The sequence below is a fragment of the Salmo salar genome, chromosome ssa19 (genome assembly GCF_905237065.1).
Source record: "Salmo salar chromosome ssa19, Ssal_v3.1, whole genome shotgun sequence".
Taxonomy (NCBI): Eukaryota; Metazoa; Chordata; class Actinopteri; order Salmoniformes; family Salmonidae; genus Salmo; species Salmo salar.
The window spans coordinates 154,309-226,397 of record NC_059460.1 but is presented as its reverse complement, the minus strand read 5'-3'; positions in this window follow the sequence as shown (position 1 = coordinate 226,397).

Sequence of the window (72,089 nt, the reverse complement as noted above, 5' to 3'; positions counted from 1 at the left end):
GTACCATTTTTGTTGAACTGCTTAATCAGGATGATAAGAACACTGTTGACACTTTTCAGCAAGTTGCAAATGATGTAATACAAAAATAAACAGTTTCTCAAAAACAAGGTCACTCTGTAAGTACCATTTTGCTGTACTGTTTAAACTCTATGAAAGGAACATTGTTGACACTTTTCAGCAAATTGCAATCATGAAATAGAGAAATAAAAAGTTTTTCACAAACAAGGTCTAAATCATGTTTGATGCACTCTGTAAGTACCATTTTTGTTGAACTGCTTAATCAGGATGATAAGAACACTGTTGACACTTTTCAGCAAGTTGCAAATGATGTAATACAAAAATAAACAGTTTCTCAAAAACAAGGTCACTCTGTAAGTACCATTTTGCTGTACTGTTTAAACTCTATGAAAGGAACATTGTTGACACTTTTCAGCAAATTGCAATCATGAAATACAGAAATAAATAGTTTTTCACAAACAAGGTCTAAATCATGTTTAGTGCACTCTGTAAGAACCATTTTTGCTGTACTGCTTAATCATGATGATAGGAACACTGTTGACACTTTTCAGCAAGTTGCAATGATGTAATACAGAAATAAACAGTTTCTCAAAAACAAGGTCAATCTGTAAGTACCATTTTGCTGTACTGTTTAAACTCGATGAAAGGAACCCTGTTAACACTTTTCAGCAAGTTGCAATCATGAAATACAGAAATAAACAGTTTTTCAAAAACAAGGTCTAAGTCATGTTTGAGTCACTCTGTAAGTTCCATTTTGCTGTACTGTTTAAACTCTATGAAAGGAACATTGTTGACACTTTTCAGCAAATTGCAATCATGAAATACAGAAATAAATAGTTTTTCACAAACAAGGTCTAAATCATGTTTAGTGCACTCTGTAAGTTCCATTTTTGCTGTACTGCTTAATCAGGATGATAGGAACACTGTTGACACTTTTCAGCAAGTTGCAATGATGTAATACAGAAATAAACAGTTTTACAAAAACAAGGTCACTCTGTAAGTACCATTTTGCTGTACTGTTTAAACTCGATGAAAGGAACCCTGTTAACACTTTTCAGCAAGTTGCAATCATGAAATACAGAAATAAACAGTTTTTCAAAAACAAGGTCTAAGTCATGTTTGATTCACTCTGTAAGTACCATTTTTGTTGAACTGCTTAATCAGGATGATAAGAACACTGTTGACACTTTTCAGCAAGTTGCAAATGATGTAATACAAAAATAAACAGTTTCTCAAAAACAAGGTCACTCTGTAAGTACCATTTTGCTGTACTGTTTAAACTCTATGAAAGGAACATTGTTGACACTTTTCAGCAAATTGCAATCATGAAATACAGAAATAAATAGTTTTTCACAAACAAGAGCTAAATCATGTTTGATGCACTCTGTAAGTACCATTTTTGTTGAACTGCTTAATCAGGATGATAAGAACACTGTTGACACTTTTCAGCAAGTTGCAATCATGTAATACAGAAATAAACAGTTTCTCAAAAACAAGGTCACTCTGTAAGCACCATTTTGCTGTACTGTTTAAACTCGATGAAAGGAACCCTGTTAACACTTTTCAGCAAGTTGCAATCATGAAATACAGAAATAAACAGTTTTTCAAAAACATGGTCTAAGTCATGTTTGAGTCACTCTGTAAGTACCATTTTGCTGTACTGTTTAAGCTCGATGAAAGGAACATTGTTGACACTTTTCAGCAAGTTGCAATCATCAAATACAGAAATAAATCGTTTTTCACAAACAAGTCTAAATCATGTTTGATGCACTCTGTAAGTACCATTTTTGTTGAACTGCTTAATCAGGATGATAAGAACACTGTTGACACTTTTCAGCAAGTTGCAATGATGTAATACAAAAATAAACAGTTTCTCAAAAACAAGGTCACTCTGTAAGTACCATTTTGCTGTACTGTTTAAACTCTATGAAAGGAACATTGTTGACACTTTTCAGCAAATTGCAATCATGAAATACAGAAATAAATAGTTTTTCACAAACAAGGTCTAAATCATGTTTAGTGCACTCTGTAAGTTCCATTTTTGCTGTACTGCTTAATCAGGTTGATAGGAACACGGTTGACACTTTTCAGAAAGTTGCAATGATGTAATACAGAAATAAACAGTTTTTCAAAAACAAGGTCACTCTGTAAGTACCATTTTTTTGAACTGCTTAACCTGTTGGGTCTAGGGGGCAGCATTTGCACGACTGGATAAAAAAAATGTACCCGATTTAATCTGGTTACTAATCCTACCCAGTAACTAGAATATGCATATACTTATTATATATGGATAGAAAACACTCTAAAGTTTCCAAAACTGTTTGAATGGTGTCTGTGAGTATAACAGAACTCATTTGGCAGGCAAAACCCTGAGACATTTTCTGACAGGAAGTGGATACCTGATGTGTTGTATTGACTTTAAACCTATCCCATTGAAAAACACAGGGGTTTAGGAATATTTTGGCACTTCCTATTGCTTCCACTAGATGTCACCAGCCTTTACAAAGTGTTTTGAGTCTTCTGGAGGGAGATCTGACCGAACAAGAGCCATGGAACGATGATGTCCCATTAGACACCTTGCGCGCGAGTTCATGTTGGGTACCCTCGTTCCAATACGTTATAAAAGAGTATGCATTCGTCCACCTTGAATATTATTCATGTTCTGGTTAAAAAAGGCCCTAATGATTTATGCTATACAACGTTTGACATGTTTGAACGAACGGAAATATATTTTTTCCCCTCGTTCATGACGAGAAGTCCGGCTGGCTTACATCATGTGCTAACGAGACGGAGATTTTTGGACATAAATGATGAGCTTTTTTGAACAAAACTACATTCGTTATGGACCTGTGATACCTGGAAGTGACATCTGATGAAGAGAATCAAAGGTAATGGATTATTTACATAGTATTTTCGATTTTAGATCTCCCCAACATGACGTCTAGTCTGTATCGCAGCGCGTATTTTTCTGGGCGCAGTGCTCAGATTATTGCAAAGTGTGATTTCCCAGTAAGGTTATTTTTAAATCTGGCAAGTTGATTGCGTTCAAGAGATGTAAATCTATAATTCTTTAAATGACAATATAATATTTTACCAATGTTTTCTAATTTTAATTATTTAATTTGTTACGCTGACTTGACTGCCGGTTATTGGAGGAAACGATTTCCTCAACATCAATGCCATAGTAAAACGCTGTTTTTGGATATAAATATGAACTTGATAGAACTAAAAATGCATGCATTGTCTAACATAATGTCCTAGGAGTGTCATCTGATGGAGATTGTAAAAGGTTAGTGCATCATTTTAGCTGGTTTTATGGTTTTGGTGACCCTGTCTTTGAATTGACAAAACATTACACACAACTCTTGTAAATGTACTGTCCTAACATACTCTAAATTTATGCTTTCACCGTAAAACCTTTTTGAAATCGTAAAACGTGGTTAGATTAAGGAGATGTTTATCTTTCAAAGGGTGTAAAATAGTTGTATGTTTGAAAAATTTGAATTTTGACATTTATTTGGATTCAAATTTGTCGCTCTTGAAATGCACCTGCTGTTGATGGAGTGCACCACGGGGGGGACGCCTGCGTCCCACCTAGCCCATAGAGGTTAAAATAGCTTTTCGATGAAAGCACATTTTGCAATATTCTGAGTAGATAGCCCGGCATCACAGGGCTAGCTATTTAGACACCCACCAAGTTTAGCCCTGACCAAAGTCAGATTTACTATAAGAAAAATGTTATTACCTTTGCTGTTCTTCGTCAGAATGCACTCCCAGGACTTCTACTTCAATAACAAATGTTGGTTTGGTTCAAAATAATCCATAGTTATGTTCAAATATCCTCTTTTTTGTTCGTGCGTTCAAGGGTGCCGCGCACGACGCATTTCGTGACAAAAAAATTCTAAATATTCCATTACCGTACTTCGAAGCATGTTTAACCTGTTAGGGCTAGGGGGCAGCATTGACACGGCTGGATAAAAACATACCCGATTTAATCTGGTTACCACTCCTACTCAGTAACTAGAATATGCATATACTTATTACATATGGATAGAAAACACCCTAAATTTTCTAAAACTGTTTGAATGGTGTCTGTGAGTATAACAGAACTCAAATGGCAGGTCAAAACCTGAGAGATTCCTTTACAGGAAGTGGCCTGTCTGACCATTTCTGGAACTTCTTTGCCATCTCTATCATTTACTAAGGATCTCTGCTCTAACGTGACACTTCCCACGTCGTCCATAGGCTCTCATAGCCCGGGAAAAAACAGAATGTCGTCATTCCAGCCCCAGGCTGAAACACATTATCGCCTTTCTCAAGTGGCCCATCAAGAGACACTAGCTTATGCGCGTGACCCCGACCGCCCCCGCCTTTGGGATTTTTTCCTCTGTTTGCCGAAAAGGAGATTCCCTGTCGGAATTTTACCGCTTTTCTACGAGAAAAATGACGTAAAAATTGATTTTAAACAGCGGTTGACATGCTTCGACGTACGGCAATTGAATACTTTGAATTTTATTGTCAGGAATTGCGCCAAGCGCGCGACACTTCTTTACTATTTCGGATAGTGTCTGGAACGCACGAACAAAACGCCGCTATTCGGATATAACGATGGATTATTTTGGACCAAACCAACATTTGTTATTGAAGTAGACGTCCTGGGTGTGCATTCTGACGAAGACAACAAAAGGTAATGACATTTTTATAATAGTAAATATGATTATGGTGAGTGCTAAACTTGCCGGGTGTCTAAATAGCGAGCCCGTGATGCCTGGGCTATATACTTAGAATATTGCAAAATGTGCTTTCACCAAAAAGCTATTTTAAAATCGGACATATCGAGTGCATAGAGGAGGTCTGTATCTATAATTCTTAAAATAATTGTTATGCTTTTTGTGAACGTTTATCGTGAGTAATTTAGTAAAATGTTAGCGAATTCCCCGTAAGTTTGCGGGGGGTATGCTAGTTCTGAACGTCACATGCTAATGTAAAAAGCTGGTTTTTGATATAAATATGAACTTGATTGAACAAAACATGCATGTATTGTATAACATAATGTCCTAGGGTTGTCATCTGATGAAGATCATCAAAGGTGAGTGCTGCATTTAGCTGTCTTCTGGGTTTTGGTGACATTATATGCTGGCTTGAAAAATGGGTGTCTGATTATTTCTGGCTTGGTACTCTGCTGACATAATCTAATGTTTTGCTTTCGTTGTAAAGCCTTTTTGAAATCGGACAGTGTGGTTAGATTAACGAGAGTCTTATCTTTAAATGGCTGTAAAATAGTCATATGTTTGAGAAATTGAAGTAATAGGATTTTGAAGATTTTGAAAATCGCGCCACAGGCTGGCAGTGGATGTTACGTAGGTGGGACGAATTCGTCCCGCCGGTCACATAGAGGTTAAAATCAATTTTTATGCAATTTTTCTCGTAAAAAAGCGATAATATTCCAACCGGGAAAGCGTGTTTACGTACAAAGAGAGAGAAAATAAAAACATGGGATCCCCTCGTGCACGAGCCTCAGTCTGATTGTACTCTGACCGGCCACTATCCAAACGCGCTAATGTTTTTCAGCCAGAGGCTGGAATTACATCATTCAGCTTTTTCCTGGGTTCTGAGAGCCTATGGGAGCCGTAGGAAGTGTCACGTTACAGCAAAGATCCTCAGTTTTCAATAAACAGAGCCAAGAAGAACAAGAACTTGTCAGACAGGCCACTTCCTGTAAGGAATCTTCTCAGGTTTTTGCCTGCCATATGAGTTCTGTTATACTCACAGACACCATTCAAACAGTTTTAGAAACTTTAGGGTGTTTTCTATCCAAAGCCAATAATTATATGCATATTCTAGTTACTGGGCAGGAGTAGTAACCAGATTAAATCGGTATGTTTTTTATCCGGCCGTGCAAATACTGCCCCCTATCTCCAACAGGTTAAAATGACAAGAGTTGACAGCTGTATGAGTTCACCATTTACACAACATATGCTGCAACCTTTTGTAATTTTAATAGTTTCTTTCATATTGGCTGGCTTCCAACAATAGCTGAATTTGCAAAGCTAGCGAGCACCAATTCAGTTTCAGTGGTGTTTGCTATAATCTTTGCTACCCGGGTTAAATAAAATAAATAAATAAAAGTTCCCTTGCGACAATTTAGCTTTTGCAACGAGACCATTAAATATATTTAACCTCTTACATCTAGACGTTCCGCTAGCGGAACACCTGCTCCAATATCCAATGATAGGCGTGGCGCGAATTACAAATTCCTCAAAAATACAAAAACTTCAATTTTTCAAACATATGACTATTTCACAGCATTTTAAAGACAAGACTCTCCTTTATCTAACCACACTGTCCGATTTCAAAAAGGCTTTACAGCGAAAGCAAAACATTAGATTATGTCAGCAGAGTACCCAGCCAGAAATAATCAGACACCCATTTTTCAAGCTAGCATATAATGTCACAAAAACCCAGAAGACAGCTAAATGCAGCACTAACCTTTGATGATCTTCATCAGATGACACACCTAGGACATTATGTTATACAATACATGCATGTTTTGTTCAATAAAGTTCATATTTATATCAAAAACAGCTTTTTACATTAGCATGTGACGTTCAGAACTAGCATACCCCCCCGCAAACTTCCGGAGAATTTACTAACAATTTACTAAATGACTCACGATAAACGTTCACAAAAAGCATAACAATTATTTTAAGAATTATAGATAGAGAACTCCTCTATGCACTCGATATGTCCGATTTTAAAATAGAATATTGCAAAATGTGCTTTCACCAAAAAGCTAAGTACATAAGCCCAGCCATCACGGGCTAGCTATTTAGACACCCGGCAAGTTTAGCCTTCACCAAAATCAGATTTACTATTATAAAAGTTTGATTACCTTTTGTTGTCTTCATCAGAATGCACTCCCAGGACTGCTACTTCAATAACAAATGTTGGTTTGGTCCAAAATAATCCATCGTTATATCCGAATAGCGGCGTTTTGTTCGTGCGTCCCAGACACTATCCGAAATGGTAAATCAGGGTCGTGCGCATGGCTCAATTCGTGACAAAAAAATTATAAATATTCCATTACTGTACTTCGAAGCATGTCAACCGCTGTTTAAAATAAATTCTTATGCAATTTATCTCGTAAAAAAGCGATAATATTCCGACAGGGAATCTCCTTTTCGGCAAACAGAGGAAAAATCACAAAGACGGGGGGCGGCCAGGGCATGCGCCTAAGCCCACAGTCCCTTGATCGGCCACTTGAGAAAGGCGATAATGTGTTTCAGCCTGGGACTGGGATGACGACATTCAGGTTTTTCCCGGGCTCTGAGCGCCCATGGAAGACGTAGGAAGTGTCACGTTAGAGCAGAGATCCTTTGTAAAAGATAGAGATGGCAAAGAAGTTCAAGAAATGGTCAGACAGGCCACTTCCTGTAAAGGAATCTCTCAGGTTTTGACCTGCCATTTGAGTTCTGTTATACTCACAGACACCATTCAAACAGTTTCAGAAACTTTGGAGTGTTTTCTATCCAAAGCCAATAATTATATGCATATTCTAGTAATTGGGCAGGAGTAGTAACCAGATTAAATCGGGTACGTTTTTTATCCAGCCGTGAAAATACTGCCCCCTAGCCATAACAGGTTAACACTTTTCAGCAAGTTGCAATCATGAAATACAGAAATAAATAGTTTTTCACAAACAAGGTCTAAATCATGTTTGATGCACTCTGTAAGAACCATTTTTGCTGTATTGCTTAATCAGGATGATAGGAACACTGCTGACACTTTTCAGCAAGTTGCAATCATGTAATACAGAAATAAACAGTTTCTCAAAAACAAGGTCACTCTGTAAGTACCATTTTGCTGTACTGTTTAAACTCTATGAAAGGAACATTGTTGACACTTTTCAGCAAATTGCAATCATGAAATACAGAAATAAATAGTTTTTCACAAACAAGGTCTAAATCATGTTTAGTGCACTCTGTAAGAACCATTTTTGCTGTACTGCTTAATCATGATGATAGGAACACTGTTGACACTTTTCAGCAAGTTGCAATGATGTAATACAGAAATAAACAGTTTTTCAAAAACAAGGTCACTCTGTAAGTACCATTTTTTTTTAACTGCTTAATCAGGATGATAAGAACACTGTTGACACTTTTCAGCAAGTTGCAATGATGTATTACAGAAATAAACAGTTTCTCAAAAACAAGGTCAATCTGTAAGTACCATTTTGCTGTACTGTTTAAACTCGATGAAAGGAACCCTGTTAACACTTTTCAGCAAGTTGCAATCATGAAATACAGAAATAAACAGTTTTTCAAAAACAAGGTCTAAGTCATGTTTGAGTCACTCTGTAAGTTCCATTTTGCTGTACTGTTTAAACTCTATGAAAGGAACATTGTTGACACTTTTCAGCAAATTGCAATCATGAAATACAGAAATAAATAGTTTTTCACAAACAAGGTCTAAATCATGTTTAGTGCACTCTGTAAGTTCCATTTTTGCTGTACTGCTTAATCAGGATGATAGGAACACTGTTGACACTTTTCAGCAAGTTGCAATGATGTAATACAGAAATAAACAGTTTTACAAAAACAAGGTCACTCTGTAAGTACCATTTTGCTGTACTGTTTAAACTCTATGAAAGGAACACTGTTGACACTTTTCAGCAAGTTGCAATCATGTAATACAGAAATAAACAGTTTCTCAAAAACAAGGTCACTCTGTAAGTACCATTTTGCTGTACTGTTTAAACTCGATGAAAGGAACCCTGTTAACACTTTTCAGCAAGTTGCAATCATGAAATACAGAAATAAACAGTTTTTCAAAAACAAGGTCTAAGTCATGTTTGATTCACTCTGTAAGTACCATTTTGCTGTACTGTTTAAGCTTGATGAAAGGAACATTGTTGACACTTTTCAGTAAGTTGCAATCATGAAATACAGAAATAAATAGTTTTTCACAAACAAGGTCTAAATCATGTTTGATGCACTCTGTAAGTACCATTTTTGTTGAACTGCTTAATCAGGATGATAAGAACACTGTTGACACTTTTCAGCAAGTTGCAAATGATGTAATACAAAAATAAACAGTTTCTCAAAAACAAGGTCACTCTGTAAGTACCATTTTGCTGTACTGTTTAAACTCTATGAAAGGAACATTGTTGACACTTTTCAGCAAATTGCAATCATGAAATACAGAAATAAATAGTTTTTCACAAACAAGGTCTAAATCATGTTTAGTGCACTCTGTAAGAACCATTTTTGCTGTACTGCTTAATCATGATGATAGGAAAACTGTTGACACTTTCCAGCAAGTTGCAATGATGTAATACAGAAATAAACAGTTTTTCAAAAGCAAGGTCACTCTGTAAGTACCATTTTTTTTAACTGCTTAATCAGGATGATAAGAACACTGTTGACACTTTTCAGCAAGTTGCAATGATGTAATACAGAAATAAACAGTTTCTCAAAAACAAGGTCAATCTGTAAGTACCATTTTGCTGTACTGTTTAAACTCGATGAAAGGAACCCTGTTAACACTTTTCAGCAAGTTGCAATCATGAAATACAGAAATAAACAGTTTTTCAAAAACAAGGTCTAAGTCATGTTTGAGTCACTCTGTAAGTTCCATTTTGCTGTACTGTTTAAACTCTATGAAAGGAACATTGTTGACACTTTTCAGCAAATTGCAATCATGAAATACAGAAATAAATAGTTTTTCACAAACAAGGTCTAAATCATGTTTAGTGCACTCTGTAAGTTCCATTTTTGCTGTACTGCTTAATCAGGATGATAGGAACACTGTTGACACTTTTCAGCAAGTTGCAATGATGTAATACAGAAATAAACAGTTTTACAAAAACAAGGTCACTCTGTAAGTACCATTTTGCTGTACTGTTTAAACTCTATGAAAGGAACACTGTTGACACTTTTCAGCAAGTTGCAATCATGTAATACAGAAATAAACAGTTTCTCAAAAACAAGGTCACTCTGTAAGTACCATTTTGCTGTACTGTTTAAACTCGATGAAAGGAACCCTGTTAACACTTTTCAGCAAGTTGCAATCATGAAATACAGAAATAAACAGTTTTTCAAAAACAAGGTCTAAGTCATGTTTGATTCACTCTGTAAGTACCATTTTGCTGTACTGTTTAAGCTTGATGAAAGGAACATTGTTGACACTTTTCAGCAAGTTGCAATCATGAAATACAGAAATAAATAGTTTTTCACAAACAAGGTCTAAATCATGTTTGATGCACTCTGTAAGTACCATTTTGCTATACTGCTTAATCCAGATGATAGGAACACTGTTGACACTTTTTAGCAAGTTGATATGATGAAATACAGAAATTAGCAGTTTTTTATAAACAAGGACTAACACATGTTTTAGTCACTCTGTAAGTTCCATTTTGCTGTACTGTTTAAACTCGATGAAAGGAACTCTGTTGACAATTTTCAGCAAGTTGCAATCATGAAATACAGAAATTAGCAGTTTTTTATAAACAAGGTCTAAAACATGTTTGAGTCACTCTGTAAGTCCCATTTTTGCAGTACTGCTTCATCCAGATGATAGGAACATTGTTGACACTTTTCAGCAAGTTGCATTCATGAAATACAGAAATGAACCATTTTTCATAAACAAGGTCTAAATTATGTTTGATGCTCTCTGTAAGTACCATATTGCTGTACTTTTTCGATTTTCACTTCAGCATCTGATACAATCCGTTTTTATATTTAATTGTTTGATGCCTCGTAGTACAATTGCTGTACTGTTTAAACTTGATGAAATGAACACTGTTGACACTTTTCAGCAAGTTGCAATCGTGAAATACAGAAATAAACAGTTTTTCATAAAAAAGGTGTAAATCATGTTTGAGTCACTCTGTAAGTACCATTTTGCTGTACTGTTTAAACTCGATGAACGGAACACTGTTGACACTTCAGCAAGTTGCAATCATGAAATAAAGAAATAAACCGTTTTTCATAATCAAGTTCTAAATCATGTTTCATGAACTCTGTAAGTCCCATTTTTGCAGTACTGCTTCATCCAGATGATAGGAACATTGTTGACGCTTTTCAGCAAGTTGCAATCATGAAATGCAGAAATAAACCATTTATCATAAAACAAGGTCTAAATCATGTTTGAGTCATTCTGTAAGTACCATTTTGCTGTACTGTTTAAACTCGATGAACGGAACACTGTTGACACTTCAGCAAGTTGCAATCATGAAATAAAGAAATAAACCGTTTTTCATAATCTAGTTCTAAATCATGTTTCATGAACTCAGTAAGTCCCATTTTTGCAGTACCGCTTCATCCAGATGATAGGAACATTGTTGACGCTTTTCAGCAAGTTGCAATCATGAAATGCAGAAATAAACCATTTATCATAAAACAAGGTCTAAATCATGTTTCAAGCACTCTTTTAAGTATAATTTTTGCTGTACTTCTTTACGTCCAGATGATCGGAACATTGACTCTTTTCAGCAAGTTGCAATCCTGTAATACAGAAATAAACAGATTTTCATAAACAAGGTCTAAATCAGATTTGAGTCACGTTGTAAGTACCAAATTAGCTGTACTGTTAAATCGCGATGATAGGAACACGGTTGACACTTTTCAGCAAGTTGCAATCATGAAATACAGAAATAAACAGTTTTTCATAAACAAGGTCTAAATAATGTTTCATGCACTCTGTAAGTACCATTTTTGCTGGACTGCTTAATCCAGATGATAGGAACACTGTTGACACTTTTTAGCAAGTTGAAATGATGAAATACAGAAATTAGCAGTTTTTTATAAACAAGGTCTAAATTATGATTGATGCACTCTGTAAGTACCATATTGCTGTACTGTTTAAACTTGATGAAAGGAACACTGTTGACACTTTTCAGCAAGTTGCAATCATGAAATACAGAAATAAACAGATTTTCATAAACAAGGTCTAAATCATGTTTCATGCACTCTGTAAGTACCATTTTTTCTGTACTGCTTAATCCAGATGATAGGAACACTTGACACTTTTTAGCAAGTTGAAATGATGAAATACAGAAATTAGCAGTTTTTTATAAACAAGGACTAACACATGTTTGAGTCACTCTGTAAGTTCCATTTTGCTGTACTGTTTAAACTCGATGAAAGGAACTCTGTTGACAATTTTCAGCAAGTTGCAATCATGAAATACAGAAATAAACAGTTTTTTATAAACAAGGTCTAAAACATGTTTGAGTCACTCTGTAAGTCCCATTTTTGCAGTACTGCTTCATCCAGATGATAGGAACATTGTTGACACTTTTCAGCAAGTTGCAATCATGAAATACAGAAATTAGCAGTTTTTTATAAACAAGGACTAACACATGTTTGAGTCACTCTGTAAGTTCCATTTTGCTGTACTGTTTAAACTCGATGAAAGGAACTCTGTTGACACTTTTCAGCAAGTTGCATTCATGAAATACAGAAATAAATAGATTTTCATAATTAAGGTCTAAATCATGTTTGATGCACTGTGTAAGTACCATATTGCTGTACTGTTTAAACTTGATGAAAGGAACACTGTTGACACTTTTCAGCAAGTTGCAATCATGAAATACAGAAATAAACACATTTTCATAAACAAGACCAAAATCATGTTTGCGTCACTCTGTAAGTACGATTTTGCTGTACTGTTAAAACGCGTTGAAAGGAACACTGTTGACACTTTTCAGCAAGTTGCAATCATGAAATACAGAAATAAACAGATTTTCATAAACAAGATCTAAATCATGTTTGAGTCACTCTGTAAGTACCATTTTGCTGTAATGTTTAAACTTGATAAAAGGAACACTGTTGACACTTTTCAGCAAGTTGCAATCATGAAATACAGAAATAAACAGATTTTCATAAACAAGGTCTAAATCAGGTTTGAGTCACTGTGTAAGTACCATATTGCTGTACTGTTTAAACTCGATGAAAGGAACTCTGTTGACACTTTTCAGCAAGTTGCAATCATGAAATACAGAAATAAACACATTTTCATAAACAAGACCAAAATCATGTTTGCGTCACTCTGTAAGTACGATTTTGCTGTACTGTTAAAACGCGTTGAAAGGAACACTGTTGACACTTTTCAGCAAGTTGCAATCATGAAATACAGAAATAAACAGATTTTCATAAACAAGATCTAAATCATGTTTGAGTCACTCTGTAAGTACCATTTTGCTGTAATGTTTAAACTTGATAAAAGGAACACTGTTGACACTTTTCAGCAAGTTGCAATCATGAAATACAGAAATAAACAGATTTTCATAAACAAGGTCTAAATCAGGTTTGAGTCACTTTGTAAGTACCAAATTAGCTGTACTGTTAAATCGCGATGATAGGAACATGGTTGACACTTTTCAGCAAGTTGCAATCATGAAATACAGAAATAAACAGTTTTTCATAAACAAGGTCTAAATCATGTTTGAGTCACTCTGTAAGTCCCATTTTTGCAGTACTGCTTCATCCAGATGAAATTAACATTGTTGAAATGATGAAATACAGAAATTAGCAGTTTAGCAGAAATTAGCAGTTTTTTATAAACAAGGACTAACACATGTTTGAGTCACTCTGTAAGTTCCATTTTGCTGTACTGTTTAAACTCGATGAAAGGAACTCTGTTGACAATTTTCAGCAAGTTGCAATCATGAAATACAGAAATTAGCAGTTTTTTATAAACAAGGACTAACACGTTTGAGTCACTCTGTAAGTTCCATTTTGCTGTACTGTTTAACCTGTTAGGGCTAGGGGGCAGTATTTGCACGGCTGGATAAAAAAAATGTACCCGATTTAATCTGGTTACTAATCCTACCCAGTAACTAGAATATGCATATACTTATTATATATGGATAGAAAACACTCTAAAGTTTCTAAAACTGTTTGAATGGTGTCTGTGAGTATAACAGAACTCATTTGGCAGGCAAAACCCTGAGACATTTTCTGACAGGAAGTGGATACCTGATGTGTTGTATTACCTTTAAACCTATGCCATTGAAAAACACAGGGGCTGAGGAATATTTTGCACTTCCTATGGCTTCCACTAGATGTCACCAGCCTTTACAAAGTGTTTTGAGTCTTCTGGAGGGAGATCTGACCGAACAAGAGCCATGGAACGATGATGGCCCATTAGACACCTGGCGCGCGAGTTCATGTTGGGTACCTTCGTTCCAATACGTTATAAAAGAGTATGCATTCGTCCACCTTGAATATTATTCATGTTCTGGTTAAAAAAGGCCCTAATGATTTATGCTATACAACGTTTGACATGTTTGAACGAACGTAAATATATTTTTTCCCCTCGTTCATGACGAGAAGTCCGGCTGGCTTAGATCATGTGCTAACAAGACGGAGATTTTTGGACATAAATGATGAGCTTTTTTGAACAAAACTACATTCGTTATGGACCTGTGATACCTGGAAGTGACATCTGATGAAGAGAATCAAAGGTAATGGATTATTTACATAGTATTTTCGATTTTAGATCTCCCCAACATGACGACTAGTCTGTATCGCAACGCGTATTTTTCTGGGCGCAGTGCTCAGATTATTGCAAAGTGTGATTTCCCAGTAAGGTTATTTTTAAATCTGGCAAGTTGATTGCGTTCAAGAGATGTAAATCTATAATTCTTTAACCTGTTAGGGCTAGGGGGCAGCATTAACACGGCTGGATAAAAAACATACCCGATTTAATCTGGTTACCACTCCTACTCAGTAACTAGAATATGCATATACTTATTACATATGGATAGAAAACACCCTAAATTTTCTAAAACTGTTTGAATGGTGTCTGTGAGTATAACAGAACTCAAATGCCAGGTCAAAACCTGAGAGATTCCTTTACAGGAAGTGGCCTGTCTGACCATTTCTGGAACTTCTTTGCCATCTCTATCATTTACTAAGGATCTCTGCTCTAACGTGACACTTCCCACGTCTTCCATAGGCTCTCAGAGCCCGGGAAAAAACAGAATGTCGTCATTCCAGCCCCAGGCTGAAACACATTATCGCCTTTCTCAAGTGGCCCATCAAGAGACACTAGCTTATGCGCGTGACCCCGACCGCCCCCGCCTTTGGGATTTTTTCCTCTGTTTGCTGAAAAGGAGATTCCCTGTCGGAATATTATCGCTTTTCTACTAGAAAAATGACGTAAAAATTGATTTTAAACAGCGGTTGACATGCTTCGACGTACGGCAATGGAATACTTTGAATTTTATTGTCAGGAATTGCGCCAAGCGCGTGACACTTCTTTACTATTTCGGATAGTGTCTGGAATGCACGAACAAAACGCCGCTATTCGGATATAACGATGGATTATTTTGGACCAAACCAACATTTGTTATTGAAGTAGCTGTCCTGGGTGTGCATTCTGACGAAGACAACAAAAGGTAATGACATTTTTATAATAGTAAATATGATTATGGTGAGTGCTAAACTTGCCGGGTGTCTAAATAGCGAGCCCGTGATGCCTGGGCTATGTACTTAGAATATTGCAAAATGTGCTTTCACCAAAAGCTATTTTAAAATCGGACATATCGAGTGCATAGAGGAGGTCTGTATCTATAATTCTTAAAATAATTGTTATGCTTTTTGTGAACGTTTATCGTGAGTAATTTAGTAAAATGTTAGCGAATTCCCCGGAAGTTTGCGGGGGGTATGCTAGTTCTGAACGTCACATGCTAATGTAAAAAGCTGGTTTTTGATATAAATATGAACTTGATTGAACAAAACATGCATGTATTGTATAACATAATGTCCTAGGGTTGTCATCTGATGAAGATCATCAAAGGTGAGTGCTGCATTTAGCTGTCTTCTGGGTTTTGGTGACATTATATGCTGGCTTGAAAAATGGGTGTCTGATTATTTCTGGCTTGGTACTCTGCTGACATAATCTAATGTTTTGCTTTCGTTGTAAAGCCTTTTTGAAATCGGACAGTGTGGTTAGATTAACGAGAGTCTTATCTTTAAATGGCTGTAAAATAGTCATATGTTTGAGAAATTGAAGTAATAGGATTTTTAAGATTTTGAAAATCGCGCCACAGGCTGCAAGTGGCTGTTAAGTAGGTGGGACGAATTCGTCCCGCCTAGCCTAGACAGGTTAAATGACAATATAATATTTTACCAATGTTTTCTAATTTTAATTATTTAATTTGTGATGCTGACTTGACTGCCGGTTATTGGAGGGAAACGATTTCCTCAACATCAATGCCATAGTAAAACGCTGTTTTTGGATATAAATATGAACTTGATAGAACAAAAAATGCATGCATTGTCTAACATAATGTCCTAGGAGTGTCATCTGATGGAGATTGTAAAAGGTTAGTGCATCATTTTAGCTGGTTTTATGGTTTTGGTGACCCTGTCTTTGAATTGACAAAACATTACACACAACTCTTGTAAATGTACTGTCCTAACATACTCTAAATTTATGCTTTCGCCGTAAAACCTTTTTGAAATCGTAAAAAGTGGTTAGATTAAGGAGATGTTTATCTTTCAAAGGGTGTAAAATAGTTGTATGTTTGAAAAATTTGAATTTTGACATTTATTTGGATTCAAATTTGCCGCTCTTGAAATGCACCTGCTGTTGATGGAGTGCACCACGGGGGGGACGCCTGCGTCCCACCTAGCCCATAGAGGTTAAACTCGATGAAAGGAACTCTGTTGACAATTTTCAGCAAGTTGCAATCATGAAATACAGAAATAAACAGTTTTTCATAAACAAGGTCTAAATCATGTTTCATGCACTCTGTAAGTACCATTTTTGCTGTACTGCTTAATCCAGATGATAGGAACACTGTTGACACTTTTTAGCAAGTTGAAATGATGAAATACAGAAATTAGCAGTTTTTTATAAACAAGGACTAACACATGTTTGAGTCACTCTGTAAGAATCATTTTGCTGTACCGTTTAAACTCGGTGAAAGGAACTCTGTTGACAATTTTCAGCAAGTTGCAATCATGAAATACAGAAATAAACCGTTTTTTATAAACAAGGTCTAAAACATGTTTGAGTCACTCTGTAAGTCCCATTTTTGCAGTACTGCTTCATCCAGATGAAATGAACATTGTTGACACTTTTCAGCAAGTTGCATTCATGAAATACAGAAATAAATAGATTTTCATGAACAAGGTCTAAATCATGTTTGATGCACTGTGTAAGTACCATATTGCTGTAGTGTTTAACCTGTTAGGGCTAGGGGGCAGCATTTGCACGTCTGGATAAAAAAAATGTACCCGATTTAATCTGGTTACTAATCCTACCCAGTAACTAGAATATGCATATACTTATTATATATGGATAGAAAACACTCTAAAGTTTCTAAAACTGTTTGAATGGTGTCTGTGAGTATAACAGAAATCATTTGGCAGGCAAAACCCTGAGACATTTTCTGACAGGAAGTGGATACCTGATGTGTTGTATTGACTTTAAACCTATCCCATTGAAAAACACAGGGGCTGAGGAATATTTTGGCACTTCCTATTGCTTCCACTAGATGTCACCAGCCTTTACAAAGTGTTTTGAGTCTTCTGGAGGGAGATCTGACCGAACAAGAGCCATGGAACGATGATGGCCCATTAGACACCTGGCGCGCGAGTTCATGTTGGGTACCCTCGTTCCAATACGTTATAAAAGAGTATGCATTCGTCCACCTTGAATATTATTCATGTTCTGGTTAAAAAAGGCCTTAATGATTTATGCTATACAACGTTTGACATGTTTGAACGAACGGAAATATATTTTTTCCCCTCGTTCATGACGAGAAGTCCGGCTGGCTTAGATCATGTGCTAACAAGACGGAGATTTTTGGACATAAATGATGAGCTTTTTTGAACAAAACTACATTCGTTATGGACCTGTGATACCTGGAAGTGACATCTGATGAAGAGAATCAAAGGTAATGGATTATTTACATAGTATTTTCGATTTTAGATCTCCCCAACATGACGTCTAGTCTGTATCGCAACGCGTATTTTTCTGGGCGCAGTGCTCAGATTATTGCAAAGTGTGATTTCTCAGTAAGGTTATTTTTAAATCTGGCAAGTTCATTGCGTTCAAGAGATGTAAATCTATAATTCTTTAAATGACAATATAATATTTTACAAATGTTTTCTAATTTTAATTATTTAATTTGTGACTCTGACTTGACTGCCGGTTATTGGAGGGAAACGATTTCCTCAACATCAATGCCATAGTAAAACGCTGTTTTTGGATATAAATATGAACTTGATACAACTAAAAATGCATGCATTGTCTAACATAATGTCCTAGGAGTGTCATCTGATGGAGATTGTAAAAGGTTAGTGCATCATTTTAGCTGGTTTTATGGTTTTGGTGACCCTGTCTTTGACTTGACAAAACATTACACACAACTCTTGTAAATGTACTGTCCTAACATACTCTAAATTTATGCTTTCGCCGTAAAACCTTTTTGAAATCGTAAAACGTGGTTAGATTAAGGAGATGTTTGTCTTTCAAATGGTGTAAAATAGTTGTATTTTTGAAAAATTTGAATTTTGACATTTATTTGGATTCAAATTTGCCGCTCTTGAAATGCACCTGCTGTTGATGGAGTGCACCACGGGTGGCACGCTAGCGTCCCACCTAGCCCATAGAGGTTAAACTTGATGAAAGGAACACTGTTGACACTTTTCAGCAAGTTGCAATCATGAAATACAGAAATAAACAGATTTTCATAAACAAGGTCTAAATCAGTTTTGAGTCACTTTGTAAGTACCATTTTGCTGTACTGTTTAAACTCGATGAAAGGAACAGTATTGACACTTTTCAGCAAGTTGCAATAATGAAATACAGAAATAAACAGTTTTTCATAAAAAAGGTCTAAATCATGTTTCATGCACTCTGTAAGTACCGTTTTTGCTGTACTGCTTAATCCAGATGATAGGAACACTGTTGACACTTTTTAGCAAGTTGAAATGATGAAATACAGAAATTAGCTGTTTTTTATAAACAAGGACTAACACATGTTTGAGTCAGTCTGTAAGTCCCATTTTTGCAGTACTGCTTCATCCAGATGATAGGAACATTGTTGACACTTTTCAGCAAGTTGCAATCATGAAATACAGAAATTATCAGTTTTTTTATAAACAAGTACTAACACATGTTTGCGTCACTTTGTAAGTACCAAATTAGCTGTACTGTTAAATCGCGATGATAGGAACACTGTTGACACTTTTCAACAAGTTGCAATCATGAAATACAGAAATAAACAGTTTTTCATAAACAAGGTCTAAATCATGTTTAATGCGCTCTGTAAGTACCATTTTTGCTGTACTGCTTAATCCAGATGATAGGAACACTGTTGACACTTTTTAGCAAGTTGAAATGATGAAATACAGAAATTAGCAGTTTTTCATAAACAAGATCAAAATCATGTTTGAGTCACTCTGTAAGTACGATTTTGCTGTACTGTTAAAACGCGTTGAAAGGAACACTGTTGACACTTTTCAGCAAGTTGCAATCATGAAATAAAGAAATAAACAGATTTTCATAAACAAGATCTAAATCATGTTTGAGTCACTCTGTAAGTACCATTTTGCTGTACTGTTTAAACTTGATGAAAGGAACACTGTTGACACTTTTCAGCAAGTTGCAATCATGAAATACAGAAATAAACAGATTTTCATAAACAAGGTCTAAATCAGGTTTGAGTCACTTTGTAAGTACCATTTTTGCTGTACTGCTTAATCCAGATGAAATGAACATTGTTGACACTTTTCAGCAAGTTGCATTCATGAAATACAGAAATAAATAGATTTTCATAAACAAGGTCTAAATCATGTTTGATGCACTGTGTAAGTACCATATTGCTGTACTCTTTAAACTTGATGAAAGGAACACTGTTGACACTTTTCAGCAAGTTGCAATCATGAAATCCAGAAATAAACAGATTTTCATAAACAAGATCTAAATCATGTTTGAGTCACTCTGTAAGTACCATTTTGCTGTACTGTTTAAACTTGATGAAAGGAACACTGTTGACACTTTTCAGCAAGTTGCAATCATGAAATACAGAAATAAACAGATTTTCATGAACAAGATCTAAATCATGTTTGAGTCACTCTGTAAGTACCATTTTGCTGTACTGTTTAAACGCGATGAAAGGAACACTGTTGACACTTTTCAACAAGTTGCAATCATGAAATACAGAAATAAACAGTTTTTCATAAACAAGGTCTAAATCATGTTTAATGCGCTCTGTAAGTACCATTTTTGCTGTACTGCTTAATCCAGATGATAGGAACACTGTTGACACTTTTTCGCAAGTTGAAATTATGAAATACAGAAATTAGCAGTTTTTCATAAACAAGATCAAAATCATGTTTGAGTCACTCTGTAAGTACGATTTTGCTGTACTGTTAAAACGCGTTGAAAGGAACACTGTTGACACTTTTCAGCAAGTTGCAATCATGAAATACAGAAATAAACAGATTTTCATAAACAAGATCTAAATCATGTTTGAGTCACTCTGTAAGTACCATTTTGCTGTACTGTTTAAACTTGATGAAAGGAACACTGTTGACACTTTTCAGCAAGTTGCAATCATGAAATACAGAAATAAACAGATTTTCATAAACAAGATCAAAATCATGTTTGCGTCACTCTGTAAGTACGATTTTGCTGTACTGTTAAAACGCGTCGAAAGGAACACTGTTGACACTTTTCAGCAAGTTGCAATCATGAAATACAGAAATAAAAAGATTTTCATAAACAAGATCTAAATCATGTTTGAGTCACTCTGTAAGTACCATTTTGCTGTACTGTTTAAACTTGATGAAAGGAACACTGTTGACACTTTTCAGCAAGTTGCAATCATGAAATACAGAAATAAACACATTTTCATAAACAAGATCAAAATCATGTTTGCGTCACTCTGTAAGTACGATTTTGCTGTACTGTTAAAACGCGTTGAAAGGAACACTGTTGACACTTTTCAGCAAGTTGCAATCATGAAATACAGAAATAAACAGATTTTCATAAACAAGATCTAAATCATGTTTGAGTCACTCTGTAAGTACCATTTTGCTGTACTGTTTAAACTTGATGAAAGGAACACTGTTGACACTTTTCAGCAAGTTGCAATCATGAAATACAGAAATAAACAGATTTTCATAAACAAGGTCTAAATCAGGTTTGAGTCACTTTGTAAGTACCAAATTAGCTGCACTGTTAAAACGTGTTGAAAGGAACACTGTTGACACTTTTCAGCAAGTTGCAATCATGAAATACAGAAATAAACAGTTTTTCATAAACAAGGTCTAAATCATGTTTCATGCACTCTGTAAGTACCATTTTTGCTGTACTGCTTAATCCAGATGATAGGAACACTGTTGACACTTTTTAGCAAGTTGAAATGATGAACTACAGAAATTAGCAGTTTTTTATAAACAAGGTCTAAATTATGTTTGATGCACTCTGTAAGTACCATATTGCTGTACTGTTTAAACTTGATGGAAGGAACACTGTTGACACTTTTCAGCAAGTTGCAATCATGAAATACAGAAATAAACAGATTTTCATAAACAAGATCAAAATCATGTTTGATTCACTCTGTAAGTACGATTTTGCTGTACTGTTAAAAAGCGTTGAAAGGAACACTGTTGACACTTTTCAGCAAATTGAAATGATGAAATACAGAAATTAGCAGTTTTTCATAAACAAGATCTAAATCATGTTTGAGTCACTGTAAGTACCATTTTGCTGTACTCTTTAAACTTGATGAAAGGAACACTGTTGACACTTTTCAGCAAGTTGCAATCATGAAATACAGAAATAAACAGATTTTCATAAACAAGATCAAAATCATGTTTGCGTCACTCTGTAAGTACGATTTTGCTGTACTGTTAAAACACGTTGAAAGGAACACTGTTGACACTTTTCAGCAAGTCGCAATCATGAAATACAGAAATAAACAGATTTTCATAAACAAGATCTAAATCATGTTTGAGTCACTCTGTAAGTACCATTTTGCTGTACTGTTTAAACTTGATGAAAGGAACACTGTTGACACTTTTCAGCAAGTTGCAATCATGAAATACAGAAATAAACAGATTTTCATAAACAAGATCAAAATCATGTTTGCGTCACTCTGTAAGTACGATTTTGCTGTACTGTTAAAACGCGTCGAAAGGAACACTGTTGACACTTTTCAGCAAGTTGCAATCATGAAATACAGAAATAAAAAGATTTTCATAAACAAGATCTAAATCATGTTTGAGTCACTCTGTAAGTACCATTTTGCTGTACTGTTTAAACTTGATGAAAGGAACACTGTTGACACTTTTCAGCAAGTTGCAATCATGAAATACAGAAATAAACACATTTTCATAAACAAGATCAAAATCATGTTTGCGTCACTCTGTAAGTACGATTTTGCTGTACTGTTAAAACGCGTTGAAAGGAACACTGTTGACACTTTTCAGCAAGTTGCAATCATGAAATACAGAAATAAACAGATTTTCATAAACAAGGTCTAAATCAGGTTTGAGTCACTTTGTAAGTACCAAATTAGCTGCACTGTTAAAACGTGTTGAAAGGAACACTGTTGACACTTTTCAGCAAGTTGCAATCATGAAATACAGAAATAAACAGTTTTTCATAAACAAGGTCTAAATCATGTTTCATGCACTCTGTAAGTACCATTTTTGCTGTACTGCTTAATCCAGATGATAGGAACACTGTTGACACTTTTTAGCAAGTTGAAATGATGAACTACAGAAATTAGCAGTTTTTTATAAACAAGGTCTAAATTATGTTTGATGCACTCTGTAAGTACCATATTGCTGTACTGTTTAAACTTGATGGAAGGAACACTGTTGACACTTTTCAGCAAGTTGCAATCATGAAATACAGAAATAAACAGATTTTCATAAACAAGATCTAAATCATGTTTGAGTCACTCTGTAAGTACCATTTTGCTGTACTGTTTAAACGCGATGAAAGGAACACTGTTGACACTTTTCAGCAAGTTGCAATCATGAAATACAGAAATAAACAGTTTTTTATAAACAAGGTCTAAAACATGTTTGATGCACTCTGTAAGTCCCATTTTTGCAGTACTGCTTCATCCAGATGATAGGAACATTGTTGACACTTTTCAGCAAGTTGCATTCATGAAATACAGAAATAAATAGATTTTCATAAACAAGGTCTAAATCATGTTTGATGCACTGTGTAAGTACCATATTGCTATACTGTTTAAACTTGATGAAAGGAACACTGTTGACACTTTTCAGCAAGTTGCAATCATGAAATACAGAAATAAACAGATTTTCATAAACAAGATCAAAATCATGTTTGAGTCACTCTGTAAGTACGATTTTGCTGTACTGTTAAAACGCGTTGAAAGGAACACTGTTGACACTTTTCAGCAAGTTGCAATCATGAAATACAGAAATAAACAGATTTTCATAAACAAGATCTAAATCATGTTTGAGTCACTCTGTAAGTACCATTTTGCTGTACTGTTTAAACTTGATGAAAGGAACACTGTTGACACTTTTCAGCAAGTTGCAATCATGAAATACAGAAATAAACACATTTTCATAAACAAGATCAAAATCATGTTTGCGTCACTCTGTAAGTACGATTTTGCTGTACTGTTAAAACGCGTTGAAAGCAACACTGTTGACACTTTTCAGCAAGTTGCAATCATGAAATACAGAAATAAACAGATTTTCATAAACAAGATCTAAATCATGTTTGAGTCACTCTGTAAGTACCATTTTGCTGTACTGTTTAAACTTGATGAAAGGAACACTGTTGACACTTTTCAGCAAGTTGCAATCATGAAATACAGAAATAAACAGATTTTCATAAACAAGGTCTAAATCAGGTTTGAGTCACTTTGTAAGTACCAAATTAGCTGCACTGTTAAAACGTGTTGAAAGGAACACTGTTGACACTTTTCAGCAAGTTGCAATCATGAAATACAGAAATAAACAGTTTTTTATAAACAAGATCTAAATCATGTTTCATGCACTCTGTAAGTACCATTTTTGCTGTACTGCTTAATCCAGATGATAGGAACACTGTTGACACTTTTTAGCAAGTTGAAATGATGAACTACAGAAATTAGCAGTTTTTTATAAACAAGGTCTAAATTATGTTTGATGCACTCTGTAAGTACCATATTGCTGTACTGTTTAAACTTGATGGAAGGAACACTGTTGACACTTTTCAGCAAGTTGCAATCATGAAATACAGAAATAAACAGATTTTCATAAACAAGATCAAAATCATGTTTGATTCACTCTGTAAGTACGATTTTGCTGTACTGTTAAAAAGCGTTGAAAGGAACACTGTTGACACTTTTCAGCAAATTGAAATGATGAAATACAGAAATTAGCAGTTTTTCATAAACAAGATCTAAATCATGTTTGAGTCACTGTAAGTACCATTTTGCTGTACTCTTTAAACTTGATGAAAGGAACACTGTTGACACTTTTCAGCAAGTTGCAATCATGAAATACAGAAATAAACAGATTTTCATAAACAAGATCAAAATCATGTTTGCGTCACTCTGTAAGTACGATTTTGCTGTACTGTTAAAACGCGTTGAAAGGAACACTGTTGACACTTTTCAGCAAGTCGCAATCATGAAATACAGAAATAAACAGATTTTCATAAACAAGATCTAAATCATGTTTGAGTCACTCTGTAAGTACCATTTTGCTGTACTGTTTAAACTTGATGAAAGGAACACTGTTGACACTTTTCAGCAAGTTGCAATCATGAAATACAGAAATAAACAGATTTTCATAAACAAGATCAAAATCATGTTTGCGTCACTCTGTAAGTACGATTTTGCTGTACTGTTAAAACGCGTCGAAAGGAACACTGTTGACACTTTTCAGCAAGTTGCAATCATGAAATACAGAAATAAAAAGATTTTCATAAACAAGATCTAAATCATGTTTGAGTCACTCTGTAAGTACCATTTTGCTGTACTGTTTAAACTTGATGAAAGGAACACTGTTGACACTTTTCAGCAAGTTGCAATCATGAAATACAGAAATAAACACATTTTCATAAACAAGATCAAAATCATGTTTGCGTCACTCTGTAAGTACGATTTTGCTGTACTGTTAAAACGCGTTGAAAGGAACACTGTTGACACTTTTCAGCAAGTTGCAATCATGAAATACAGAAATAAACAGATTTTCATAAACAAGGTCTAAATCAGGTTTGAGTCACTTTGTAAGTACCAAATTAGCTGCACTGTTAAAACGTGTTGAAAGGAACACTGTTGACACTTTTCAGCAAGTTGCAATCATGAAATACAGAAATAAACAGTTTTTCATAAACAAGGTCTAAATCATGTTTCATGCACTCTGTAAGTACCATTTTTGCTGTACTGCTTAATCCAGATGATAGGAACACTGTTGACACTTTTTGCAAGTTGAAATGATGAACTACAGAAATTAGCAGTTTTTTATAAACAAGGTCTAAATTATGTTTGATGCACTCTGTAAGTACCATATTGCTGTACTGTTTAAACTTGATGGAAGGAACACTGTTGACACTTTTCAGCAAGTTGCAATCATGAAATACAGAAATAAACAGATTTTCATAAACAAGATCAAAATCATGTTTGATTCACTCTGTAAGTACGATTTTGCTGTACTGTTAAAAAGCGTTGAAAGGAACACTGTTGACACTTTTCAGCAAATTGAAATGATGAAATACAGAAATTAGCAGTTTTTCATAAACAAGATCTAAATCATGTTTGAGTCACTGTAAGTACCATTTTGCTGTACTGTTTAAACTTGATGAAAGGAACACTGTTGGCACTTTTCAGCAAGTTGCAATCATGAAATACAGAAATAAACAGATTTTCATAAACAAGATCTAAATCATGTTTGAGTCACTCTGTAAGTACCATTTTGCTGTACTGTTTAAACGCGATGAAAGGAACACTGTTGACACTTTTCAGCAAGTTGCAATCATGAAATACAGAAATAAACAGTTTTTTATAAACAAGGTCTAAAACATGTTTGATGCACTCTGTAAGTCCCATTTTTGCAGTACTGCTTCATCCAGATGAAATGAACATTGTTGACACTTTTCAGCAAGTTGCATTCATGAAATACAGAAATAAATAGATTTTCATAAACAAGGTCTAAATCATGTTTGATGCACTGTGTAAGTACCATATTGCTATACTGTTTAAACTTGATGAAAGGAACACTGTTGACACTTTTCAGCAAGTTGCAATCATGAAATACAGAAATAAACAGATTTTCATAAACAAGATCAAAATCATGTTTGAGTCACTCTGTAAGTACGATTTTGCTGTACTGTTAAAACGCGTTGAAAGGAACACTGTTGACACTTTTCATCAAGTTGAAATGATGAAATACAGAAATTATCAGTTTTTTATAAAAAAGAACTAACACGTTTGCGTCACTCTGTAAGTACGATTTTGCTGTACTGTTAAAACGCGTTGAAAGGAACACTGTTGACACTTTTCAGCAAGTTGCAATCATGAAATACAGAAATAAACAGATTTTCATAAACAAGATCTAAATCATGTTTGAGTCACTCTGTAAGTACCATTTTGCTGTACTGTTTAAACTTGATGAAAGGAACACTGTTGACACTTTTCAGCAAGTTGCAATCATGAAATACAGAAATAAACAGATTTTCATAAACAAGGTCTAAATCAGGTTTGAGTCACTTTGTAAGTACCATTTTTGCTGTACTGCTTAATCCACATGATAGGAACACTGTTGACACTTTTTAGCAAGTTGAAATGATGAAATACAGAAATTAGCAGTTTTTTATAAACAAGGACTAACACATGTTTGAGTCACTCTGTAACTTCCATTTTGCTGTACTGTTTAAACTCGATGAAAGGAACTCTGTTGACAATTTTCAGCAAGTTGCAATCATGAAATACAGAAATAAACAGTTTTTTATAAACAAGGTCTAAAACATGTTTGAGTCACTCTGTAAGTCCCATTTTTGCAGTACTGCTTCATCCAGATGAAATGAACATTGTTGACACTTTTCAGCAAGTTGCATTCATGAAATACAGAAATAAATAGATTTTCATAAACAAGGTCTAAATCATGTTTGATGCACTGTGTAAGTACCATATTGCTGTACTCTTTAAACTTGATGAAAGGAACACTGTTGACACTTTTCAGCAAGTTGCAATCATGAAATCCAGAAATAAACAGATTTTCATAAACAAGATCTAAATCATGTTTGAGTCACTCTGTAAGTACCATTTTGCTGTACTGTTTAAACTTGATGAAAGGAACACTGTTGACACTTTTCAGCAAGTTGCAATCATGAAATACAGAAATAAACAGATTTTCATAAACAAGATCAAAATCATGTTTGATTCACTCTGTAAGTACGATTTTGCTGTACTGTTAAAAAGCGTTGAAAGGAACACTGTTGACACTTTTCAGCAAATTGAAATGATGAAATACAGAAATTAGCAGTTTTTCATAAACAAGATCTAAATCATGTTTGAGTCACTGTAAGTACCATTTTGCTGTACTGTTTAAACTTGATGAAAGGAACACTGTTGACACTTTTCAGCAAGTTGCAATCATGAAATACAGAAATAAACAGATTTTCATAAACAAGATCTAAATCATGTTTGAGTCACTCTGTAAGTACGATTTTGCTGTACTGTTAAAACGCGTTGAAAGGAACACTGTTGACACTTTTCATCAAGTTGAAATGATGAAATACAGAAATTATCAGTTTTTTATAAAAAAGAACTAACACGTTTGCGTCACTCTGTAAGTACGATTTTGCTGTACTGTTAAAACGCGTTGAAAGGAACACTGTTGACACTTTTCAGCAAGTTGCAATCATGAAATACAGAAATAAACAGATTTTCATAAACAAGATCTAAATCATGTTTGAGTCACTCTGTAAGTACCATTTTGCTGTACTGTTTAAACTTGATGAAAGGAACACTGTTGACACTTTTCAGCAAGTTGCAATCATGAAATACAGAAATAAACAGATTTTCATAAACAAGGTCTAAATCAGGTTTGAGTCACTTTGTAAGTACCATTTTTGCTGTACTGCTTAATCCACATGATAGGAACACTGTTGACACTTTTTAGCAAGTTGAAATGATGAAATACAGAAATTAGCAGTTTTTTATAAACAAGGACTAACACATGTTTGAGTCACTCTGTAACTTCCATTTTGCTGTACTGTTTAAACTCGATGAAAGGAACTCTGTTGAATATTTTCAGCAAGTTGCAATCATGAAATACAGAAATAAACAGTTTTTTATAAACAAGGTCTAAAACATGTTTGAGTCACTCTGTAAGTCCCATTTTTGCAGTACTGCTTCATCCAGATGAAATGAACATTGTTGACACTTTTCAGCAAGTTGCATTCATGAAATACAGAAATAAATAGATTTTCATAAACAAGGTCTAAATCATGTTTGATGCACTGTGTAAGTACCATATTGCTGTACTCTTTAAACTTGATGAAAGGAACACTGTTGACACTTTTCAGCAAGTTGCAATCATGAAATCCAGAAATAAACAGATTTTCATAAACAAGATCTAAATCATGTTTGAGTCACTCTGTAAGTACCATTTTGCTGTACTGTTTAAACTTGATGAAAGGAACACTGTTGACACTTTTCAGCAAGTTGCAATCATGAAATACAGAAATAAACAGATTTTCATGAACAAGATCTAAATCATGTTTGAGTCACTCTGTAAGTACCATTTTGCTGTACTGTTTAAACGCGATGAAAGGAACACTGTTGACACTTTTCAACAAGTTGCAATCATGAAATACAGAAATAAACAGTTTTTCATAAACAAGGTCTAAATCATGTTTAATGCGCTCTGTAAGTACCATTTTTGCTGTACTGCTTAATCCAGATGATAGGAACACTGTTGACACTTTTTCGCAAGTTGAAATGATGAAATACAGAAATTAGCAGTTTTTCATAAACAAGATCAAAATCATGTTTGAGTCACTCTGTAAGTACGATTTTGCTGTACTGTTAAAACGCGTTGAAAGGAACACTGTTGACACTTTTCAGCAAGTTGCAATCATGAAATACAGAAATAAAAAGATTTTCATAAACAAGATCTAAATCATGTTTGAGTCACTCTGTAAGTACCATTTTGCTGTACTGTTTAAACTTGATGAAAGGAACACTGTTGACACTTTTCAGCAAGTCGCAATCATGAAATACAGAAATAAACAGATTTTCATAAACAAGATCAAAATCATGTTTGCGTCACTCTGTAAGTACCATTTTGCTGTACTGTTTAAACTTGATGAAAGGAACACTGTTGACACTTTTCAGCAAGTTGCAATCATGAAATACAGAAATAAACAGATTTTCATAAACAAGATCAAAATCATGTTTGCGTCACTCTGTAAGTACGATTTTGCTGTACTGTTAAAACGCGTCGAAAGGAACACTGTTGACACTTTTCAGCAAGTTGCAATCATGAAATACAGAAATAAAAAGATTTTCATAAACAAGATCTAAATCATGTTTGAGTCACTCTGTAAGTACCATTTTGCTGTACTGTTTAAACTTGATGAAAGGAACACTGTTGACACTTTTCAGCAAGTTGCAATCATGAAATACAGAAATAAACACATTTTCATAAACAAGATCAAAATCATGTTTGCGTCACTCTGTAAGTACGATTTTGCTGTACTGTTAAAACGCGTTGAAAGGAACACTGTTGACACTTTTCAGCAAGTTGCAATCATGAAATACAGAAATAAACAGATTTTCATAAACAAGGTCTAAATCAGGTTTGAGTCACTTTGTAAGTACCAAATTAGCTGCACTGTTAAAACGTGTTGAAAGGAACACTGTTGACACTTTTCAGCAAGTTGCAATCATGAAATACAGAAATAAACAGTTTTTCATAAACAAGGTCTAAATCATGTTTCATGCACTCTGTAAGTACCATTTTTGCTGTACTGCTTAATCCAGATGATAGGAACACTGTTGACACTTTTTAGCAAGTTGAAATGATGAACTACAGAAATTAGCAGTTTTTTATAAACAAGGTCTAAATCATGTTTGATGCACTCTGTAAGTACCATATTGCTGTACTGTTTAAACTTGATGGAAGGAACACTGTTGACACTTTTCAGCAAGTTGCAATCATGAAATACAGAAATAAACAGATTTTCATAAACAAGATCTAAATCATGTTTGAGTCACTCTGTAAGTACCATTTTGCTGTACTGTTTAAACGCGATGAAAGGAACACTGTTGACACTTTTCAGCAAGTTGCAATCATGAAATACAGAAATAAACAGTTTTTTATAAACAAGGTCTAAAACATGTTTGATGCACTCTGTAAGTCCCATTTTTGCAGTACTGCTTCATCCAGATGATAGGAACATTGTTGACACTTTTCAGCAAGTTGCATTCATGAAATACAGAAATAAATAGATTTTCATAAACAAGGTCTAAATCATGTTTGATGCACTGTGTAAGTACCATATTGCTATACTGTTTAAACTTGATGAAAGGAACACTGTTGACACTTTTCAGCAAGTTGCAATCATGAAATACAGAAATAAACAGATTTTCATAAACAAGATCAAAATCATGTTTGAGTCACTCTGTAAGTACGATTTTGCTGTACTGTTAAAACGCGTTGAAAGGAACACTGTTGACACTTTTCAGCAAGTTGCAATCATGAAATACAGAAATAAACAGATTTTCATAAACAAGATCTAAATCATGTTTGAGTCACTCTGTAAGTACCATTTTGCTGTACTGTTTAAACTTGATGAAAGGAACACTGTTGACACTTTTCAGCAAGTTGCAATCATGAAATACAGAAATAAACACATTTTCATAAACAAGATCAAAATCATGTTTGCGTCACTCTGTAAGTACGATTTTGCTGTACTGTTAAAACGCGTTGAAAGCAACACTGTTGACACTTTTCAGCAAGTTGCAATCATGAAATACAGAAATAAACAGATTTTCATAAACAAGATCTAAATCATGTTTGAGTCACTCTGTAAGTACCATTTTGCTGTACTGTTTAAACTTGATGAAAGGAACACTGTTGACACTTTTCAGCAAGTTGCAATCATGAAATACAGAAATAAACAGATTTTCATAAACAAGGTCTAAATCAGGTTTGAGTCACTTTGTAAGTACCAAATTAGCTGCACTGTTAAAACGTGTTGAAAGGAACACTGTTGACACTTTTCAGCAAGTTGCAATCATGAAATACAGAAATAAACAGTTTTTTATAAACAAGATCTAAATCATGTTTCATGCACTCTGTAAGTACCATTTTTGCTGTACTGCTTAATCCAGATGATAGGAACACTGTTGACACTTTTTAGCAAGTTGAAATGATGAACTACAGAAATTAGCAGTTTTTTATAAACAAGGTCTAAATTATGTTTGATGCACTCTGTAAGTACCATATTGCTGTACTGTTTAAACTTGATGGAAGGAACACTGTTGACACTTTTCAGCAAGTTGCAATCATGAAATACAGAAATAAACAGATTTTCATAAACAAGATCAAAATCATGTTTGATTCACTCTGTAAGTACGATTTTGCTGTACTGTTAAAAAGCGTTGAAAGGAACACTGTTGACACTTTTCAGCAAATTGAAATGATGAAATACAGAAATTAGCAGTTTTTCATAAACAAGATCTAAATCATGTTTGAGTCACTGTAAGTACCATTTTGCTGTACTCTTTAAACTTGATGAAAGGAACACTGTTGACACTTTTCAGCAAGTTGCAATCATGAAATACAGAAATAAACAGATTTTCATAAACAAGATCAAAATCATGTTTGCGTCACTCTGTAAGTACGATTTTGCTGTACTGTTAAAACGCGTTGAAAGGAACACTGTTGACACTTTTCAGCAAGTCGCAATCATGAAATACAGAAATAAACAGATTTTCATAAACAAGATCTAAATCATGTTTGAGTCACTCTGTAAGTACCATTTTGCTGTACTGTTTAAACTTGATGAAAGGAACACTGTTGACACTTTTCAGCAAGTTGCAATCATGAAATACAGAAATAAACAGATTTTCATAAACAAGATCAAAATCATGTTTGCGTCACTCTGTAAGTACGATTTTGCTGTACTGTTAAAACGCGTCGAAAGGAACACTGTTGACACTTTTCAGCAAGTTGCAATCATGAAATACAGAAATAAAAAGATTTTCATAAACAAGATCTAAATCATGTTTGAGTCACTCTGTAAGTACCATTTTGCTGTACTGTTTAAACTTGATGAAAGGAACACTGTTGACACTTTTCAGCAAGTTGCAATCATGAAATACAGAAATAAACACATTTTCATAAACAAGATCAAAATCATGTTTGCGTCACTCTGTAAGTACGATTTTGCTGTACTGTTAAAACGCGTTGAAAGGAACACTGTTGACACTTTTCAGCAAGTTGCAATCATGAAATACAGAAATAAACAGATTTTCATAAACAAGGTCTAAATCAGGTTTGAGTCACTTTGTAAGTACCAAATTAGCTGCACTGTTAAAACGTGTTGAAAGGAACACTGTTGACACTTTTCAGCAAGTTGCAATCATGAAATACAGAAATAAACAGTTTTTCATAAACAAGGTCTAAATCATGTTTCATGCACTCTGTAAGTACCATTTTTGCTGTACTGCTTAATCCAGATGATAGGAACACTGTTGACACTTTTTGCAAGTTGAAATGATGAACTACAGAAATTAGCAGTTTTTTATAAACAAGGTCTAAATTATGTTTGATGCACTCTGTAAGTACCATATTGCTGTACTGTTTAAACTTGATGGAAGGAACACTGTTGACACTTTTCAGCAAGTTGCAATCATGAAATACAGAAATAAACAGATTTTCATAAACAAGATCAAAATCATGTTTGATTCACTCTGTAAGTACGATTTTGCTGTACTGTTAAAAAGCGTTGAAAGGAACACTGTTGACACTTTTCAGCAAATTGAAATGATGAAATACAGAAATTAGCAGTTTTTCATAAACAAGATCTAAATCATGTTTGAGTCACTGTAAGTACCATTTTGCTGTACTGTTTAAACTTGATGAAAGGAACACTGTTGGCACTTTTCAGCAAGTTGCAATCATGAAATACAGAAATAAACAGATTTTCATAAACAAGATCTAAATCATGTTTGAGTCACTCTGTAAGTACCATTTTGCTGTACTGTTTAAACGCGATGAAAGGAACACTGTTGACACTTTTCAGCAAGTTGCAATCATGAAATACAGAAATAAACAGTTTTTTATAAACAAGGTCTAAAACATGTTTGATGCACTCTGTAAGTCCCATTTTTGCAGTACTGCTTCATCCAGATGAAATGAACATTGTTGACACTTTTCAGCAAGTTGCATTCATGAAATACAGAAATAAATAGATTTTCATAAACAAGGTCTAAATCATGTTTGATGCACTGTGTAAGTACCATATTGCTATACTGTTTAAACTTGATGAAAGGAACACTGTTGACACTTTTCAGCAAGTTGCAATCATGAAATACAGAAATAAACAGATTTTCATAAACAAGATCAAAATCATGTTTGAGTCACTCTGTAAGTACGATTTTGCTGTACTGTTAAAACGCGTTGAAAGGAACACTGTTGACACTTTTCATCAAGTTGAAATGATGAAATACAGAAATTATCAGTTTTTTATAAAAAAGAACTAACACGTTTGCGTCACTCTGTAAGTACGATTTTGCTGTACTGTTAAAACGCGTTGAAAGGAACACTGTTGACACTTTTCAGCAAGTTGCAATCATGAAATACAGAAATAAACAGATTTTCATAAACAAGATCTAAATCATGTTTGAGTCACTCTGTAAGTACCATTTTGCTGTACTGTTTAAACTTGATGAAAGGAACACTGTTGACACTTTTCAGCAAGTTGCAATCATGAAATACAGAAATAAACAGATTTTCATAAACAAGGTCTAAATCAGGTTTGAGTCACTTTGTAAGTACCATTTTTGCTGTACTGCTTAATCCACATGATAGGAACACTGTTGACACTTTTTAGCAAGTTGAAATGATGAAATACAGAAATTAGCAGTTTTTTATAAACAAGGACTAACACATGTTTGAGTCACTCTGTAAGTTCCATTTTGCTGTACTGTTTAAACTCGATGAAAGGAACTCTGTTGACAATTTTCAGCAAGTTGCAATCATGAAATACAGAAATAAACAGTTTTTTATAAACAAGGTCTAAAACATGTTTGAGTCACTCTGTAAGTCCCATTTTTGCAGTACTGCTTCATCCAGATGAAATGAACATTGTTGACACTTTTCAGCAAGTTGCATTCATGAAATACAGAAATAAATAGATTTTCATAAACAAGGTCTAAATCATGTTTGATGCACTGTGTAAGTACCATATTGCTGTACTCTTTAAACTTGATGAAAGGAACACTGTTGACACTTTTCAGCAAGTTGCAATCATGAAATCCAGAAATAAACAGATTTTCATAAACAAGATCTAAATCATGTTTGAGTCACTCTGTAAGTACCATTTTGCTGTACTGTTTAAACTTGATGAAAGGAACACTGTTGACACTTTTCAGCAAGTTGCAATCATGAAATACAGAAATAAACAGATTTTCATAAACAAGATCAAAATCATGTTTGATTCACTCTGTAAGTACGATTTTGCTGTACTGTTAAAAAGCGTTGAAAGGAACACTGTTGACACTTTTCAGCAAATTGAAATGATGAAATACAGAAATTAGCAGTTTTTCATAAACAAGATCTAAATCATGTTTGAGTCACTGTAAGTACCATTTTGCTGTACTGTTTAAACTTGATGAAAGGAACACTGTTGACACTTTTCAGCAAGTTGCAATCATGAAATACAGAAATAAACAGATTTTCATAAACAAGATCTAAATCATGTTTGAGTCACTCTGTAAGTACGATTTTGCTGTACTGTTAAAACGCGTTGAAAGGAACACTGTTGACACTTTTCATCAAGTTGAAATGATGAAATACAGAAATTATCAGTTTTTTATAAAAAAGAACTAACACGTTTGCGTCACTCTGTAAGTACGATTTTGCTGTACTGTTAAAACGCGTTGAAAGGAACACTGTTGACACTTTTCAGCAAGTTGCAATCATGAAATACAGAAATAAACAGATTTTCATAAACAAGATCTAAATCATGTTTGAGTCACTCTGTAAGTACCATTTTGCTGTACTGTTTAAACTTGATGAAAGGAACACTGTTGACACTTTTCAGCAAGTTGCAATCATGAAATACAGAAATAAACAGATTTTCATAAACAAGGTCTAAATCAGGTTTGAGTCACTTTGTAAGTACCATTTTTGCTGTACTGCTTAATCCACATGATAGGAACACTGTTGACACTTTTTAGCAAGTTGAAATGATGAAATACAGAAATTAGCAGTTTTTTATAAACAAGGACTAACACATGTTTGAGTCACTCTGTAACTTCCATTTTGCTGTACTGTTTAAACTCGATGAAAGGAACTCTGTTGACAATTTTCAGCAAGTTGCAATCATGAAATACAGAAATAAACAGTTTTTTATAAACAAGGTCTAAAACATGTTTGAGTCACTCTGTAAGTCCCATTTTTGCAGTACTGCTTCATCCAGATGAAATGAACATTGTTGACACTTTTCAGCAAGTTGCATTCATGAAATACAGAAATAAATAGATTTTCATAAACAAGGTCTAAATCATGTTTGATGCACTGTGTAAGTACCATATTGCTGTACTCTTTAAACTTGATGAAAGGAACACTGTTGACACTTTTCAGCAAGTTGCAATCATGAAATCCAGAAATAAACAGATTTTCATAAACAAGATCTAAATCATGTTTGAGTCACTCTGTAAGTACCATTTTGCTGTACTGTTTAAACTTGATGAAAGGAACACTGTTGACACTTTTCAGCAAGTTGCAATCATGAAATACAGAAATAAACAGATTTTCATGAACAAGATCTAAATCATGTTTGAGTCACTCTGTAAGTACCATTTTGCTGTACTGTTTAAACGCGATGAAAGGAACACTGTTGACACTTTTCAACAAGTTGCAATCATGAAATACAGAAATAAACAGTTTTTCATAAACAAGGTCTAAATCATGTTTAATGCGCTCTGTAAGTACCATTTTTGCTGTACTGCTTAATCCAGATGATAGGAACACTGTTGACACTTTTTAGCAAGTTGAAATGATGAAATACAGAAATTAGCAGTTTTTCATAAACAAGATCTAAATCATGTTTGAGTCACTCTGTAAGTACCATTTTGCTGTACTGTTTAAACACGATGAAAGGAACACTGTTGACACTTTTCAGCAAGTTGCAATCATGAAATACAGAAATAAACAGTTTTTCATAAACAAGGTCTAAATCATGTTTCATGCACTCTGTAAGTACCATTTTTGCTGTACTGCTTAATCCAGATGATAGGAACACTAATGACACTTTTTAGCAAGTTGAAATGATGAACTACAGAAATTAGCAGTTTTTTATAAACAAGGTCTAAATTATGTTTGATGCACTCTGTAAGTACCATATTGCTGTACTGTTTAAACTTGATGGAAGGAACACTGTTGACACTTTTCAGCAAGTTGCAATCATGAAATACAGAAATAAACAGATTTTCATAAACAAGATCAAAATCATGTTTGATTCACTCTGTAAGTACGATTTTGCTGTACTGTTAAAAAGCGTTGAAAGGAACACTGTTGACACTTTTCATCAAGTTGAAATGATGAAATACAGAAATTATCAGTTTTTTATAAAAAAGAACTAACACGTTTGCGTCACTCTGTAAGTACGATTTTGCTGTACTGTTAAAACGCGTTGAAAGGAACACTGTTGACACTTTTCAGCAAGTTGCAATCATGAAATACAGAAATAAACAGATTTTCATAAACAAGATCTAAATCATGTTTGAGTCACTATGTAAGTACCATTTTGCTGTACTGTTTAAACTTGATGAAAGGAACACTGTTGACACTTTTCAGCAAGTTGCAATCATGAAATACAGAAATAAACAGATTTTCATAAACAAGGTCTAAATCAGGTTTGAGTCACTTTGTAAGTACCATTTTTGCTGTACTGCTTAATCCACATGATAGGAACACTGTTGACACTTTTTAGCAAGTTGAAATGATGAAATACAGAAATTAGCAGTTTTTTATAAACAAGGACTAACACATGTTTGAGTCACTCTGTAACTTCCATTTTGCTGTACTGTTTAAACTCGATGAAAGGAACTCTGTTGACAATTTTCAGCAAGTTGCAATCATGAAATACAGAAATAAACAGTTTTTTATAAACAAGGTCTAAAACATGTTTGAGTCACTCTGTAAGTCCCATTTTTGCAGTACTGCTTCATCCAGATGAAATGAACATTGTTGACACTTTTCAGCAAGTTGCATTCATGAAATACAGAAATAAATAGATTTTCATAAACAAGGTCTAAATCATGTTTGATGCACTGTGTAAGTACCATATTGCTGTACTCTTTAAACTTGATGAAAGGAACACTGTTGACACTTTTCAGCAAGTTGCAATCATGAAATACAGAAATAAACAGATTTTCATAAACAAGATCTAAATCATGTTTGAGTCACTCTGTAAGTACCATTTTGCTGTACTGTTTAAACTTGATGAAAGGAACACTGTTGACACTTTTCAGCAAGTTGCAATCATGAAATACAGAAATAAACAGATTTTCATGAACAAGATCTAAATCATGTTTGAGTCACTCTGTAAGTACCATTTTGCTGTACTGTTTAAACGCGATGAAAGGAACACTGTTGACACTTTTCAACAAGTTGCAATCATGAAATACAGAAATAAACAGTTTTTCATAAACAAGGTCTAAATCATGTTTAATGCGCTCTGTAAGTACCATTTTTGCTGTACTGCTTAATCCAGATGATAGGAACACTGTTGACACTTTTTAGCAAGTTGAAATGATGAAATACAGAAATTAGCAGTTTTTTATAAACAAGGACTAACACATGTTTGAGTCACTCTGTAAGTTCCATTTTGCTGTACTGTTTAAACTCGATGAAAGGAACTCTGTTGACAATTTTCAGCAAGTTGCAATCATGAAATACAGAAATAAACAGTTTTTTATAAACAAGGTCTAAAACATGTTTGAGTCACTCTGTAAGTCCCATTTTTGCAGTACTGCTTCATCCAGATGAAATGAACATTGTTGACACTTTTCAGCAAGTTGCATTCATGAAATACAGAAATAAATAGATTTTCATAAACAAGGTCTAAATCATGTTTGATGCACTGTGTAAGTACCATATTGCTGTACTCTTTAAACTTGATGAAAGGAACACTGTTGACACTTTTCAGCAAGTTGCAATCATGAAATACAGAAATAAACAGATTTTCATAAACAAGATCTAAATCATGTTTGAGTCACTCTGTAAGTACCATTTTGCTGTACTGTTTAAACTTGATGAAAGGAACACTGTTGACACTTTTCAGCAAGTTGCAATCATGAAATACAGAAATAAACAGATTTTCATGAACAAGATCTAAATCATGTTTGAGTCACTCTGTAAGTACCATTTTGCTGTACTGTTTAAACGCGATGAAAGGAACACTGTTGACACTTTTCAACAAGTTGCAATCATGAAATACAGAAATAAACAGTTTTTCATAAACAAGGTCTAAATCATGTTTAATGCGCTCTGTAAGTACCATTTTTGCTGTACTGCTTAATCCAGATGATAGGAACACTGTTGACACTTTTTAGCAAGTTGAAATGATGAAATACAGAAATTAGCAGTTTTTCATAAACAAGATCTAAATCATGTTTGAGTCACTCTGTAAGTACCATTTTGCTGTACTGTTTAAACACGATGAAAGGAACACTGTTGACACTTTTCAGCAAGTTGCAATCATGAAATACAGAAATAAACAGTTTTTCATAAACAAGGTCTAAATCATGTTTCATGCACTCTGTAAGTACCATTTTTGCTGTACTGCTTAATCCAGATGATAGGAACATTGTTGAAACTTTTCAGCAAGTTGCATTCATGAAATACAGAAATACATTTTCATAAACAAGGTCTATATCATGTTTGATGCACTGTGTAAGTACCATATTGCTGTACTGTTTAAACTTGATGAAAGGAACACTGTTGACACTTTTCAGCAAGTTGCAATCATGAAATACAGAAATAAACAGATTTTCATAAACAAGATCTAAATCATGTTTGAGTCACTCTGTAAGTACCATTTTGCTGTACTGTTTAAACTTGATGAAAGGAACACTGTTGACACTTTTCAGCAAGTTGCATTCATGAAATACAGAAATAAATAGATTTTCATAAACAAGGTCTAAATCATGTTTGATGCACTGTGTAAGTACCATATTGCTGTACTCTTTAAACTTGATGAAAGGAACACTGTTGACACTTTTCAGCAAGTTGCAATCATGAAATACAGAAATAAACAGATTTTCATAAACAAGATCAAAATCATGTTTGCGTCACTCTGTAAGTACGATTTTGCTGTACTGTTAAAACGCATTGAAAGGAACACTGTTGACACTTTTCAGCAAGTCGCAATCATGAAATACAGAAATAAACAGATTTTCATAAACAAGATCTAAATCATGTTTGAGTCACTCTGTAAGTACCATTTTGCTGTACTGTTTAAACTTGATGAAAGGAACACTGTTGACACTTTTCAGCAAGTTGCAATCATGAAATACAGAAATAAACAGATTTTCATAAACAAGATCAAAATCATGTTTGCGTCACTCTGTAAGTACGATTTTGCTGTACTGTTAAAACGCGTCGAAAGGAACACTGTTGACACTTTTCAGCAAGTTGCAATCATGAAATACAGAAATAAAAAGATTTTCATAAACAAGATCTAAATCATGTTTGAGTCACACTGTAAGTACCATTTTGCTGTACTGTTTAAACTTGATGAAAGGAACACTGTTGACACTTTTCAGCAAGTTGCAATCATGAAATACAGAAATAAACACATTTTCATAAACAAGATCAAAATCATGTTTGCGTCACTCTGTAAGTACGATTTTGCTGTACTGTTAAAACGCGTTGAAAGGAACACTATTGACACTTTTCAGCAAGTTGCAATCATGAAATACAGAAATAAACAGATTTTCATAAACAAGATCTAAATCATGTTTGAGTCACTCTGTAAGTACCATTTTGCTGTACTGTTTAAACTTGATGAAAGGAACACTGTTGACACTTTTCAGCAAGTTGCAATCATGAAATACAGAAATAAACAGATTTTCATAAACAAGGTCTAAATCAGGTTTGAGTCACTTTGTAAGTACCAAATTAGCTGCACTGTTAAAACGTGTTGAAAGGAACACTGTTGACACTTTTCAGCAAGTTGTAATCATGAAATACAGAAATAAACCGTTTTTCATAAACAAGGTCTAAATCATGTTTCATGCACTCTGTAAGTACCATTTTTGCTGTACTGCTTAATCCAGATGATAGGAACACTGTTGACACTTTTTAGCAAGTTGAAATGATGAACTACAAAAATTAGCAGTTTTTTATAAACAAGGTCTAAATTATGTTTGATGCACTCTGTAAGTACCATATTGCTGTACTGTTTAAACTTGATGGAAGGAACACTGTTGACACTTTTCAGCAAGTTGCAATCATGAAATACAGAAATAAACAGATTTTCATAAACAAGATCAAAATCATGTTTGATTCACTCTGTAAGTACGATTTTGCTGTACTGTTAAAAAGCGTTGAAAGGAACACTGTTGACACTTTTCAGCAAATTGAAATGATGAAATACAGAAATTAGCAGTTTTTCATAAACAAGATCTAAATCATGTTTGAGTCACTGTAAGTACCATTTTGCTGTACTGTTTAAACTTGATGAAAGGAACACTGTTGGCACTTTTCAGCAAGTTGCAATCATGAAATACAGAAATAAACAGATTTTCATAAACAAGATCTAAATCATGTTTGAGTCACTCTGTAAGTACCATTTTGCTGTACTGTTTAAACGCGATGAAAGGAACACTGTTGACACTTTTCAGCAAGTTGCAATCATGAAATACAGAAATAAACAGTTTTTTATAAACAAGGTCTAAAACATGTTTGATGCACTCTGTAAGTCCCATTTTTGCAGTACTGCTTCATCCAGATGAAATGAACATTGTTGACACTTTTCAGCAAGTTGCATTCATGAAATACAGAAATAAATAGATTTTCATAAACAAGGTCTAAATCATGTTTGATGCACTGTGTAAGTACCATATTGCTATACTGTTTAAACTTGATGAAAGGAACACTGTTGACACTTTTCAGCAAGTTGCAATCATGAAATACAGAAATAAACAGATTTTCATAAACAAGATCAAAATCATGTTTGAGTCACTCTGTAAGTACGATTTTGCTGTACTGTTAAAACGCGTTGAAAGGAACACTGTTGACACTTTTCAGCAAGTTGAAATGATGAAATACAGAAATTATCAGTTTTTTATAAAAAAGAACTAACACGTTTGCGTCACTCTGTAAGTACGATTTTGCTGTACTGTTAAAACGCGTTGAAAGGAACACTGTTGACACTTTTCAGCAAGTTGCAATCATGAAATACAGAAATAAACAAATTTTCATAAACAAGATCTAAATCATGTTTGAGTCACTCTGTAAGTACCATTTTGCTGTACTGTTTAAACTTGATGAAAGGAACACTGTTGACACTTTTCAGCAAGTTGCAATCATGAAATACAGAAATAAACAGATTTTCATAAACAAGGTCTAAATCAGGTTTGAGTCACTTTGTAAGTACCATTTTTGCTGTACTGCTTAATCCACATGATAGGAACACTGTTGACACTTTTTAGCAAGTTGAAATGATGAAATACAGAAATTAGCAGTTTTTTATAAACAAGGACTAACACATGTTTGAGTCACTCTGTAAGTTCCATTTTGCTGTACTGTTTAAACTCGATGAAAGGAACTCTGTTGACAATTTTCAGCAAGTTGCAATCATGAAATACAGAAATAAACAGTTTTTTATAAACAAGGTCTAAAACATGTTTGAGTCACTCTGTAAGTCCCATTTTTGCAGTACTGCTTCATCCAGATGAAATGAACATTGTTGACACTTTTCAGCAAGTTGCATTCATGAAATACAGAAATAAATAGATTTTCATAAACAAGGTCTAAATCATGTTTGATGCACTGTGTAAGTACCATATTGCTGAACTCTTTAAACTTGATGAAAGGAACACTGTTGACACTTTTCAGCAAGTTGCAATCATGAAATACAGAAATAAACAGATTTTCATAAACAAGATCTAAATCATGTTTGAGTCACTCTGTAAGTACCATTTTGCTGTACTGTTTAAACTTGATGAAAGGAACACTGTTGACACTTTTCAGCAAGTTGCAATCATGAAATACAGAAATAAACAGATTTTCATGAACAAGATCTAAATCATGTTTGAGTCACTCTGTAAGTACCATTTTGCTGTACTGTTTAAACGCGATGAAAGGAACACTGTTGACACTTTTCAACAAGTTGCAATCATGAAATACAGAAATAAACAGTTTTTCATAAACAAGGTCTAAATCATGTTTAATGCGCTCTGTAAGTACCATTTTTGCTGTACTGCTTAATCCAGATGATAGGAACACTGTTGACACTTTTTAGCAAGTTGAAATGATGAAATACAGAAATTAGCAGTTTTTTATAAACAAGGACTAACACATGTTTGAGTCACTCTGTAAGTTCCATTTTGCTGTACTGTTTAAACTCGATGAAAGGAACTCTGTTGACAATTTTCAGCAAGTTGCAATCATGAAATACAGAAATAAACAGTTTTTTATAAACAAGGTCTAAAACATGTTTGAGTCACTCTGTAAGTCCCATTTTTGCAGTACTGCTTCATCCAGATGAAATGAACATTGTTGACACTTTTCAGCAAGTTGCATTCATGAAATACAGAAATAAATAGATTTTCATAAACAAGGTCTAAATCATGTTTGATGCACTGTGTAAGTACCATATTGCTGTACTCTTTAAACTTGATGAAAGGAACACTGTTGACACTTTTCAGCAAGTTGCAATCATGAAATACAGAAATAAACAGATTTTCATAAACAAGATCTAAATCATGTTTGAGTCACTCTGTAAGTACCATTTTGCTGTACTGTTTAAACTTGATGAAAGGAACACTGTTGACACTTTTCAGCAAGTTGCAATCATGAAATACAGAAATAAACAGATTTTCATGAACAAGATCTAAATCATGTTTGAGTCACTCTGTAAGTACCATTTTGCTGTACTGTTTAAACGCGATGAAAGGAACACTGTTGACACTTTTCAACAAGTTGCAATCATGAAATACAGAAATAAACAGTTTTTCATAAACAAGGTCTAAATCATGTTTAATGCGCTCTGTAAGTACCATTTTTGCTGTACTGCTTAATCCAGATGATAGGAACACTGTTGACACTTTTTAGCAAGTTGAAATGATGAAATACAGAAATTAGCAGTTTTTCATAAACAAGATCTAAATCATGTTTGAGTCACTCTGTAAGTACCATTTTGCTGTACTGTTTAAACACGATGAAAGGAACACTGTTGACACTTTTCAGCAAGTTGCAATCATGAAATACAGAAATAAACAGTTTTTCATAAACAAGGTCTAAATCATGTTTCATGCACTCTGTAAGTACCATTTTTGCTGTACTGCTTAATCCAGATGATAGGAACATTGTTGAAACTTTTCAGCAAGTTGCATTCATGAAATACAGAAATACATTTTCATAAACAAGGTCTATATCATGTTTGATGCACTGTGTAAGTACCATATTGCTGTACTGTTTAAACTTGATGAAAGGAACACTGTTGACACTTTTCAGCAAGTTGCAATCATGAAATACAGAAATAAACAGATTTTCATAAACAAGATCTAAATCATGTTTGAGTCACTCTGTAAGTACCATTTTGCTGTACTGTTTAAACTTGATGAAAGGAACAATGTTGACACTTTTCAGCAAGTTGCATTCATGAAATACAGAAATAAATAGATTTTCATAAACAAGGTCTAAATCATGTTTGATGCACTGTGTAAGTACCATATTGCTGTACTCTTTAAACTTCATGAAAGGAACACTGTTGACACTTTTCAGCAAGTTGCAATCATGAAATACAGAAATAAACAGATTTTCATAAACAAGATCAAAATCATGTTTGCGTCACTCTGTAAGTACGATTTTGCTGTACTGTTAAAACGCATTGAAAGGAACACTGTTGACACTTTTCAGCAAGTCGCAATCATGAAATACAGAAATAAACAGATTTTCATAAACAAGATCTAAATCATGTTTGAGTCACTCTGTAAGTACCATTTTGCTGTACTGTTTAAACTTGATGAAAGGAACACTGTTGACACTTTTCAGCAAGTTGCAATCATGAAATACAGAAATAAACAGATTTTCATAAACAAGATCAAAATCATGTTTGCGTCACTCTGTAAGTACGATTTTGCTGTACTGTTAAAACGCGTCGAAAGGAACACTGTTGACACTTTTCAGCAAGTTGCAATCATGAAATACAGAAATAAAAAGATTTTCATAAACAAGATCTAAATCATGTTTGAGTCACACTGTAAGTACCATTTTGCTGTACTGTTTAAACTTGATGAAAGGAACACTGTTGACACTTTTCAGCAAGTTGCAATCATGAAATACAGAAATAAACACATTTTCATAAACAAGATCAAAATCATGTTTGCGTCACTCTGTAAGTACGATTTTGCTGTACTGTTAAAACGCGTTGAAAGGAACACTGTTGACACTTTTCAGCAAGTTGCAATCATGAAATACAGAAATAAACAGATTTTCATAAACAAGATCTAAATCATGTTTGAGTCACTCTGTAAGTACCATTTTGCTGTACTGTTTAAACTTGATGAAAGGAACACTGTTGACACTTTTCAGCAAGTTGCAATCATGAAATACAGAAATAAACAGATTTTCATAAACAAGGTCTAAATCAGGTTTGAGTCACTTTGTAAGTACCAAATTAGCTGCACTGTTAAAACGTGTTGAAAGGAACACTGTTGACACTTTTCAGCAAGTTGTAATCATGAAATACAGAAATAAACAGTTTTTCATAAACAAGGTCTAAATCATGTTTCATGCACTCTGTAAGTACCATTTTTGCTGTACTGCTTAATCCAGATGATAGGAACACTGTTGACACTTTTTAGCAAGTTGAAATGATGAACTACAAAAATTAGCAGTTTTTTATAAACAAGGTCTAAATTATGTTTGATGCACTGTGTAAGTACCATATTGCTGTACTCTTTAAACTTGATGAAAGGAACACTGTTGACACTTTTCAGCAAGTTGCAATCATGAAATACAGAAATAAACAGATTTTCATAAACAAGATCAAAATCATGTTTGCGTCACTCTGTAAGTACGATTTTGCTGTACTGTTAAAACGCATTGAAAGGAACACTGTTGACACTTTTCAGCAAGTCGCAATCATGAAATACAGAAATAAACAGATTTTCATAAACAAGATCTAAATCATGTTTGAGTCACTCTGTAAGTACCATTTTGCTGTACTGTTTAAACTTGATGAAAGGAACACTGTTGACACTTTTCAGCAAGTTGCAATCATGAAATACAGAAATAAACAGATTTTCATAAACAAGATCAAAATCATGTTTGCGTCACTCTGTAAGTACGATTTTGCTGTACTGTTAAAACGCGTCGAAAGGAACACTGTTGACACTTTTCAGCAAGTTGCAATCATGAAATACAGAAATAAAAAGATTTTCATAAACAAGATCTAAATCATGTTTGAGTCACACTGTAAGTACCATTTTGCTGTACTGTTTAAACTTGATGAAAGGAACACTGTTGACACTTTTCAGCAAGTTGCAATCATGAAATACAGAAATAAACACATTTTCATAAACAAGATCAAAATCATGTTTGCGTCACTCTGTAAGTACGATTTTGCTGTACTGTTAAAACGCGTTGAAAGGAACACTGTTGACACTTTTCAGCAAGTTGCAATCATGAAATACAGAAATAAACAGATTTTCATAAACAAGATCTAAATCATGTTTGAGTCACTCTGTAAGTACCATTTTGCTGTACTGTTTAAACTTGATGAAAGGAACACTGTTGACACTTTTCAGCAAGTTGCAATCATGAAATACAGAAATAAACAGATTTTCATAAACAAGGTCTAAATCAGGTTTGAGTCACTTTGTAAGTACCAAATTAGCTGCACTGTTAAAACGTGTTGAAAGGAACACTGTTGACACTTTTCAGCAAGTTGTAATCATGAAATACAGAAATAAACAGTTTTTCATAAACAAGGTCTAAATCATGTTTCATGCACTCTGTAAGTACCATTTTGCTGTACTGCTTAATCCAGATGATAGGAACACTGTTGACACTTTTTAGCAAGTTGAAATGATGAACTACAAAAATTAGCAGTTTTTTATAAACAAGGTCTAAATTATGTTTGATGCACTCTGTAAGTACCATATTGCTGTACTGTTTAAACTTGATGGAAGGAACACTGTTGACACTTTTCAGCAAGTTGCAATCATGAAATACAGAAATAAACAGATTTTCATAAACAAGATCAAAATCATGTTTGATTCACTCTGTAAGTACGATTTTGCTGTACTGTTAAAAAGCGTTGAAAGGAACACTGTTGACACTTTTCAGCAAATTGAAATGATGAAATACAGAAATTAGCAGTTTTTCATAAACAAGATCTAAATCATGTTTGAGTCACTGTAAGTACCATTTTGCTGTACTGTTTAAACTTGATGAAAGGAACACTGTTGGCACTTTTCAGCAAGTTGCAATCATGAAATACAGAAATAAACAGATTTTCATAAACAAGATCTAAATCATGTTTGAGTCACTCTGTAAGTACCATTTTGCTGTACTGTTTAAACGCGATGAAAGGAACACTGTTGACACTTTTCAGCAAGTTGCAATCATGAAATACAGAAATAAACAGTTTTTTATAAACAAGGTCTAAAACATGTTTGATGCACTCTGTAAGTCCCATTTTTGCAGTACTGCTTCATCCAGATGAAATGAACATTGTTGACACTTTTCAGCAAGTTGCATTCATGAAATACAGAAATAAATAGATTTTCATAAACAAGGTCTAAATCATGTTTGATGCACTGTGTAAGTACCATATTGCTATACTGTTTAAACTTGATGAAAGGAACACTGTTGACACTTTTCAGCAAGTTGCAATCATGAAATACAGAAATAAACAGATTTTCATAAACAAGATCAAAATCATGTTTGAGTCACTCTGTAAGTACGATTTTGCTGTACTGTTAAAACGCGTTGAAAGGAACACTGTTGACACTTTTCAGCAAGTTGAAATGATGAAATACAGAAATTATCAGTTTTTTATAAAAAAGAACTAACACGTTTGCGTCACTCTGTAAGTACGATTTTGCTGTACTGTTAAAACGCGTTGAAAGGAACACTGTTGACACTTTTCAGCAAGTTGCAATCATGAAATACAGAAATAAACAAATTTTCATAAACAAGATCTAAATCATGTTTGAGTCACTCTGTAAGTACCATTTTGCTGTACTGCTTAATCCACATGATAGGAACACTGTTGACACTTTTTAGCAAGTTGAAATGATGAAATACAGAAATTAGCAGTTTTTTATAAACAAGGACTAACACATGTTTGAGTCACTCTGTAAGTTCCATTTTGCTGTACTGTTTAAACTCGATGAAAGGAACTCTGTTGACAATTTTCAGCAAGTTGCAATCATGAAATACAGAAATAAACAGTTTTTTATAAACAAGGTCTAAAACATGTTTGAGTCACTCTGTAAGTCCCATTTTTGCAGTACTGCTTCATCCAGATGAAATGAACATTGTTGACACTTTTCAGCAAGTTGCATTCATGAAATACAGAAATAAATAGATTTTCATAAACAAGGTCTAAATCATGTTTGATGCACTGTGTAAGTACCATATTGCTGAACTCTTTAAACTTGATGAAAGGAACACTGTTGACACTTTTCAGCAAGTTGCAATCATGAAATACAGAAATAAACAGATTTTCATAAACAAGATCTAAATCATGTTTGAGTCACTCTGTAAGTACCATTTTGCTGTACTGTTTAAACTTGATGAAAGGAACACTGTTGACACTTTTCAGCAAGTTGCAATCATGAAATACAGAAATAAACAGATTTTCATGAACAAGATCTAAATCATGTTTGAGTCACTCTGTAAGTACCATTTTGCTGTACTGTTTAAACGCGATGAAAGGAACACTGTTGACACTTTTCAACAAGTTGCAATCATGAAATACAGAAATAAACAGTTTTTCATAAACAAGGTCTAAATCATGTTTAATGCGCTCTGTAAGTACCATTTTTGCTGTACTGCTTAATCCAGATGATAGGAACACTGTTGACACTTTTTAGCAAGTTGAAATGATGAAATACAGAAATTAGCAGTTTTTCATAAACAAGATCTAAATCATGTTTGAGTCACTCTGTAAGTACCATTTTGCTGTACTGTTTAAACACGATGAAAGGAACACTGTTGACACTTTTCAGCAAGTTGCAATCATGAAATACAGAAATAAACAGTTTTTCATAAACAAGGTCTAAATCATGTTTCATGCACTCTGTAAGTACCATTTTTGCTGTACTGCTTAATCCAGATGATAGGAACATTGTTGAAACTTTTCAGCAAGTTGCATTCATGAAGTACAGAAATACATTTTCATAAACAAGGTCTAAATCATGTTTGATGCACTGTGTAAGTACCATATTGCTGTACTGTTTAAACTTGATGAAAGGAACACTGTTGACAGATTTCTATTTTGTCCCTAAAAACGTTGACCCCGGTCATGCCGAACTATCGACATTCTGGACAGGCCTAAAAAAAAAATTAAAACCATTTTCACAAAAAATTGTAGATTTCTATTTTTGTCACCAAAAACGATGACTCCGATCATGCCGAACTAGCGACATTTTGGACAGGCCTAAAAAAAGCATTTTAGAACCATTTTCAAAAAAAAAGCTCAGAATTCTTTTTTTCATTTTTTGACACAAAAACAGTGACCCCGGTCATGCCGAACTATCGACATTCTGGACAGGCCTAAAAAAACATTTTAAAACCATTTTCACAAAAAATTGCAGATTTCTATTTTGTCCCTAAAAACGTTGACCCCGGTCATGCCGAACTATCGACATTCTGGACAGGCCTAAAAAACATTTTAAAACCATTTTCACAAAAAATTGCAGATTTCTATTTTGTCCCTAAAAACGATGACTCCGATCATGCCGAAAAAACGACATTCTGGACCGCCTAAACATTTTTAAAAAAACCATTTTCACCAAAAATGGCTGATTTTTTTTTCTTCATTTTTTGACACAAAAAGAGTGACCCCGGTCATGCCGAACTAGCGACATTCTGGACAGGCCTAAAAAAAACATTTTAAAACCATTTTCACAAAAAATTGTAGATTTCTATTTTTGTCACCAAAAACGATGACTCCGATCATGCCGAACTAGCGACATTTTGGACAGCCCTAAAAAAAGCATTTTAGAACCATTTTCAAAAAAAAGCTCAGAATTCTTTTTTCATTTTTTGACACAAAAACAGTGACCCCGGTCATGCCGAACTATCGACATTCTGGACAGGCCTAAAAAACATTTTAAAACCATTTTCACAAAAATTGCAGATTTCTATTTTGTCCCTAAAAACGTTGACTCCGATCATGCCGAAATATCGACATTCTGGACAGGCCTAAAAAAAAATTTAAAAACCATTTTCACCAAAAAGGCAGATTTTTTTCTTCATTTTTTGACACAAAAACGATGACCCCGATCATGCCGAACTAGCGACATTTTGGACAGGCCTAAAAAAAGCATTTTAGAACCATTTTCAAAAAAAATTGTTGATTTCTATTTTTGTCACCAAAAACGGTGACTCCGGTCATGCCGAACTATCGACATTTTGGACAGGCCTAAAAAAACATTTTAGAACCATTTTCACAAAAAATGCTAGATTTCTTTTATTTTTTGACACAAAAACGGTGACCCCGGTCATGCCGAACTATCGACATTCTGGACAGGCCTAAAAAACATTTTAAAACCATTTTCACAAAAAATTGCAGATTTCTATTTTGTCCCTAAAAACGATGACCTCCGATCATGCCGAAATAACGACATTCTGGACCGGCCTAAAAAAGCATTTTTAAGAACCATTTTCACCAAAAATGGCTCAGATTTTTTTTTTCATTTTTTGACACAAAAAACAGTGACCCCGGTCATGCCGAACTATCGAATCGACATTCTGGACAGGCCTAAAAAAACATTTTAAAACCATTTTCACAAAATATTGCAGATTTCTATTTTGTCCCTAAAAACTATGACTCCGATCATGCCGAAAAAGCGACATTCTGGACAGCCCTAAAAATGCTTTTTAGAAACCATTTTCACCAAAAAAGGCAGATTTCTTTTTCTTCATTTTTTGACACAAAAACAGTGACCCCGGTCATGCCGAACTATCGACATTCTGGACAGGCCTAAAAAAACATTTTAAAACCATTTTCACAAAAAATTGCAGATTTCTATTTTGTCACCAAAAACGATGACTCCGATCATGCCGAAATATCGACATTCTGGACAGCCCTAAAAAAAATGCATTTTAGAACCATTTTCAAAAAAAAGGCTGAATTCTTTTTTTTCATTTTTTGACACAAAAACAGTGACCCCGGTCATGCCGAACTATCGACATTCTGGACAGGCCTAAAAAAACATTTTAAAACCTTTTCACAAAAAATTGCAGATTTCTATTTTGTCCCTAAAAACGATGACTCCGATCATGCCGAAAAAGCGACATTCTGGACAGGCCTAAAAAAAATTTTAGAACCATTTTCACAAAAAATTGCAGATATTTTTTTTCTCATTTTTCGTGACACAAAAACAGTGACCCCGGTCATGCCGAACTATCGACATTCTGGACAGGCCTAAAAAAAACATTTTAAAACCATTTTCACAAAAAATTGTAGATTTCTATTTTGTCACCAAAAACGTTGACTCCGATCATGCCGAACTAGCGACATTTTGGACAGGCCTAAAAAAAAGCATTTTAGAACCATTTTCAAAAAAAAAGCTCAGAATTCTTTTTTTCATTTTTTGACACAAAAACAGTGACCCCGGTCATGCCGAACTATCGACATTCTGGACAGGCCTAAAAAACATTTTAAAACCATTTTCATGCCGAACTATCGACATTCTGGACAGGCCTAAAAAACATTTTAAAACCATTTTCACCAAAAATTGCATATTTCTATTTTGTCCCTAAAAACAATGACTCCGATCATGCCGAAAAAGCGACATTCTGGACAGGCCTAAACATTTTTTAAAAAACCATTTTCACCAAAAATGGCTGATTTTTTTTTCTTCATTTTTTGACACAAAAAGAGTGACCCCGGTCATGCCGAACTAGCGACATTCTGGACAGGCCTAAAAAAAACATTTTAAAACCATTTTCACAAAAAATTGTAGATTTCTATTTTTGTCACCAAAAACGATGACTCCGATCATGCCGAACTAGCGACATTTTGGACAGCCCTAAAAAAATATGCATTTTAGAACCATTTTCAAAAAAAAGCACAGAATTCTTTTTTTCATTTTTTGACACAAAAACAGTGACCCCGGTCATGCCGAACTATCGACATTCTGGACAGGCCTAAAAAAAACATTTTAAAACCTTTTTCACAAAAAATTGCAGATTTCTATTTTGTCCCTAAAAACGATGACTCCGATCATGCCGAAAAAGCGACATTCTGGACAGGCCTAAAAAAAAAATGTAGAACCATTTTCACAAAAAATTGCAGATATTTTTTTCTCATTTTCGTGACACAAAAACAGTGACCCCGGTCATGCCGAACTATCGACATTCTGGACAGGCCTAAAAAAAACATTTTAAAACCATTTTCACAAAAAATTGTTGATTTCTATTTTTGTCACCAAAAACGATGACTCCGATCATGCCGAACTAGCGACATTTTGGACAGGCCTAAAAAAAAGCATTTTAGAACCATTTTCAAAAAAAAAGCTCAGAATTCTTTTTTTCATTTTTTGACACAAAAACAGTGACCCCGGTCATGCCGAACTATCGACATTCTGGACAGGCCTAAAAAAACATTTTAAAACCATTTTCACAAAAAATTGCAGATTTCTATTTTGTCCCTAAAAACGTTGACCCCGGTCATGCCGAACTATCGACATTCTGGACAGGCCTAAAAAAAAAATTAAAACCATTTTCACAAAAAATTGTAGATTTCTATTTTTGTCACCAAAAACGATGACTCCGATCATGCCGAACTAGCGACATTTTGGACAGGCCTAAAAAAAGCATTTTAGAACCATTTTCAAAAAAAAGCTCAGAATTCTTTTTTCATTTTTTGACACAAAAACAGTGACCCCGGTCATGCCGAACTATCGACATTCTGGACAGGCCTAAAAAAACATTTTAAAACCATTTTCACAAAAAATTGCAGATTTCTATTTTGTCCCTAAAAACGTTGACAAAAACAGTGACCCCGGTCATGCCGAACTATCGACATTTTGGACAGGCCTAAAAAAAAGCATTTTAGAACCATTTTCAAAAAAAAAGCTCAGAATTCTTTTTTTCATTTTTGGACACAAAAACAGTGACCCCGGTCATGCCGAACTATCGACATTCTGGACAGGCCTAAAAAACATTTTAAAACCATTTTCATGCCGAACTATCGACATTCTGGACAGGCCTAAAAAACATTTTAAAACCATTTTCACCAAAAATTGCAGATTTCTATTTTGTCCCTAAAAACGATGACTCCGATCATGCCGAAAAAGCGACATTCTGGACAGGCCTAAACATTTTTTAAAAACCATTTTCACCAAAAATGGCTGATTTTTTTTTCTTCATTTTTTGACACAAAAAGAGTGACCCCGGTCATGCCGAACTAGCGACATTCTGGACAGGCCTAAAAAAAACATTTTAAAACCATTTTCACAAAAAATTGTAGATTTCTATTTTTGTCACCAAAAACGATGACTCCGATCATGCCGAACTAGCGACATTTTGGACAGCCCTAAAAAAATATGCATTTTAGAACCATTTTCAAAAAAAAGCACAGAATTCTTTTTTTCATTTTTTGACACAAAAACAGTGACCCCGGTCATGCCGAACTATCGACATTCTGGACAGGCCTAAAAAAAACATTTTAAAACCTTTTTCACAAAAAATTGCAGATTTCTATTTTGTCCCTAAAAACGATGACTCGATCATGCCGAAGCGACATTCTGGACAGGCCTAAAAAAATTAGAACCATTTTCACAAAAAATTGCAGATTTTTTTTCTCATTTTCGTGACACAAAAACAGTGACCCCGGTCATGCCGAACTATCGACATTCTGGACAGGCCTAAAAAAAAACATTTTAAAACCATTTTCACAAAAATTGTTGATTTCTATTTTGTCACCAAAAACGATGACTCCGATCATGCCGAACTAGCGACATTCTGGACAGGCCTAAAAAAAGCATTTTAGAACCATTTTCACAAAAAAGCTCAGAATTCTTTTTTCATTTTTTGACACAAAAACAGTGACCCCGGTCATGCCGAACTATCGACATTCTGGACAGGCCTAAAAAAACATTTTAAAACCATTTTCACAAAAAATTGCAGATTTCTATTTTGTCCCTAAAAACGTTGACCCCGGTCATGCCGAACTATCGACATTCTGGACAGGCCTAAAAAAAAATTTAAAACCATTTTCACAAAAAATTGTAGATTTCTATTTTTGTCACCAAAAACGATGACTCCGATCATGCCGAACTAGCGACATTTTGGACAGGCCTAAAAAAAAGCATTTTAGAACCATTTTCACAAAAAAAGCTCAGAATTGTTTTTTCATTTTTTGACACAAAAACAGTGACCCCGGTCATGCCGAACTATCGACATTCTGGACAGGCCTAAAAAAAACATTTTAAAACCATTTTCACCAAAATTGCAGATTTCTATTTTGTCCCTAAAAACGTTGACCCCGGTCATGCCGAACTATCGACATTCTGGACAGGCCTAAAAAACATTTTAAAACCATTTTCACCAAAAATTGCAGATTTCTATTTTGTCCCTAAAAACGATGACTCCGATCATGCCGAAAAAGCGACATTCTGGACAGGCCTAAACATTTTTAAAAAACATTTTCACCAAAAATTGCTGATTTTTTTTCTTCATTTTTGGACACAAAAACAGTGACCCCGGTCATGCCGAACTAGCGACATTCTGGACAGGCCTAAAAAAAACATTTTAAAACCATTTTCACAAAAAATTGCAGATTTCTATTTTTGTCACCAAAAACGATGACTCCGATCATGCCGAACTAGCGACATTTTGGACAGGCCTAAAAAAAAGCATTTTAGAACCATTTTCAAAAAAAAGCTCAGAATTCTTTTTTTCATTTTTTGACACAAAAACAGTGACCCCGGTCATGCCGAACTATCGACATTCTGGACAGGCCTAAAAAACATTTTAAAACCATTTTCACCAAAAATTGCAGATTTCTATTTTGTCCCTATAAACGATGACTCCGATCATGCCGAAAAAGCGACATTCTGGACAGGCCTAAACATTTTTAAAAAAACCATTTTCACCAAAAATGCCAGATTTTTTTTCTTCATTTTTGGACACAAAAACAGTGACCCCGGTCATGCCGAACTAGCGACATTCTGGACAGGCCTAAAAAAAACATTTTAAAACCATTTTCACAAAATATTGTAGATTTCTATTTTTGTCACCAAAAACGATGACTCCGATCATGCCGAACTAGCGACATTTTGGACAGCCCTAAAAAAATATGCATTTTAGAACCATTTTCAAAAAAAAGCACAGAATTCTTTTTTTCATTTTTTGACACAAAAACAGTGACCCCGGTCATGCCGAACTATCGACATTCTGGACAGGCCTAAAAAACATTTTAAAACCATTTTCACCAAAAATTGCAGATTTCTATTTTGTCCCTAAAAACGATGACTCCGATCATGCCGAAAAATCGACATTCTGGACAGGCCTAAAAAAAAATGTAAAAACCATTTTCACCAAAAAAGGCTGATTTTTTTTTCTTCATTTTTTGACACAAAAAGAGTGACCCCGGTCATGCCGAACTAGCGACATTCTGGACAGGCCTAAAAAAAACATTTTAAAACCATTTTCACAAAAAATTGTTGATTTCTATTTTGTCACCAAAAACGATGACTCCGATCATGCCGAACTAGCGACATTTTGGACAGGCCTAAAAAAAAGCATTTTAGAACCATTTTCACAAAAAAAGCTCAGAATTCTTTTTTTCATTTTTTGACACAAAAACAGTGACCCCGGTCATGCCGAACTATCGACATTCTGGACAGGCCTAAAAAAACATTTTAAAACCATTTTCACAAAAAATTGCAGATTTCTATTTTGTCCCTAAAAACGATGACTCCGATCATGCCGAAAAAGCGACATTCTGGACAGGCCTAAAAAAAAAATGTAGAACCATTTTCACAAAAAATTGCAGATATTTTTTTCTCATTTTCGTGACACAAAAACAGTGACCCCGGTCATGCCGAACTATCGACATTCTGGACAGGCCTAAAAAACATTTTAAAACCATTTTCACAAAAATTGCAGATTTCTATTTTGTCCCTAAAAACGATGACTCCGATCATGCCGAAAAAGCGACATTCTGGACAGGCCTAAAAAAAATTTTAAAACCATTTTCACCAAAAATTGCTGATTTTTTTTCTTCATTTTCGTGACACAAAAACAGTGACCCCGGTCATGCCGAACTAGCGACATTCTGGACAGGCCTAAAAAAAACATTTTAAAACCATTTTCACAAAAAATTGTAGATTTCTATTTTTGTCACCAAAAACGATGACTCCGATCATGCCGAACTAGCGACATTTTGGACAGGCCTAAAAAAAGAGCATTTTAAAACCATTTTCCAAAAAAAAGCTCAGAATTCTTTTTTTCATTTTTTGACACAAAAACAGTGACCCCGGTCATGCCGAACTATCGACATTCTGGACAGGCCTAAAAAAAACATTTTAAAACCATTTTCACAAAAAATTGTAGATTTCTATTTTGTCCCTAAAAACGATGACTCCGATCATGCCGAAAAAGCGACATTCTGGACAGGCCTAAAAAAAGTTTTTAGAACCATTTTCACAAAAAATTGCAGATATTTTTTTTTCATTTTCGTGACACAAAAACAGTGACCCCGGTCATGCCTAACTATCGACATTCTGGACAGGCCTAAAAAAACATTTTAAAACCATTTTCACAAAAAATTGCAGATTTCTATTTTGTCCCTAAAAACGATGACTCCGATCATGCCGAAAAAGCGACATTCTGGACAGGCCTAAAAAAAATTTTTAAAACCATTTTCACCAAAAATTGCTGATTTTTTTTCTTCATTTTCGTGACACAAAAACAGTGACCCCGGTCATGCCGAACTAGCGACATTCTGGACAGGCCTAAAAAAAAACATTTTAAAACCATTTTCACAAAAAATTGTAGATTTCTATTTTTGTCACCAAAAACGATGACTCCGATCATGCCGAACTAGCGACATTTTGGACAGGCCTAAAAAAAAGCATTTTAAAACCATTTTCAAAAAAAAAGCTCAGAATTCTTTTTTTCATTTTTTGACACAAAAACAGTGACCCCGGTCATGCCGAACTATCGACATTCTGGACAGGCCTAAATTTTTTTTTAAAAACCATTTTCACCAAAAATGGCTGATTTTTTTTTCTTCATTTTTTGACACAAAAACAGTGACCCCGGTCATACAGAACTATCGACATTCTGGACATGCCTAAAAAAACATTTTAAAACCATTTTCACAAAAAATTGCAGATTTCTATTTTGTCCCTAAAAACGATGACTCCGATCATGCCGAAAAAGCGACATTCTGGACAGGCCTAAAAAAAAAATGTAGAACCATTTTCACAAAAAATTGCAGATATTTTTTTCTCATTTTCGTGACACAAAAACAGTGACCCCGGTCATGCCGAACTATCGACATTCTGGACAGGCCTAAAAAAAACATTTTAAAACCATTTTCACAAAAAATTGCAGATTTCTATTTTGTCCCTAAAAACGATGACTCCGATCATGCCGAAAAAGCGACATTCTGGACAGGCCTAAAAAAAATTTTAGAACCATTTTCACAAAAAATTGCAGATATTTTTTTTTCATTTTCGTGACACAAAAACAGTGACCCCGGTCATGCCGAACTATCGACATTCTGGACAGGCCTAAAAAACATTTTAAAACCATTTTCACAAAAATTGCAGATTTCTATTTTGTCCCTAAAAACGATGACTCCGATCATGCCGAACTAGCGACATTTTGGACAGGCCTAAAAAAAAAGCATTTTAGAACCATTTAAAAAAAAAGCTCAGAATCCTTTTTCATTTTTGACACAAAAACAGTGACCCCGGTCATGCCGAACTATTGACATTCTGGACAGGCCTAAAAAAAACATTTTAAAACCATTTTCACAAAAATTGCAGATTTCTATTTTGTCCCTAAAAACGATGACTCCGATCATGCCGAAAAAGCGACATTCTGGACAGGCCTAAAAAAAATGTTAGAACCATTTTCACAAAAAATTGCAGATTTCTATTTTGTCCCTAAAAACGATGACTCCGATCATGCCGAAAGCGACATTCTGGACAGGCCTAAAAAAAATGTTAAGAACCATTTTCACAAAAAAATTGCAGATTTCTTTTTCATTTTCGTGACACAAAAACAGTGACCCCGGTCATGCCGAACTAGCGACATTCTGGACAGGCCTAAAAAAAAACATTTTAAAACCATTTTCAAAAAAAAGCTCAGAATTCTTTTTTCATTTTTGGACACAAAAACAGTGACCCCGGTCATGCCGAACTATCGACATTCTGGACAGGCCTAAATTTTTTTAAAAACCATTTTCACCAAAAATGGCTGATTTTTTTTCTTCATTTTTTGACACAAAAACAGTGACCCCGGTCATGCCGAACTATCGACATTCTGGACAGGCCTAAAAAAACATTTTAAAACCATTTTCACAAAAATTGCAGATTTCTATTTTGTCCCTAAAAACGATGACTCCGATCATGCCGAAAAAGCGACATTCTGGACAGGCCTAAAAAAAATTTAAAACCATTTTCACCAAAAATTGCTGATTTTTTTCTTCATTTTCGTGACACAAAAACAGTGACCCCGGTCATGCCGAACTAGCGACATTCTGGACAGGCCTAAAAAAACATTTTAAAACCATTTTCACAAAAAATTGTAGATTTCTATTTTTGTCACCAAAAACGATGACTCCGATCATGCCGAACTAGCGACATTTTGGACAGGCCTAAAAAAAAGCATTTTAGAACCATTTTCCCAAAAAAAAGCTCAGATTCTTTTTTTCATTTTTTGACACAAAAACAGTGACCCCGGTCATGCCGAACTATCGACATTCTGGACAGGCCTAAAAAAACATTTTAAAACCATTTTCACAAAAAATTGCAGATTTCTATTTTGTCCCTAAAAACGATGACTCCGATCATGCCGAAAAAGCGACATTCTGGACAGGCCTAAAAAAATTTTTTAGAACCATTTTCACAAAAAATTGCAGATATTTTTTTTCATTTTCGTGACACAAAAACAGTGACCCGGTCATGCCTAACTATCGACATTCTGGACAGGCCTAAAAAAACATTTTAAAACCATTTTCACAAAAATTGCAGATTTCTATTTTGTCCCTAAAAACGATGACTCCGATCATGCCGAAAAAGCGACATTCTGGACAGGCCTAAAAAAAATTTTAAAACCATTTTCACCAAAAATTGCTGATTTTTTTTCTTCATTTTCGTGACACAAAAACAGTGACCCCGGTCATGCCGAACTAGCGACATTCTGGACAGGCCTAAAAAAAACATTTTAAAACCATTTTCACAAAAAATTGTAGATTTCTATTTTTGTCCCCAAAAACGATGACTCCGATCATGCCGAACTAGCGACATTCTGGACAGGCCTAAAAAAAAGCATTTTAAAACCATTTTCACAAAAAAGCTCAGAATTCTTTTTTTCATTTTTTGACACAAAAACAGTGACCCCGGTCATGCCGAACTATCGACATTCTGGACAGGCCTAAAATTTTTTTAAAAACCATTTTCACCAAAAATTGCTGATTTTTTTTCTTCATTTTTTGACACAAAAACAGTGACCCCGGTCATACCGAACTATCGACATTCTGGACATGCCTAAAAAAACATTTTAAAACCATTTTCACAAAAATTGCAGATTTCTATTTTGTCCCTAAAAACGATGACTCCGATCATGCCGAAAAAGCGACATTCTGGACAGGCCTAAAAAAAAATTTAGAACCATTTTCACAAAAAATTGCAGATATTTTTTCTCATTTTCGTGACACAAAAACAGTGACCCCGGTCATGCCGAACTATCGACATTCTGGACAGGCCTAAAAAAAACATTTTAAAACCATTTTCACAAAAAATTGCAGATTTCTATTTTGTCCCTAAAAACGATGACTCCGATCATGCCGAAAAAGCGACATTCTGGACAGGCCTAAAAAAAATTTTAGAACCATTTTCACAAAAAATTGCAGATATTTTTTTTTCATTTTCGTGACACAAAAACAGTGACCCCGGTCATGCCGAACTATCGACATTCTGGACAGGCCTAAAAAACATTTTAAAACCATTTTCACAAAAAATTGCAGATTTCTATTTTGTCCCTAAAAACGATGACTCCGATCATGCCGAACTAGCGACATTCTGGACAGGCCTAAAAAAAAAGCATTTTAGAACCATTTCAAAAAAAAAGCTCAGAATTCTTTTTTCATTTTTTTGACACAAAAACAGTGACCCCGGTCATGCCGAACTATCGACATTCTGGACAGGCCTAAAAAAAACATTTTAAAACCATTTTCACAAAAAATTGCAGATTTCTATTTTGTCCCTAAAAACGATGACTCCGATCATGCCGAAAAAGCGACATTCTGGACAGGCCTAAAAAAATGTTAGAACCATTTTCACAAAAATTGCAGATTTCTATTTTGTCCCTAAAAACGATGACTCCGATCATGCCGAAAAGCGACATTCTGGACAGGCCTAAAAAAAATTTTAGAACCATTTTCACAAAAAATTGCAGATTTTTTTTTCATTTTCGTGACACAAAAACAGTGACCCCGGTCATGCCGAACTAGCGACATTCTGGACAGGCCTAAAAAAACATTTTAAAACCATTTTCACAAAAAATTGTAGATTTCTATTTTTGTCACCAAAAACGATGACTCCGATCATGCCGAACTAGCGACATTCTGGACAGGCCTAAAAAAAAGCATTTTAAAACCATTTTCACAAAAAAAAGCTCAGATTCTTTTTTTTCATTTTTTGACACAAAAACAGTGACCCCGGTCATGCCGAACTATCGACATTCTGGACAGGCCTAAAAAAACATTTTAAAACCATTTTCACAAAAAATTGCAGATTTCTATTTTGTCCCTAAAAACGATGACTCCGATCATGCCGAAAAAGCGACATTCTGGACAGGCCTAAAAAAAATTTTTTAGAACCATTTTCACAAAAAATTGCAGATATTTTTTTCATTTTCGTGACACAAAAACAGTGACCCCGGTCATGCCGAACTATCGACATTCTGGACAGGCCTAAAAAACATTTTAAAACCATTTTCACAAAAAATTGCAGATTTCTATTTTGTCCCTAAAAACGATGACTCCGATCATGCCGAAAAAGCGACATTCTGGACAGGCCTAAAAAATTTTTTAAAACCATTTTCACCAAAAATTGCTGATTTTTTTTTTCTTCATTTTCGTGACACAAAAACAGTGACCCCGGTCATGCCGAACTAGCGACATTCTGGACAGGCCTAAAAAAAACATTTTAAAACCATTTTCACAAAAAATTGCAGATTTCTATTTTTGTCACCAAAAACGATGACTCCGATCATGCCGAACTAGCGACATTTTGGACAGGCCTAAAAAAAAGCATTTTAAAACCATTTTTCAAAAAAAAAGCTCAGAATTCTTTTTTTCATTTTTTGACACAAAACAGTGACCCCGGTCATGCCGAACTATCGACATTCTGGACAGGCCTAAAAAAATTTTTAAAACCATTTTCACCAAAAATGGCTGATTTTTTTCTTCATTTTTGACACAAAAACAGTGACCCCGGTCATACCGAACTATCGACATTCTGGACAGGCCTAAAAAAACATTTTAAAACCATTTTCACAAAAAATTGCAGATTTCTATTTTGTCCCTAAAAACGATGACTCCGATCATGCCGAAAAAGCGACATTCTGGACAGGCCAAAAAAAAATGTAGAACCATTTTCACAAAAAATTGCAGATATTTTTTTTCATTTTCGTGACACAAAAACAGTGACCCCGGTCATGCCGAACTATCGACATTCTGGACAGGCCTAAAAAAAACATTTTAAAACCATTTTCACAAAAAATTGCAGATTTCTATTTTGTCCCTAAAAACGATGACTCCGATCATGCCGAAAAAAGCGACATTCTGGACAGGCCTAAAAAAATTTTTTTTAGAACCATTTTCACAAAAAATTGCAGATATTTTTTTTCATTTTCGTGACACAAAAACAGTGACCCCGGTCATGCCGAACTATCGACATTCTGGACAGGCCTAAAAAAACATTTTAAAACCATTTTCACAAAAAATTGCAGATTTCTATTTTGTCCCTAAAAACGATGACTCCGATCATGCCGGAACTAAGCGACATTTTGGAAAGGCCTAAAAAAAAAGCATTTTAAAACCATTTTCAAAAAAAATGCTCAGAATTATTTTTTTCATTTTTTGACACAAAAACAGTGACTCGGTCATGCCCGAACTATCGACATTCTGGACAGGCCTAAAAAAAATTTTTAAAACCATTTTCACCAAAAATGGCTGATTTTTTCTTCATTTTTTGACACAAAAACAGTGACCCCGGTCATACAGAACTATCGACATTCTGGACAGGCCTAAAAAACATTTTAAAACCATTTTCACAAAAAATTGCAGATTTCTATTTTGTCCCTAAAAACGATGACTCCGATCATGCCGAAAAAGCGACATTCTGGACAGGCCAAAAAAAAATTTAGAACCATTTTCACAAAAATTGCAGATTTTTTTTCTCATTTTCGTGACACAAAAACAGTGACCCGGTCATGCCGAACTATCGACATTCTGGACAGGCCTAAAAAAACATTTTAAAACCATTTTCACCAAAAATTGCAGATTTCTATTTTGTCCCTAAAAACGATGACTCCGATCATGCCGAAAAAGCGACATTCTGGACAGGCCTAAAAAAAATTTTAAAAACCATTTTCACCAAAAATTGCAGATATTTTTTTTTTCATTTTGACACAAAAACAGTGACCCGGTCATGCCGAACTATCGACATTCTGGACAGGCCTAAAAAAACATTTTAAAACCATTTTCACAAAAATTGCAGATTTCTATTTTGTCCCTAAAAACGATGACTCCGATCATGCCGAACTAAGCGACATTTTGGAAAGGCCTAAAAAAGCATTTTAGAACCATTTAAAAAAAAAAGCTCAGAATTCTTTTTTTCATTTTTGACACAAAAACAGTGACCCGGTCATACCGAACTATCGACATTCTGGACATGCCTAAAAAAAAACATTTTAAAACCATTTTCACAAAAAATTGCAGATTTCTATTTTGTCCCTAAAAACGATGACTCCGATCATGCCGAAAAGCGACATTCTGGACAGGCCTAAAAAAAATTTAGAACCATTTTCACAAAAATTGCAGATATTTTTTTTCTCATTTTCGTGACACAAAAACAGTGACCCCGGTCATGCCGAACTATCGACATTCTGGACAGGCCTAAAAAACATTTTAAAACCATTTTCACAAAAAATTGCAGATTTCTATTTTGTCCCTAAAAACGATGACTCCGATCATGCCGAAAAAGCGACATTCTGGACAGGCCTAAAAAAATTTTTAAAACCATTTTCACCAAAAATTGCTGATTTTTTTTTCTTCATTTTCGTGACACAAAAACAGTGCCCGCTCTCGAACTAGCGACATTCTGGACAGGCCTAAAAAAACATTTTAAAACCATTTCCACAAAAAATTGTAGATTTCTATTTTGTCACCAAAAACGATGACTCCGATCATGCCGAACTAGCGACATTTTGGACAGGCCTAAAAAAAAGCATTTTAAAACCATTTTCAAAAAAAAAGCTCAGATTCTTTTTTTTCATTTTTTGACACAAAAACAGTGACCCCGGTCATGCCGAACTATCGACATTCTGGACAGGCCTAAAAAAACATTTTAAAACCATTTTCACAAAAAATTGTAGATTTCTATTTTGTCCCTAAAAACGATGACTCCGATCATGCCGAAAAAGCGACATTCTGGACAGGCCTAAAAAAATTTTTAGAACCATTTTCACAAAAAATTGCAGATATTTTTTTTCATTTTCGTGACACAAAAACAGTGACCCCCGGTCATGCCTAACTATCGACATTCTGGACAGGCCTAAAAAACATTTTAAAACCATTTTCACAAAAATTGCAGATTTCTATTTTGTCCCTAAAAACGATGACTCCGATCATGCCGAAAAAGCGACATTCTGGACAGGCCTAAAAAAATTTTTAAAACCATTTTCACCAAAATTGCTGATTTTTTTTTCTTCATTTTCGTGACACAAAAACAGTGACCCCGGTCATGCCGAACTAGCGACATTCTGGACAGGCCTAAAAAAACATTTTAAAACCATTTTCACAAAAAATTGTAGATTTCTATTTTTGTCACCAAAAACGATGACTCCGATCATGCCGAACTAGCGACATTTTGGACAGGCCTAAAAAAAAGCATTTTAAAACCATTTTCACAAAAAAGCCAGATTTCTTTTTTTCATTTTTGACTCAAAAACGGTGACCCCGATCATGCCGAACTATCGACATTCTGGACAGGCCTAAAAAAATTTTAAAACCATTTTCACCAAAAATGGCTGATTTTTTTCTTCATTTTTTTTACACAAAAACAGTGACCCCGGTCATACCGAACTATCGACATTCTGGACATGCCTAAAAAACATTTTAAAACCATTTTCACAAAAAATTGCAGATTTCTATTTTGTCCCTAAAAACGATGACTCCGATCATGCCGAAAAAGCGACATTCTGGACAGGCCAAAAAAAAAAATGTAGAACCATTTTCACAAAAAATTGCAGATATTTTTTTCTCATTTTCGTGACACAAAAACAGTGACCCCGGTCATGCCGAACTATCGACATTCTGGACAGGCCTAAAAAAACATTTTAAAACCATTTTCACAAAAAATTGCAGATTTCTATTTTGTCCCTAAAAACGATGACTCCGATCATGCCGAAAAAGCGACATTCTGGACAGGCCTAAAAAAAATTTTTAGAACCATTTTCACAAAAAATTGCAGATATTTTTTTTTTCATTTTCTGACACAAAAACAGTGACCCCGGTCATGCCGAACTATCGACATTCTGGACAGGCCTAAAAAAACATTTTAAAACCATTTTCACAAAAATTGCAGATTTCTATTTTGTCCCTAAAAACGATGACTCCGATCATGCCGAATAAGCGACATTTTGGAAGGCCTAAAAAAAAATTTTAGAACCATTTCACAAAAAAAACTTGCAGAATTCTTTTTTTCATTTTTTGACACAAAAACAGTGACCCCGGTCATACCGAACTACTCGACATTCTGGACAGGCCTAAAAAAACATTTTAAAACCATTTTCACAAAAAATTGCAGATTTCTATTTTGTCCCTAAAAAACGATGACTCGATCATGCCGAAAAAGCGACATTCTGGACAGGCCTAAAAAAAATTTTAGAACCATTTTCACAAAAATTGCAGATATTTTTTCATTTTCGTGACACAAAAACAGTGACCCCGGTCATGCCGAACTATCGACATTCTGGACAGGCCTAAAAAAACATTTTAAAACCATTTTCACAAAAAATTGCAGATTTCTATTTTGTCCCTAAAAACGATGACTCCGATCATGCCGAAAAAGCGACATTCTGAACAGGCCTAAAAAATTTTTAAAACCATTTTCAAAAAAATTGCAGATTTTTTTTCTCATTTTCGTGACACAAAAACAGTGACCCGGTCATGCCGAACTAGCGACATTCTGGACAGGCCTAAAAAACATTTTAAAACCATTTTCACAAAAATTGCAGATTTCTATTTTGTCACCAAAAACGATGACTCCGATCATGCCGAACTAGCGACATTTTGGACAGGCCTAAAAAAAACATTTTAAAACCATTTTCACAAAAAAACTCAGATTTCTTTTTTCATTTTGACACAAAAACAGTGACCCCTCATGCCGAACTATCGACATTCTGGACAGGCCTAAAAAACATTTTAAAACCATTTCCACAAAAAATTGTAGATTTCTATTTTGTCCCTAAAAACGATGACTCCGATCATGCCGCCGAAAAGCGACATTCTGGACAGGCCTAAAAAAAATTTTAGAACCATTTTCACAAAAAATTGCAGATATTTTTTTCATTTTCGTGACACAAAAACAGTGACCCCGGTCATGCCTAACTATCGACATTCTGGACAGGCCTAAAAAAACATTTTAAAACCATTTTCACAAAAATTGCAGATTTCTATTTTGTCCCTAAAAACGATGACTCCGATCATGCCGAAAAAGCGACATTCTGGACAGGCCAAAAAAAAATTTTAGAACCATTTTCACCAAAAATTGAAGATTTTTTTTTTTCATTTTCGTGACACAAAAACAGTGACCCCGGTCATGCCGAACTATCGACATTCTGGACAGGCCTAAAAAAAACATTTTAAAACCATTTTCACAAAAATTGCAGATTTCTATTTTGTCCCTAAAAACGATGACTCGATCATGCCGAAAAAGCGACATTCTGGACAGGCCTAAAAAAATTTTAAAACCATTTTCACAAAAAATTGCAGATATTTTTCTTCATTTTCGTGACACAAAAACAGTGACCCCGGTCATGCCGAACTATCGACATTCTGGACAGGCCTAAAAAAACATTTTAAAACCATTTTCACAAAAATTGCAGATTTCTATTTTGTCCCTAAAAACGATGACTCCGATCATGCCGAAAAAGCGACATTCTGGACAGGCCTAAAAATTTTTAGAACCATTTTCACAAAAAATTGCTGATATTTTTTTTTCATTTTCGTGACACAAAAACAGTGACCCGGTCATGCCGAACTATCGACATTCTGGACAGGCCTAAAAAAACATTTTAAAACCATTTTCACAAAAATTGCAGATTTCTATTTTGTCCCTAAAACGATGACTCCGATCATGCCCGAAAAAGCGACATTCTGGACAGGCCTAAAAAAAATTTTTTAAAACCATTTTCACCAAAAATTGCTGATTTTTTCTTCATTTTCGTGACACAAAAACAGTGACCCCGGTCATGCCGAACTAGCGACATTCTGGACAGGCCTAAAAAACATTTTAAAACCATTTTCACCAAAAATTGTAGATTTCTATTTTGTCACCAAAAACAATGACTCGATCATGCCGAACAAAGCGACATTTTGGACAGGCCTAAAAAAACATTTTAAAACCATTTTCAAAAAAAAGCTCAGATTTCTTTTTTTCATTTTTGACACAAAAACAGTGACCCGATCATGCCGAACTACTCGACATTCTGGACAGGCCTAAAATTTTTTTAAAACCATTTTCACCAAAAAATGGCTGATTTTTTTTTTTCATTTTCGTGACACAAAAACAGTGACCCCGGTCATGCCGAACTATCGACATTCTGGACAGGCCCTAAAAAAAACATTTTGAAAACCATTTTCACAAAAATTGCAGATTTCTATTTTGTCCCTAAAAACGATGACTCCGATCATGCCGAAAAGCGACATTCTGGACAGGCCTAAAAAAAATTTTGGAACCATTTTCACAAAAAATTGCAGATTTTTTTTTCTCATTTTCGTGACACAAAAACAGTGACCCCGGTCACGCCGAACTATCGACATTCTGGACAGGCCTAAAAAAACATTTTAAAACCATTTTCACAAAAAATTGCAGATTTCTATTTTGTCCCTAAACGATGACTCCGATCATGCCGAAAGCGACATTCTGGACAGGCCTAAAAAAATTTAGAACCATTTTCACAAAAAATTGCAGATTTTTCTCATTTTGTCCCTAAAAACAGTGACTCCGATCATGCCGAACTATCGACATTCTGGACAGGCCTAAAAAAAACATTTTAGAACCATTTTCACAAAAAAAAGCTAGAATTCTTTTTTCATTTTTTGACACAAAACATGACCCCGGTCATGCCGAACTATCGACATTCTGGACAGGCCTAAAAAAACATTTTAAAACCATTTTCACAAAAATTGCAGATTTCTATTTTGTCCTAAAATCGATGACTCCGATCATGCCGAAATAGCGACATTCTGGACAGGCCTAAAAAACATTTTAAAACCATTTTCACCAAAATTGCAGATTTTTTTTCTTCATTTTTGTGACACAAAACAGTGACCCCGGTCATGCCGAACTAGCGACATTCTGGACAGGCCTAAAAAAACATTTTAAAACCATTTTCACAAAAAATTGCAGATTTCTATTTTGTCCCTAAAACGATGACTCCGATCATGCCAAAAGCGACATTCTGGACAGGCCTAAAAAATTTGCTTTTTAGAACCATTTTCACAAAAAAAGCTGAATTTTTTTTTCATTTTCTGACACAAAACAGTGACCCCGGTCATGCCGAACTATCGACATTCTGGACAGGCCTAAAAAAACATTTTAAAACCATTTTCACAAAAAATTGCAGATTTCTATTTTGTCCCTAAAAACGATGACTCTGATCATGCCGAAAGCGACATTCTGGACAGGCCTAAAAAAATTTTTAAAACCATTTTCACAAAAAATTGCAGATTTTTTTTTTCTTTTCGTGACACAAAAACAGTGACCCCGGTCATGCCGAACTATCGACATTCTGGACACCTAAAAAAACATTTTAAAAACCATTTTCACAAAAATTGCAGATTTCTTTTTGTCCCTAAAAACGATGACTCCGATCATGCGCGACATTCTGGACAGGCCTAAAAAAATTTTAAAACCATTTTTCACCAAAAAATTGCAGATTTTTTTTCTTCATTTTGTCACAAAAACAGTGACTCCGGTCATGCGAACTAGCGACATTTTGGACAGGCCTAAAAAAAAGCATTTTAGAACCATTTTCAAAAAAAAGCTCAAATTTCTTTTTTCATTTTGACACAAAACAGTGACCCCGGTCATGCCAAACTATCGACATTCTGGACAGGCCTAAAAAACATTTCAAAACCATTTCACAAAAATTGCAGATTTCTATTTTGTCCCTAAAAACGATGACTCCGATCATGCAAAGCGACATTCTGGACAGGCCTAAAAAAATTAAATTTTAAAACCATTTTCACCAAAAATGCTCAGAATTTTTTTTTCATTTTGACACAAAACAGTGACCCGGTCATACCGAACTATCGAGCGATTCTGGACAGGCCTAAAAAAACATTTTAAAACCATTTTCACAAAAAATTGCAGATTTCTATTTTGTCCCTAAAAACGATGACTCCGATCATGCCGAAAAAGCGACATTCTGGACAGGCCTAAAAAAAAATTTTAAAACCATTTTCACCAAAAATTGCAGATTTTTTTTTTCATTTTCGTGACACAAAAACAGTGACCCCGGTCATGCCGAACTACTCGACATTCTGGACAGGCCTAAAAAAAAAACATTTTAAAACCATTTTCACAAAAATTGCAGATTTTTTCTATTTTGTCCCTAAACTGATGACTACCCGATCATGCCGAACTAAGCGACATTTCGACAGGCCTAAAAAATTAAAAACCATTTTCACAAAAAAGTCAGATTTTTTTTTCATTTTCGTGACCCAAAAACAGTGACCCCCGTCATGCCGAATTCTCGACATTCTGGACATGCCTAAAAAAAACATTTTAAAACCATTTTCACAAAAAATTGCAGATTTTTTCTTTTTTGTCCCTAAAAACGATGACTCCGATCATGCCGAAAAAGCGACATTCTGACAGGCCTAAAAAAATTGTAGAACCATTTTCACCAAAATTGCTGATTTTTTTTTTCTCATTTTCGTGACACAAAAACAGTGACCCCGGTCATGCCGAATTTAAATATCGAGCATTCTGGACAGGCCTAAAAAACATTTTAAAACCATTTTCACAAAAAATTGCTAGATTTCTATTTTGTCCTAAAACGATGACTCCGATCATGCCGAAAAGCGACATTCTGGACAGGCCTAAAAATTTTAGAACCATTTTCACCAAAATTGCTGATTTTTTTCTTCATTTTCGTGACTACAAAAACAGTGACCCCGGTCCTGTTTTTATGTCACGAAATTGAAGAAAAAAATCAATATTTGGTGAAAATGGTTTTAAATTTTTGGGCTGTCGAAGGCTCGGCATGATGATCATCTTTAGGACAAAATAAAAATCAGCATTTTTAGTAGTAGTTTTAAAATGTTTTGTTGCAATCGATCAGTGTCTCTTTTTGTGTCATAATATCTGCAATTTTGAGTGGTTTACATTTTTTTGAGCCTGTTGAGTAATAAACTTTCGGCATGTCAGTCTGCAGGCAAAGTATAAATCTGCAATTTTTGTGAAATGGTTTTAAATTGTTTTTAGGCATGTCCAGAAGATGTCGATAATTGACTATGACGAGTCCTGTTTTTGTGTCATGAAAGGAATGCAAATGGTTCTAAATAATCTTTAGGCCTGTTCAGAGTATGTCAAGCCATTCGCATGATTCGAGTCATCGCTTTGAGGACAAAAAGAAATCTGCAATTTTTGTGAAATGGCTAAACTTTTCTAGTCCCAGAACTGTAATCGTCAGTTCGGCATAACCGGGTCTCTGTCTTTTTGTGTCACGAAAATGAAGCAAAAAATCATTTGAAAATGTTTTTAAATTTTTTTACTGTCCAGAATGTTCGGTGATCGGAGTCATCGATTTTTAGGGACAAAATCGAAATCTGCAATTTTTTTGTGAAAATGGTTTTAAAATGTTTTTTAGCTCGTCCAGAATGTTGTCGCGATGACGTCGTTTTCACGAATGAAAATGCCATAGAAAGCTTTAAAAAAATATTCTCTTACCTGAACATAATGTCGTGTGGGCTGACCGGAGTCGTTTAGTCGGACAAAATAAATCTGCAATTTTTTGTGAAAATGGTTTTAAAATGCGTTTTTTAGGCCTGTCCAGAATGTCGAGCCCCGGCATGACTCTGTTTTTGTGTCAAAAACGAAAAAAAATTCTGAGCTTTTTTTTGAAATGGTTCTCAAATGCTCTTTTTTTGAGACCGTCAGAATGTCGAACTGTCGACAATCGGTACTGTTTTTACGGAAATAAAAAATATCCGCAATTTTTTGTGAAAATGGTTTTAAATTTTTTTAGGCCCGCCAGAATGTAACTTTATTGCATGATGGATGTCAGTCTAGACAAAAATAAATCTGCATTTTTTTGAAAATGTTAAAATCTTTTTTCAGGCCTGTCAGAAATAATGTCACACTGACAAGTCACTTTTTGTGTCACGGGAATGAAGAAAAATATCTTGCGCACAATAATGAATGTTTCAGCTCAACTCATTACGAATTTCGAGTCAACGTTTCAGGGACAAACTAAATCTGCACTTTGGTAGAAACTTTTAAACTGTTTTTTTAGGGCCTGTCCAGATGTGATAGTTCGCATGACCGGGATTACCTGTTTTTGTGTCACGAAAATGAAAAAAATTTCTGCAACTTGTGAAAATGTTCTAAACATTCATTTTAGCCAGGCCAGAATCATCGCTTCGGCATGATCGGAGTCAACGTTTTTAGGGACAAATAGAATCTGCAATTTTTGTAAATGTTTAACTAAATTTGTGGCAGATAATGTCAGCTCGTATTATGGGTCACCGTTTCGTGTCGCAAAATAAATCTGCGCAATTTTTGTGAAAATGGTTACAAATTTTTTCACGGCTGTCCAGAATGTGCTTTTTTCGGGCGTGTATTCGGAGTCATCGTTTAGGACAAAATAATCTGCAATTTTTGTGATGGTTTTAAAATGTTTTTTTGTGGCCTGTCCAGGAAATGTCGATAGTCTGACATGAACCGGGTCTTGTTTTTATAGTCAAAAAATGGAAAAAGAATTGACTCTTTTAAATGGTTCTAAATAGCTTTTTTTTAGGCTTACTGATCCCAAGAATAATAAGCTGAATTCCGCACTATCGTGGTCATCTGTTTTAAAATTAAAAATAAAAATTTAAATTTTTCTGCAGAAAATTTTGTTACAAAGAACAGAAATGTTTTAAAATGTTTTTTAGGCCTGTCAGAATTAGTTCCATCACCGGGTCACGTTCTTGTGTCACGAATGAAGAAAATCTGCAATTTTGTGTTTTTAAAATTTTTTTTTAGCCTGTCCCGAATGTCGTTTTATTTTGGCGTGACCGGAGTCAGTTTTTAGGGACAAATCCGAAATCTGCAATTTTGTGAAAATGGTTCTACAATTTTCATCATTATTTTGGCCTGTCGAGTCAATGTCGGAGACCCACGACGGGTAGCACGAAAATGAAAAAAAAAAAATATCTGCAATTTTTGTGAAAATCGTTTACATTTTTTAGGCTATGTCGAGAATAGTCTCGGCGCATGACCGGAGTCAACGTTTTAATGGTACAAATTGAAATCGGCCATTTTGTGAAAATGGTTTTAAAAAGTTTTTTAGGACTGTCCAGAATGTCGAGTAGTCCGCATGAGTCTGTTTTGTGTCAAAAAAAATGAAGAAAAAAATTCTGGGACGAAATGTTTTAAAAATCTTTTTTAGCCGTCCAGAATCTGCCGGGCATGTTCAGACTTTTTTTGGAAAAAATAGAAATCTGAATTTTAAATG